We start from the raw sequence: 72,089 nt of genomic DNA, 5'->3' as shown, positions 1-72,089 counted from the left end.
TAATGTGCCTGGTGCTTTGACGGTCTTGCCTTTGTGGCGTTGACAGACATTGCATTCTGCTACAAAAGTAAGGATGTCCTTTTTCATGCCTGTCAAAAAAATGATCTTCTGGTGCGAGCATACGTCTTCTAAAAGCCTGAATGTCCTGCAATGGGGGATGAGTGCAATTCTGCCAAAATGCAACTTTTGAGGGTGGATGTTGGTGATATTACGACTCTGTCCCTGTAGCGAAGAACTCATCCTGCCACGAGTAGCCCTTGGTGGAATTTGGATCCACCTACAATTGAGAAATGAGTTGGGAGAGCCCGGGATGTGAAAACCATTCCCTGCAAGCCTCTTCAATCCATTCTGGAATGGGAAGGGAAATTGCTAACAGGGTACTTCCCTCCTCAAATTGGCGAGATAATGCATCTGATACACTATTTTCTTGTCCTTTCTTGTAAATGATCTCATAATCATATCCCAGCATTTTGGAGAGCCATTTGTTTTGTTGTGGGGAGGATAGGCATTGCTCCAAAAAATATTTAAGACTGTGATGGTCTGTGCGGATTTGGAAACGTCGCCCAATATGTAAGGTCACCAGGTCTCTACTGCATGTAAAATGGCCATCATTTCCTTCTCATAGGTAGATTGGCCCAGATTCTTCCCACTTAGTTGTTGGCTTGTGAAGGCCAAAGGTTGCCCTTCCTGCATTAAGAGCACCCCAATACCTGTACCCGAAGCATCACATTCAATGACAAAAGATTTGGTGAAGTCAGGGAGTGCTAAGACTGGATGGAACACATGGCATTTTTTAGAGCTGTAAATGCCTGTTGTGCGTCCTCATTCCAGAAGAATGATTTTTTCTTCAGGAGTTGAGTGAGGGGCTTCGCTATGCGACCATAATTGCGGAAAAAATTTCGATAATAGCCTGTGAGACCCAAAAATCCTCTCAGGCTCTTCAAGGTCTTAGGTTGAGGCCAATCCTGCATTGCCTGGATATTTTTGGGGTCCACCTTCACACCCCACAATGTGACCCAAATACTCAACTTCTTCCATGCCAAACGAACACTTGGACATCTTAACAAATAATTTATGCTTGCGAAACAATTGCAAGAGTAGATATACATGTTGAAGATGTGCGGCCCAAGTGCAACTATAGATGAGGATTTCATCGAAGAAGACAAGGACAAATTTCCTGAGATATGGTTTGAGAAGGTGGTTCATAAGGCTCTGAAAGGTATATGGGGCATTACAAAGACCGAATGGCATGACCAGGAACTCATAATGGCCTTCATGAGTTCGGAAAGCAGCCTTTGGAATGTCGACTTCCTTCATGCGAATTTGGTGGTAGCCTGAGCGAAGATCCAACTTAGTGAAGAATTGAGCCCCATTGAGTTCATCCAGCAAATTATCAACCACCGGGATGGGAAATTTATCTTTGACTGTCAGCTTATTGAGGGCCCTGAAGTCTGGACACATCCACCACTCCCCATCTTTCTTGAGCACCATGACCACCGGTGATGAATAACGACTAATGTTGGGATGAATGACACCTGCTTCCAAAAGTTCCTTGATTATTTTTTCTATTTCATTCTTTTGGGTGAACGGATATATGTATGGGCACACATTTGGGGGTTGGGCCCCTGGAACAAAGGTGATGCTATGATCATGTTCCCCTCTCGAGGGTGGAAGCTCATGAGGCTTGTCAGATACCGGCAGATGGTTATTTAAAATCTGTTGCATCTCAGGATGAATCAGCAAAGACTTGGTTTCGACTGCCTGGATGGCATTAAATTGAGCTATAACTCCATGATAGCCCTTTTTTAGCAATTTTTCCATCCTATGCGAGCTGATGATAGAGGGAGCTCCCGCCTGGAGTTCACAGAGGGTATGTGTGGAGTTGTTTTGCTTAAAACTCATATATAACTCCTGGAAATCCATTGTGATTGGCCCAAGGGTGCGAAGCCATTCAGCACCGAGGACAATGTTGCACCCTCCCATGTGTATGGAAAACATGTGGGTCTTCAACTGATAATCCCCCATTTGAAGTTTGACATTTTCATAACGGCCTTCACATTTCATTGTGCCCCCATCCGCAATTTGGACTTGGAAGTTAGAAACTACTCGTACAAAACAATGCACTGCTTCCGTGACTTTCTGATGGATGAAATTATGTGTACTTCCACTATCAATCAAGACTACTACTGGGCAATGTTTAATAAAACCTCTGATTTTGAGAGTTTGAGGTGAAGAAATCCCGGCCAAAGCATGTAACGAAATAACGGGTTCGTCAGGGACATTGTCCCTTTGGTTGTCCTCTTCTACTGCCTCATGTTCCTCCAGTGGTGGATCTTCCTCCGATGAGCTATAATCAGTGGCATCAATTTGAAAAAAATTTGGCTCCTTGCATTTATGACCTGGGGAGTATTTTTCATCACAGTAGTAACATAATCCTTGCTTTCTTCTTTCGGCCATTTCTGCAGGTGACACTTTTTGAACCTTAAGTGTTTGAGTCGTGTTGTGAGCCTGTGGGGGGCGACCCTTAGCTATGAAATTTGGGCGACTGTACTGGGCTGCTAACGCACGTTCCACGTTACGAGCTACCTTGCAAGCCTTCGTCCATGTGGGAGGGTGGTGCAGTAGGACGTGGGCTTTTATGGCTTCTTTAAGACCGCTAATAAAACATTCTGTGTAGAACACATCTGAGAGACCCCTAGTGCGGAAGGCTAAGACTTCAAAGGCTGTAACATATTCATCCACTGTGCCAGTCTGTCGAAGCTTAGTAAGACGACCCAGAAAAGAAGATTCCTGGTCAAAGTGGTCTGTAAGAGCTTTTTTGAAGGTGGTCCAAGTCACAAAAGGTCCATTGCAACGTTGATGCCATTCCCACCATTGCCACCTTTCAGTGTCCAAGTACATGCTCCCCGCCATAAGCTGAGTCTCATTATCTAAGATGTTATTCAGATTGAAATACTGCTCCATTGGTGCTATCCATGCTGCCAAGTGAGAACCATCAAATTTATGCATATCCAACTTGGGAGGTCATAGACGGGATTGTTGGTGGGGGCCCCAAAGGTGAAGAGAGTGGCTAGACTCACCCTCACTGTGTCCATTGCCAATATACGCCTCCTCGTGGGCTTCCTCCTTGCCCTTCGGGATTATGCTGGTTAGTATGTCAAGCTGAAGTTGGAGGGATTGCAAGGTTTGTTCCAGTTTGTCCATCCTCTTATTGGCCATAGCTTGAGCTCTAGTTTCTACCATGCACCAACCTGATGTTCTTGAAATTTGGGACCGCCCAAAAAAAAAATTCACTAAGAATTGAATGGTACCATCGTGCTCATCTCTTCGTCCTCATTCTGATGGGCTAGATCACCAATAAGCGCCCCGGAAGATCTCAGACTTTTTTTTTTCTGAAAACTCCTAATGGAGTTTTACTCCTTCCTTAGGAATATTGCAGTAACGAATCCTCAAAATGTCAATGCTGCCCAAAGTCCTGCAAAAATCATGCCCCGATATAGGAACCCCACACAACTACTCAGATTTGGTGGATCTGAGAGATATGAATGGCGGATCGGATAGCTCTGAGCAGCGAAACAGATTGTTGTTGCGGATCTGATGGATCTAATAGATCAGAATGGCTGGTCGGAACTGCGGGACTAATGTCTGCTGCTGCTGCACCACTTTGCGCGAGCGGATCTGGAAGAGATGATGCGTGATCCCAAGATAGAAAAGGGAACTATGGTCTCGAGGAGTGTCAGGTGCTACAGATCACAATATACATAAGGGTCTGACAGTAGTACTCGGCCCAATGTTTCAGGGCTCTAACTAAGGAGGATCAACCGTACCCTTAGCTGTACAACCCGACTACCCTATCGTACGGGCGAGTAATCTCTCCGAGTGTTGTTCTCAGTGTATTGTAGCAGCAAGACGGCCGACAGTTTATCTATGGCGAGGTTGCAAAGGAGCTAAGGGGCTTCCGATATACCCATAAGGTACTTGGAAGACAGTCCATACGCGGTTCTGTCTAATGCGCTACTACTCGAAGGGGTACCCACAGGGATTACAAGGGAGTCCAACAAGCGTGACCACCTCTTGTATTTCCTGCGTGCATGCCTCCCCAAATCCGCAGGTTTATGCGCTCAACGACAGATCCGTGGTTTAAAGACGTCGAAACACGTCTCTAGCAAAAAAAAAAATTGCTAAGAAATGGAGATCCCACCGGCCCTGGAAAGTGCTTTGATACCACTTGTTATGCTCTTAACCTGCAAAAAGATACCCAAATACTGAATATGCGAAGAAAGATACCCAAAACATAGAATAGTGAGAGACAACAGCAAATATTTTATTATTCAGAAAGCAATGTTCACGGGCCTCTTCAAGGGGGAAACCTCCAATAGAGCAGAGCTCGATACAAAAATAAGATAGGATGCTCCTCGCAGGGAGTCTCTATCCTTTATATATGACTCATACATGCAATACCATGGATCAATACCATGGGTTTTATTAATACCATCTATCTAATACCACGGCCCATTTGCAACTAACTGTGGTCCCGTCATTAATTGCGGGTTAACCACTTACAATTATTAATATGGGCTTTATTGACTCTTTACTATGACTTGATCCCACTACATAAATAAAGGGGTTAGGGTGGGACCCTAACAAACATGTTCACACCACATCATCCATCCGATCCACAAATTAGGTTCCAGCTCAAATCCCAATAACTACAGAACGATCATGGTGGGCCACATGTTCTTGAAGTTATATGGTATTGTTCTACATAAGAAGCTCTCTAGTGACCTTGAACAAAAACAACTTAGAGCTAGGGGGCAGGCAGGTTTTCAACCAACTCATCAGACCATTGACCACATCTTCACCCTTCGCATCGTGATTGAGGAGGCATGACACCACTCCTCAAAAGTCTATTGTTGTTTCATAGATTTTCGAAAAGCTTTTGACTCTGTTTAGAGGGAGGCCTTGCTCCAGAGATTCAAAGATATTAGTATCTTTGCAACCCTATTGACTAATATTATGAACCTATATGAGTCTGTTCTTAGTCATCTTCACGTGGCCCATGGGATGTCTTATTTCATCCGAAGCACTATTGGGGTTAAACAGGGTTGTCCATTGTCCCCTACCCTGTTTGGGATCTATATTGATGAGTTAGAAACATTTCTACACAAACATATCTAAAACACTAATGGTTTCCTTCTTCACCACGTTCTGATATCTATTCTACTCTTTACTGATGACATGGTCCTCCTCTCCTCATCTCCAGAAGGATTACAGAGGTAGCTGGATGCATTAGCTCTGTTTTTTTATCATCGACAGTTGACGGTCAACTTGATAAAATTAAGGTTATGATATTCAATGGGGTGAAGAAAACGTTAAACCTTCACTTTCTATTCAGAGGGGAGGAGATTGAGATCACCAGCATGTATACTTACTTGGGGGTGAAATTCTCAAGTCCCCACTTTAGTTTGTGACCAGCGCTTTAGCCTCAAATCAATAAAGGATATGGATCCTTAGCCCTTCTCGAGAGACATTGCTTTCGACATCACTTCCAGGACATCCCGTCCAAGATGAGCCTCATGGAAACCTTGATCCATCCCATTGTTCTATATGGCTCAGAGATTTGGGGTATGTCTTTACTTGAGTCAGATTGGGCTTCGGTTGAGAGAGTCTAGCTTCTTCTTCTCCACCGCATCATTAGGTGCAAACTAACAATTCTGCAGCACATCATCCTTGTAGATTTTGGAGCTCAACCCTTTTGGATTGAGATGGTCTTCATATTGGTTTCATTCTTGCATCATGTACATGGATTTGTAGACTCGATAAAGAGTAGGGACCGATATCCTTACTTGGCATATTTCTCTTCTAAGGCTATTGCTCGTTCTGCTCCCTCAGGCCGATCCAGATATTGGTTTACAAGAGTTTCAAATCTCTTAGAGTTAGTGAGAATTTAGTTGGATCGTATCCCTCCTTTCCGATATTCCTTAGATGATCCTGGTCACCTTTTACCTACTAGACATGAGCTAAACAAGATCATCAGGGAGGAAATCTATAGGAAATTCATCCAGGTCACTTGGGTCAATCCTCCAAGAGGGTTGCACCCAAAGATGGCCTTCTACACTTAGCACTTATTGGAGTTGAGAGACAAGCTCATTGTTCGACCCCGGTATACATTTCAACACTGGATGCATGATCTATGCATTCCTATAGGCCAGTTTAGAGTAGGTTCTCATAGACTTCGGGTAGAGACGGAACACCAAGTGGATAGACCAAAAAAACTTTGCTAGGTATGTCATTTACAGGAAGTGGAGACTGAGGTGCACTTCATTCTTGGATGCCATATCTACTACAAGATCAGAGGAAGGTTTCATTGCTTGTTAAGAGATTCTCGGACCATCGCTGACTTTTTAAGGTATCCTGATTAGAGATGTTTGACCCTATATATGCAGGAGGCTCTTAGGTTTTGAGCACATATTATTCAGCCTCCCATCAGACCAGACCCCACATAGAGGATCACAACATTTTTCAGGTGTTATCGGAAAAACTAGTGTCTATGCAGAGCTGCTAGTCCCACTAAGGCTAGTAGCTACCTTAGAAACAAACAAAATAAAAACTACTTTCGTTTTCCTTTATGAGAAATAGATAAGAGAAGAATAAGGAGACCAACCTCTTTCTTGCGCTTGGTTCCTTGCTCGATTCCTCTCTCTTCTGGTAGGTCTTTGCCACTCGCTTCCTTGTCTACCTAGCTTCAAAGAGTACCTGTAGAATCAAAGCATCATAACACTATCCAAGAACATAGATCTATTATCATAAATAATATAGGACCAGATGTATATTGACCACACAAATGCATAAATCATCAATCATACAAGAATGTGGAGGAAAACTTGAATAGCTTTATTGATAATCAAGAAAGAGAAAAGAGGATTACAACCAATTGTTCTGACCTAGCATCATCCTCTCAGCAAGAAAGCCCTTCTTCACCTCATGAAAAGCTTAGATCACCCAACACTATGATATTGCACCCAGAAACCAACAACACTTCATTACAAGATACAAAATTCCAGCCTCTGGATCTCTAGGATGAGGGATCCATATATAGATGTTTGCAAGGGGAATGAGTCAGCTTTTGAGATTTGATTAGTGTCCTCTCTTGATAGTTCTTGATTCCACTTGGAGATTGATGATCTCTTACTCATCCCTGGTCGAATGCAGAGAGGCAAGTGTCACAGGAGAAGTTTCTGGAAGATTCCATGCTTCTCCACCTTGCGAATTGACCCTGCCATTTGTCCACTCTCGCCCATCGCACCCCATAGAAGGGTTTTTCAACATGCATCGCACCTACTGTGTGTATTTAAGTGGGATGCAACGCACTTTGACCATGGGGCAGGTGAAATGGTCCAGTTTTGACCAGTTCTGAGTAGTTTTTCATGGAGAACTTCTGGGAGATGCTGTAATCAGTTGACCTTGTTCTTTTAGGGGTTGGAACAACATCTTTAGGGACTTAGGAGCCCTTAATTTATGGACATTTATGATTGGGGTTGCAGTGCCCAAAAATGTCTATAACAGTTGCCCCCTAAAGCATGAGGTCATTAATCTTTTGATGTCGGGTGAAATGCTTTATCATGAGGATCCGAAGTTTTTTCAAGCTGGAAGGCGACCTGTAATAAGATACAATACAATACATTATCTTCATAATATTTTCATGATCTAGCTGAGGCGGGCATTCCCATGCTCAGCTTTATAAATTCATTTTCATGTACATAGGACAGACAATCGTCTGAGTGTAGACTGATGATTCTGGTAGAGTCATCATCCCTTAGATTGGATGATTTCTGTGCAGCAATGATGTACACTTGATGTCTTTATTTTCCTGAATATATATTGCAGCCCAGATGGATGAAACTAGATCTGGGGTCTTCAATCTCGTTCGATCTTCACTCAAAGTACAAGTCGATCCACGTGATAGATGTTCTGGAGTCGAACATGGAAAGACATCGCCTGATTACCAGCCAATGATGTAAGCTGTTAACAGGCGCGAGAGGAATCACCGATAATGATGATGACCCTTAAGGTACTATAGTACAATTCACGTGGTGTGAATAAGGGACTTGGCGTCGAACACCACGCAAAATCTTTCGGTCGAAGGCCATTGATGTAAACCTATCGCCGGAAGTGAGAAACTTGTCATTGAGGCATGCAAGCTTCAAAGTACTGAAAGGGGCGTTCCTAGACCAAATTCTTGGATAATGAGTTGATGTCGACAAGAAGCGATCCGTCATAGGAGGGCCTTAGTGAATCCCACATCAATGACACGGAACGGAGCAAATGATTTTAATGGAGGTGAAAACGATCTGGTGATATAAGGTTCAGGGTGGCGGTCATGAAAGAATGGAGCGTAAATGTATTGCAGTGGCTGAGACACAGGTGAATTCTCTGAGCGACTTCTCTTGAACATATCAGCGACACTAACATGATGGATTGGTAGCATTAACCCCAAATGTGGATGGTGTGATGGAACCATGGTGATGTGACCGGTGAATGGAACAACCCAACCCGACTCGGATGCGGAGTGAAAGTGTCATGTTCAAGAGCAACTTGCTACCAACAAAGTTTCTTCAAGTTTTGTTCCCAATTTTTCCCCAGTCATTGCTGACCAGTACCTCTTTATTTTTGTCAAACTTGAGGAGGATAACATATGCTTGTTCTATAATTTTCCCTTCGGGCAAACCCATCGCTATGTTTTAATGAGCCTAGCGATAGTGAAACTCGTTCTTGTCTGTTATGGACAAGCTTGTCGCTATTAGGTTTTAACGAGTTTAACGACAAAGATAACTCGGTCCTTTTCAATTTTAGAGAGTCTGAAAAGGGACGTAAAGGAAACTCCAAAAGTCCTTTTTCGTCTCATAATCCCTTGAGTCCGAAAAAGTATAAAACAATACAAAATGGATGAATTTTCGGTAATTTTAACGAGCCGAACAAAACAAGCGCTCGATATTTTTGTGTAATAATCCCTCAGGTCCAAAAAGATTAAAATCTAAAGGAGGGATAGCACTTCCGATCACTTTAACGAGCTGGAGAGGCCAATGGCTCGGAAATCTTTTCATATTTTACAAGTCAATTGAAAAGAGCTTAAAGGAGACTCGTTTTTTAGGAACGAGTGATAGATTCTGGTAGGAGCTGATTCCAGATAAGGTTTGGAATTTTCCAATCATGGCAGTGTCACAAGGAAGGCTAACAAGATCACTCTTCGCAGTTGTTCCTCAAAAGGGGTAAACAATCAAGTGGAGGTGAATGATCAGCCAATACAGAGTGGAGGTGATGATGAGAACACGACCAAGGCTTCAAAGGCTGAAGTAATACATTCACGATGGTTATTTACCGGAAATTGGTTCATTTTTTAATGAGCTTAAATGCTGGGGGAAACACTTGCTCATTGCTTATGTTTATTTTTTAACGAGCTTGAATTCGCGTTAAAACTGCTCGATCCAGTCGTATAATAAGGATGTCTCATCTAAGATGCCATTTTTAAGAAGCTTGCACCTTACAAAGCTTTGCTCCATATCCTTTCTTTATGCAAGTTAGGAAACGACCAATGGTCGCTCTTTTCTTGCATGCCAAAAGGTTTTCATGCCCCCAGGTATAGCGAAAAATTTCCAGGTTACCAAAGATTGTTCCATCCGTGTCACAAACAAAACACTTCCTCGGCGATGTCTACCGAAATAGAAAAAGGTGAGTGGCGCAGACGCCTCCACTCACATAACTTTGACGAGGGAATCTTATTCCAGCCTAATCCCATTTTCCTAAACGGACGAGTGTGTCAGACTAGTCATATATCCTCCACAGAACCTACCCTATAACCAAGGTTTTCCTGCCGAAACAGACCAAGGTGCATGCCCCCTAGGTTTCAGTCATGTCCTCCGAATCACTCACGTTCATCAGGAGGACGGACTGGGGATTGACGAGACATTCCTGGCGTGAAAATACCATTCAGGGTCGGTATATGACTATTTGCTATGTGTGAACCGGGAAATGAAAGTTGGTCTACGAGCTTGACCACTCTTCCTTCGTGCAGAAAACACATTACTCTTAAGAGTGAGGAGACGACAGCTCCCATGAAATAAATATAGTCTCGTCCAAGGAGTAGATTATAATCCAGGGGTCCTTGGACTACCATTACGTTCATGTGAACAGTTTTCCTTCTCAATGTTATCGGCACATCGAGAAGGATCCCTAATGGTCGACTGGTTCCTTTGTCAAAGCCTATTAGATATGTCATCTCAGGCAAAAGCGATGGCGAACCAAGTGCTTTCCAAGCAGTTGAGGAAAGGATACTCACAAAAGCCCCTTCATCTATGATGGTACCGTCCATGACCATTCTATATATTTGAGCAATGATTCGAAATGGTACACTAGCCGGTAAACGGGGTTTTCCTAGTAGATTCCAGTCAAATGAAACAACTAGGTTGCTTGGAGGTGGGACCGAATAGACGTCCGGATACGACTCTGACGAACTTCCTTCCTGCGGTAAAGGAACGGGTAGACTGCCCCCATGTTCATCGGAGTCTGTGCTTACAAAGAGAATTTGAACGGTGTCGTTCTTGTTCTCTTCGGTGACTGTATCATCTGAAGATTGATCCTCTGAAGGCACGACCGGGTCAACTGCCGCCTCGACCTTTTGACTTTCGTCTGGTGTGGATTCAGATGGTTTATCTTCAATGATAGACGCTTCGGCCGACCACAAGGGCGTGTCAGCCGGATTTTCAACTAGTGACGGACTCGGCAAGAGTTTCTTATATCTAGGAGGAAGCCGTAATGGTGAAATCGGACGGTCGTCCAAAACTCTTTTAGCTTCGTCTAAGAAGGGACAACGGTGGACGGCGTGATCGCCTTCACACAATTTACAAGGAAATTTATATTTTCCTTTTTGTCCAGGGGCTTCACTTTCACTAGTTGACGGTGTATGCTCAACGTGATCGTCAGAGGTTGATGACACCGAATTGTGCAAACGAGGAGACCAGTCCCTTAAGATCCGAGGGATGCAAGGATAATCTCGATGATAGTGGTCTCCTTTGCAAATGACACATGGTGATTTAGGCCTGTTCAGTGCAGTGTGTGGATTTTCGCTAGACGATGCTTGGTTTCCCCTTTTCACCTTTGGCTCCTTCTTCTTCTTCTCTTTCTTCTTCTTCTCTTTCTTCTTCTCAGTTACTTGATTTTGGGCTTTACCAGCTTCATCAAGCGAAGAGGAAGGAGGAGAGGAAGAATTGGACGAAGTAGAGGGTTGGGGGGTGACTCTGGTATCGTTTAGTTGCTAACTTGATTGTTCAAGAATCGTGGTGTTCTGAACGACAGAAGTTGAGAAGAGCCATATGGGAAAGCCGATTGTCAATCCTAGGAGAGACAATGTGGCCATATGGGGCGCACCAACATCTCCCCAAGAGGAGAAGGGACTAGGATTTCCCCCAAGGGGAACTCCTTGGTTGGTAGACTGCAATTTTCTCAACCTAAGACCAACGTAGGAAAGGTGATGTTTATTCCATTTAAAATAAATTGTAGACGCTTTGACACAACTTGTTTTTTCAATTTTTAAGAGTCGAGAAAAAACAAAAGATGACTCTAGTCGCCTTCGATTTTTAATGAGCCTAAAGTGACAAGTGCTCAGATGGACCTTTTCCGTTAAGGAGTCTGAAAAGGAACGAAAGGGACTGCTTTGGAAATCTAGACAAAGGGATTACCAAACCAATCGCAAAACTGCAGAATACTTTTTACGGTACGGCAGTCAATCTTCTCGAATTTTGTGTTCAGTGCATTGCGATTGATAGGGTGGTAGACACGGCTTCCTATGGATAAAGGATTAAGCCTATTGTGGTCTCCCAAATATACTCGACGGTACATGGGAGCACAAGTCTGTACTGGCACTTATCGTCTCAAATTGGAGGAATCACCCAACCAACAGTGAAAACAACAGTTACCAGGCTTTACGACGCTGGAATACGTCTCTAGCCTAGACTTCCAGATGTTGTGCATTAGGTTCCAAAGCGTTTTTAGATTCATTAAATTTATTTTATAGTTGATCTTGCTTAAGAAATTTTCCTTTCAGGTTCACCGCGTGATTTAGATGTAGAATTCCTAAAATGCAATCTAAGATGATAAACAGTCGTTTAATCTTCTTTTTGCAATGAAAATCCTAGCTACTAAGGAAAGAGAGATGATTTTCTTTCAACAAAGAGCAGAGAGCACACACTATATGCACTGTCCTAAATCAAACCAACAAACAGTCTAAATGCAAATTCACATGCATGTATTTGTTTCCAGCCTTCTTAATGTGTGAATGATAAAAAGAAAGCTAAGCGCAAATCTGAATTATTTTTCAAAGCGACAATTACTAACAAGTTTCTTTTCAAAACAAAATGAGGACAATGACGACACTTTGTTATTTGGAATTGAAAACATCTTTCGACACTTGAAAAACTACTAACTCAAATCAAATACAAGAGTAACAGTGTAATCGACTATCAAGAACAATCAAATTCTCTTCTATGACTGAGAACGACACTTGTGACGCTTTCAAATCAAGAAACGACAGTACAATTACGCTACTTCTTTGTAAAGGAGAACTGAAAATGACTCAAAAATACATAAAAACATTTACAGTTCTTTGCACAATGGAGGTGGAATAACAGCAAGGAAGGGGGTTTCAACAGAGGTGTACTGACTACAGGCAGCAAAATTCTTGAATAGAGCTGAAAAGAGTGAACACAGAAACCAAAATTTAGGAACAAGGCCTTGTCTGATCAGCGCACCTGTAACACAGTGAAACTGAAATGCAACGCACCTACTACACTCGGGAAGTGCGATGCATTTGGAGTTCACAGAACAGACAGTGCGCTGGACCAGGGACGAGACTTTGACTGGGTTCCGGGTCACAGTTTGCAGTTTAGTTCAGGGATTTAGGTCGAGCAAGTGGTAATCAGTAAATCAATCACAGGGTTAGATCTAAGGAGGTTACTAGAGCCACCACAAGGGCAATTAGAGAGCTTGTAAATCAATTGTTTAATTCATAAACAAAACCCGGAGATAGACTGAAGCAGCATTGATCTACTTTTCACTTGCATAGCAAATTCAGTTCGAAGGCTAGCTGGCTTGACTTCAGGCTCGGTCTGTAAGTTTATAAAGTAAACAAATGTAGATAAACAATCAATCTATTCACTCCCCAGTGGAGTCACCATTTTGTTATCGGGAAAACTAGTGTCTATGCAGAGCTGCAAGTCCCACTAAGGCTGGTAGCTACCTTAGAAACAAACAAACTAAAAACTACTTTCGTTTTCCTTTATGAGAAATAGATAATAGAAGAATAAGGAGACCAACCTCTGTCTTGCGCTTGGTTCCTTTCTCGATTCCTCTCTTTTCTGGTAGGTCTTTGCCACTCGCTTCCTTGTCTACAGCTTCAAAGAGTACCTATAGAATCAAAGAAGCATAACACTATCCAAGAACATAGATCTATTATCATAAACAATATAGGACCAGATGTATATTGACCACACAAATGCATAAATCATCAATCATACAAGAATGTGGAGGAAAACTTGAATAGCTTTATTGATAATCAAGAAAGAGCAAAGAGGATTACAACCAATTGTTCTGACCCAGCATCATCCTCTCAGCAATAAAGCCCTTCTTCACCTCATGAAAAGCTTAGATCACCCAACACTATGATATTGCACCCAGAAACCAACAGCACTTCCTTACAAGATACAAAATTCCAGCCTCTGGATCTCTAGGATGAGGGATCCATATATAGATGTTTGCAAGGGGAATGAGTCAGCTTTTGAGATTTGATTAGTGTCCTCTCTCTGATAGTTCTTGATTCCACTTGGAGATTGATGATCTCTTACTCATCCCTGGTAGAATGCAGAGAGGCAAGTGTCACAAGAGAAGTTTCTAGAAGATTCCATGCTTCTCCACCTTGCAGATTGACCCTGCCATTTGTTCACTCTCGCCCATCGCACCCCATAGAAGGGTTTTTCAACATGCATCACACCTACTGTGTGTATTCAAATGGGATGCAACGGACTTCGACCATGGGGCAGGTGAAATGGTCCAGTTTTGACCAGTTCTGAGTAGTTTTTCATGGAGAACTTCTGGGAGATGTTGTAATCAGTTGGCCTTGTTCTTTTAAGGTTTGGAACAACACCTTTAGGGACTTAGGAGCCCTTAGTTTATGGACATTTATGATTAGGGTTGCGGTGCCCAAAAATGTCTATAACATCAGGGTACTACCTTCAAACAAGGGCACCAAGAGATCGATTGATACCAATACATATCCAAACTCCGGATCAACGACGATCCATGGGAACTAACCCTGCTACACGAGATCTCAAGAGAAGATCTGTGTCAGATCTGTTCCTAGGAGACAAATTAGGTCCTCCAACATTTATCAATGCGCGAACCCCCAAGGAAACGATTAAGTGGACAACCTGCACTTGACACTGGCTCTTCATCGAGCCAACATAGTTTGTTGAGTTTCTTCAGTGTTACTCATTCAACCTCGGATGTTAGGAGAGATGGGTCTAATCCTCATACCTATTAGCTCTTGGATCTTCTCTGCTAGGGCCAAATGTTGATTTAATTCAAGCATTGTATATTTTATAGGAGACCATTTCGTTCTCCCACTTTGTATAAAAATCATTGTACTCAACAATCCCTTTAACCTACTTTGTGGTCATTATTTGGACATAAATATAATTATGTTATCTTATCTCTCAAGTCATGTCTCTTGTTCTTTCTCTCTCTCTCTTTAAGTATGTTACTATATCCTTCCCTCTCCTTCTCTCTCCTTCTCTCCCCCATTCTCTCTATGTCTCCTTCTTTGTCTCTTTATCTCACCCTTAACCATACACACTCTCTCTCTCCACTTCTCACTCTCTATGTCTTTCTTCTTTCCTCCCTCTCTCCTCCTTTCTATCATCCTTCCTTTCTCTCCTACCTCCCTCTGTCTTCTCCCATCTCTCTCTCCCTCTCTCTCTCTCTACACGCTCTAATCCTCTCACTATCTCCCTACCTCTCTTCTTCTCTCTTTCCTCCCTCCATCTTTGTGTCTTCCTTTCCCTCTCTTACCCTTCTCTACCTCTCTCATTCCTTTCCCTCTCTCTCTTCATTCCTCCTCTCCCCTCTCCTTCAATTTATCTCCATCTCTCCTTTGTCACTCCCCCTATCTCTCCACCTCTATCACTCTATGTCTTTGTTCTTCTGTCCCATATATATCTAGAGTTAATATATTACATGATATATTATAATATAAAAATTTTAATATTGTATTAATCTGAAGTTATTATATTTGATAATATTAATATTATAATATATTAATATGAATATTAAATTTAATAATAAGAATATTTCTATATTGAGGCTTCTGTGATCCATAATGAATTAAGCAAAGTCTTTTGGTTTTCAATAGAAATCACGTAAGAAAAATTTTTGGCCAACGCATGGTTCATCATCAGGACCAAATGAAGAGGCAGACCATGGCAAAGGCTTAAATAGAGAGCAATGTGGAGACCAAAATTTCAAGTAACAACTATATTTGAACAATAATATTTAAATTATGATATTAATTTATTAATATATTAAAAACAAATATTATTAAGTAAACGAGTAGTTTTTTAAAAATAAATAATATTTAAATGATGGTATTTGTTTATTAATTTATTAAAACAAATATTAATAAGTAATGAGTATATTAAACGGCTAGTTTTTGAAAAATAATATTTAAATTAATTTATTAAAATCAAATGTTAAAAAAAAATAACAAGAATAAAAAAATCACAATCAAATTCCAAACAAGGAGGGAAGTCAAAAATTATAAAAAGGAGTCAAGACCCTAATGGAACAAGATCATTTAATAAATACAAATAATAATAGAAATAAATTAACTAAATTAAAAATAATTAATGGAAAATAAATAAATAAAACAAAAATTTACACGAGCCAAAAGAAATATATATATATATATATAAATTAATTAATAAAAATAAATTAATATATATATTTATATATATATATATTCAAAAAAAAATATGGGGCTAAAGCCATTAAACAAATAACAAAAATATTAAAAGGAGTTAAGAACGAATAAGATGATAAAATACTCAATAAAACATGAAAGATCTAGAAAATAAATTCTAATGAAGAATAAATCAACAACAAATACTATAAAAAGGACACCAATACCTACATAAACTCGGAGGACAGGACATGACCCAGCTTATGTGATTTCTACTTAAAGACTTTGCTTAAATAAGAATATAATCTTTTAATATTAATACTAGGCTTAATAATTTGGATGGTATTAAAAATAATTTGGCCCATAAGCTTCACCTAAATAAAATCCTTTTTTCTTAGTGTTAGTAAGTATAAAGTAAATATAAAAAGAAGTTTTATTTATTTACTGTACTTCTAGTTTATTTATATTTATATTTATTTATCATTTCTTTTATTTACCATGGTATTTGGCCATGCTTGGTATATAATTAGATGTTGATTTCTAATCCTATTTGATATGTTTTGTTTATTTACCATATCTCTTTATACCTCTTTTATCTATATTTATTTATTTATTTACCATTCTGTTTTATAAATATGGTATTTGACCCATGGTATTGACAATTATTTGTCCCATGGTATTTGGGTCATAGGCTTCACCTAAATAAAACCTATTTTTTGAATTTTCTTAAATATAAAGACATATATATATATACCTCAAGGTTATTTATATTTTTCTTAAACTTTTTTATATTTTAAATTTATATTGGGTTTATACATAATAATACTTAGATTGATATTCCCATTAAATTAAAAATGTTAAATATCAAATATTACATATGTACATTTAAGTTTTTATGTTGGATCCACTCTCATACTGTATGTAGAAGGTAGGTAAGAATGTAGAGGGTAGGTAAAGACCAAGAAGCCCAATATTTACCCAAAGAAATCCAAGCCAATAATTGCAGTAAACCAAACAAACGATCCAAATTCCGTTTGCAATCCTACCCAATCTATATATACCGATGTTACCGTTGATATGACATCTCCATTTCTTGATACGAAATTTTATTTTGTCTTGGCAACGAAAACAGAGCAGTTTTACCAGCTATGGATTCGAAGAAATGGAGCGTAGATGATATGGAAAAATTAAGCGTCGAACAAACGTGGGATGTTTTAAATAACATTATGCAGAAGTTAATAAGCACCCTGGAAGAAGGAAGTCTCGAAAAGAGAAAATTCTGGTCCGTAGACGATTACGTGCTTGTTTATTCGATTCAGTATAATCATGCTGGCCGAAGTGGTTGGGCAAAACGAATCGACAATTTCAAGCAAATATATAAGAGATACAAGCAGACACTTCTAATTTACTTCAATTCAAGGGTTTTGCCAGCTTTAAGGGAAAAGCAAGGCGAGGCCGTGGTGAGAGAGTTTGTCAGACGTTGGAGAATTCACAAGGAGATGGTCCCAATCCTATCAACCATGTTCAGTTTTTCGGAAAAGATGCTTTTGAAAAGAAAGGAAATAAAGCGTTCAGTTTCAGAAGTTGCAGAGAAGTATTTTCGGAAGTTTGTGTTCGGTGAAATGCGGATCCATGTAAGGGATGCCGTGATTACTCTGATTCGTGAAGACCGCCGGGGATTGCAGGTCGATCGCACTTTATTGGAAGGAGTTTTGGGTATTTTTGTAGATATTGGAATGGATGTATATGCGAATGAAATTGAAGTGCCCTTGTTGGAAGATACTAAAGATTTCTATGTTCAAAGAGCTGGTTCATGGAGTTTAGGGGAGAATTCAGGTATGGATTATCTGTTGAAGGCTGGGGAATGTATGCAACGTGAGGAGGAAATAGCTGCCCATTATTTGCACAGGAGTAGGGAGAAGTTGTTGGAGATGGTACCAAATGAACTCCTTTCAGGTTACAAGACCCAACTTCTTGAAAATCTGGGTCCTTCTTGTTGTGCCCTTCTTAGGAGTGACAACAAACATGATCTTTCAAAGCTTTACAGTCTGTTTTGTAGAGTACCTGAAGGTCTGGAAACAATGGTAAATGCTTTCAAAGAGCATGTAATTAGAGACTGCACTCCACTAGTTATGAGGGATCTGGATGCTATAACTGATAAGGCAGGGAGAAGGGATACAGGTGGCATGCAAGAAGAAGTTGCATTTGTAAATACAGTTATGGAATTGCATGACAAGTTTGTGGAGGACATTATCCATGTCTTTCGTCACAATGCTCTTTTGCATAAAGCTTTAAATGAAACATTTGTAGAAATCTGTAATAAAAGAGTGGCAGGAAACACCAGTGAAGAATTCCTGGCCTTGCTCTGTGACATGGTACTTAGAAAGGGTGGCAGTAGTAAAAGATTAAGATCCGATGAGATTGAGGGTATTCTAGAGAATGTCATTAAATTTCTGAAATATGTGAATGATAAAGATCTCTTTGGGAAATTCTATAGAAGAAAGCTAGCTGGTCGACTACTGTATCATAAAAGTACCGATAATGCTCGTGAGCTGAACATGTTGTTAAAACTAAAGCAGCATATTGGTAATCAATTGACATCAAAGATGGAGAGCATGGTTAAAGATATGTTACAAGCAGAGGTGAACCAAGCTAGCTTTAAGGCATACCTGACTAATAATCCAAATATCCATCCTGGAATAAACTTGGATGTCAGAGTATTGAATTTCACATTTTGGCCCCCTTTCAAATCTTCTGAACCTAGGTTGCCCTTGGAGATGATTAAATGTGTGAACACATTCAAAGAGTTTTATTCTACATACACTCAACATCGACAGCTTACATGGCTATATTCGACAGGGACCTGTAATGTCATTGGCAAGTTTCAAGCTGAGCAAATAGAAATGGTAGTAACACCTTACTATGCAATTTTATTGTTATTGTTTAACAGCTCCCAAAAGTTGAGTTATTTAGACATCAAAGCTGGACTGAATTTGAGAGATGAGGATCTTGTAAGGCTGCTACATTCTATTCTATTTGCCAAGTACAAAATTTTGCTCAAGGAGGCTGATACAAAAGAAATATCTCTCAGCGATACTTTTGAAATCAATTACAGTTTTACAAATAGAAAAGAGAAGATTAAGATCCTACTACCAACCGAAGATAAAAAAAGAGAAAAAAAAGGTCATTGAGAATGTTGATATGAACAGATATCACGAAATTTGTGCCTTAATAGTCCGCATCATGAAGAGCAAAAAGTCTTTGCATTATGAACAACTAATGAACGAATGCAACGAGCAACATGGAGGGATGTTCGAGATAAATGTAAAAGTATTTAAAAGAAGTATTGAAAATTTGATTACAAGGGATTACTTAGAGAGAGATAAGCAAAATTTCAATATATTAAAATATATTCCTTGAAAAGAAGTCAATTGGGATTATCTCTAGTGGTGGTGAAGAACTATTATCATCCTCCCTCTCCATCCAAGTTCAAATTTTTGCTAGTGACATGCTGAGCTTTGATATTTTGATTATTATTGTTGTAAAGTGAGTATAACTGTGGACTATTATTGTTATATTGAGTATAACTATGGACTGAGGTTTAATGTCTTGATGATTATTGTTGTAAATTATTGTTGTGAGTATAACTGTGGACTGAGGTTTAATGTCTTGATGATTATTGTTGTGAATTATTGTTGTAAAGTGAGTATAACTGCATTTTTGCTAGTGACATGTTGAGCTTTGATATTTTGATTATTATTGTTGTAAAGTGAGTATAACTGTGGACTATTATTGTTGTATTGAGTATAACTATGGACTGAGGTTTAATGTCTTGATGATTATTGTTGTAAATTATTGTTGTGAGTATAACTGTGGACTGAGGTTTAATGTCTTGATGATTATTGTTGTGAATTATTGTTGTATTATAACTGCATTTTTGCTAGTGACATGTTGAGGTTTGATATTTTGATTATTATTGTTGCAAAGTGAGTATAAACGTGGACTATTATTGTTGTATTGAGCATAACTATGGACTGAGGTTTAATGTCTTGATGATTATTGTTGTGAGTATAACTGTGGACTGAGGTTTAATGTCTTGATGATTATTGTTGTGAATTATTGTTGTAAAGTGAGTATAACTATGGACAGAGATTGAGAAAGACGCTGATTATATTTGTATTGGTTTATCTATTTTTATTAGAGAATAAAGCATTATTTTCTATTTATATGATTGGTATGATTCATCATTACTTTAATCCATATTCTCATTAATTGATTGAAAATAGATATGAATGGAAGAATAGGTGTAAGGTTCAGTACATGCAATGTTAATTGGCCAATTTAAGATGGTTAATGAACCATGTAAAACATAGACAAATGTAAAGGTTGAATGAGACAAGAAAAAAGAACTAAATGAAAAAAATAGAATTAATAGAATTAGAGAGGAGAGAAATGATGAGGAAAGACTTCCCCTTAACCTATGTGCTCTCCCTATTTCCTCTTCACCTTTATGCTCAATGAGTATTTTGATCAAGACGGGAAGAGGCATAAAAACTCTAATAGTAATGTAACCACTATTGCCAATCCTCCATTTGAAGCTGGTTTACCTATTTTGGTTTCCACATGCTTTTCTCTTTTAGGCCTGCACAAACATCAATTTATTCAGCCAACTCCATGCCTTTTCATAATTGGACTGGAACCAGACGTCTTTGTCGGTACCAAGCTCGTGAGTGTTTATTTGCAGTTAGTTGTTTTGAAGGATGTGCTCAGAATGTTTGACAAAATATGCGATAGATGTGGAAATATTTTTATATCGAGTATGATGATCAACGAGTGCCAGAAATGAGTTCTGTGGGGAAGCCCTTGAGCTTTTATTACCAAATGCAAGGAGCAGGAATCAATGCAAATAATTTCACCTTTCCCTTTGTACTAAATGCTTGTGTAGGCTTATCGGCTATGCAAGAGGGACAGAAGATTCTTAGTCACATATTTAGAAGTGGGCGTGAACGGAATTTCTTTTTGGAGGATTGTCTGGTAGATATGTATGCCAGACATATCTATCAAGGGGATGCTGCAGATTCAACTATTATATATAAATTTGGCAGCTATCAAAAGGTTCAAGCAAATATTATTGGCAGTGTTTCTGAGCTTTATATGAATGAACAAAAAGATTCAAAGGAGAGAACAGGGGCTAAGAAAAAAAGAAATGGAACATCTTATTAGTGAAACTTTCAGCCTTAAATACAATATCAATTTTCCTGTTCAAATTTAAAAGATGAGTTGTTTCCTGCCCTAGAAACTGTGGTGGGCAGTCTTTACTTAGTTAAGATTCTCTAAACTGTAGTATCCTACTTTGCGGTAAGTTAAATAATTCAAGTCTTGACCAAGTATATTTAAGCAATTGAAAATCTTTAATACCTTACCTTTCCTTTCACGTCTATGCGTACCCGATCTTGTTATATTTACTTACTATTCATTGGGTTGTGGAGCGCACAAGTTGTCATGTCAATTCTATCTTCATCCTTTCTCCAAAATAATAAGACTGGAATATCGTATCACAGGTTTGAGTGACCTCCATTAGGTGCTAATTTGTTGTTTCCCAAAAAGATTTCCCTTACTCCCGCGGGTTGTTTATTGGGTTGTGAAACGCACAAGTTGTCATGTCAATTCTATCTTTATCCTTTCTCCAAAATAATAGGACTGGAATATCGTATCACAAGTTTGAGTGACCTCTATTAGGTGCTAATTCCTTGTTTCCCAACAAGATTTCCCTTACTCCCGCCGATTGTTTACAATGGCCTTAGGAGACACTACTCGGAAACTACATACCATGAACCTAGCCAATTAGACTTATATTGGTTCATAATCAAACATGAAATCTTGCCACTTCAGTGAACCAGTTATTATTATTGCTGTTAAGTTTATGGAATATTAAAAAGGAATATTAAAAAGGTCTTATTTCCATGACTTATAATTCTCAACTTTTCAAGCCGATTAGGTCCATGAGTTGAACCTAAGGCTCTGATACCACTTGTCATGTACCTTGATTGCTCATTAGTTAGGATTTTTTTTTTGTCGACTTACTTTAAAGGATAAAGATAGGGGTATATTATTCTTTAGTCAATAATACTAGCAATTTCCCCAAAAGGTGCAAAGAGAGGCCGATAGGTTTTTTAAATTGGATAAATGATATAAAATGGAAAAATGGTACAAGGAACGCATTTGTAGATATGTATGTCATATGCCATATGTATTGGCAACTTTAAATTTTATATAGATATTGTAAAAGATGATATCTTAGTTTTATGGATTTTTACTATATATAATAAAGTGTATATATTTATCATTTATTTCTTTTACAATTATACTCGTTATATTGACCAGATATTATGCCTCTTTTACAACATTTCTTAAATAAATAAATAAATATAAATATAAATAATAAAAAAATGAAGTTAATCAATGCCCAAATAAATTATCTCCTTGTTGACTCCACAGATGTTATTTATATCATGCATGTGTACTAACCTCCACATATTATTTATATCATGCATGTGTACTAAAGAGACTAACAATGGATGCATTAGGAGTTACTCATCTGTATGGGCAGCCTATGTATCTTATGATTTGGATGTTAAGTTGTTTATACAAACCATCAAAGCACCGAAAACCTGTAGTTCATCATGAAATTTTTAATTGCACAAAGATCGTCAAGGAGGTTGACCTTCTCTCTTACATATTCTCCCTCTTCTTGTTGGCCCTAAGCATGTTACCTACCTCAATGCACTTGTGTACTTATCTTTGCAAAGGTTGCATCAGAAGAGAATTCCCCATAATACATATGGGGAACATGTGTATCTTATGAACGGTATGTTTGTGCTAAAGATTATGTATACAAACCATTGAGGCCAAGTAATAGGAAGATGCAACAGGCTATTGAGCAATTTTAAACTAGGAAACCCAAACCTAGATCCTTTAAAACGATGAAGTCCAAGCTTTTAAATTTCTGGTTATGCTCTAACAATTTTCCTCATCTTAGATGGCACATATATTAAAAGATGTTGACATACTATGTAAAATATTTGTTGGAGATATTAACTCTTACTCTTAATATTTGATATTCCTCATCATATATATTGTAATATCTATGTAAGTAGTTTGTATTATTTAGGAGATTGTTAATTAGTTGTATTTAAAAAGTATGGTCCTAAGATAGCTCTTAGATTAGTGTGTGGTTGAGATTTTTTCTTAAACTATCTAGATTGTCTAGCTAAGATAATCTATCTTGCGGCCTAACTTCATGTGATATTGTGTGTAATAATAATATACAGAATAATAGTTTTGGGTGTGCTATAATTCTGTGTCAACAACAAATGTTTAAATAAATGAAGAATTCAAGAAGTTAGCTCATAAAGAATTCAAGGGATTAGCTAAATGGATTCAAGATTGTTAATGTTATTAGGTAGTTGGCTAATTCCTTGCCAGCAAGTGCAAGGTTCAAAAGTGTACTAATAATCTACCCTGCTAGTTTATTAAGAATTTGTTAGGGATGTCATCCAAGCACATTCCCACAATCCCAACCCTCCTCGTCAAAGGCCATAGAAAATTCTGGGTCCACTCTTCTGTAGTATTCTAGGAAAACACTCCAAGGTGCACTCCCAGGAACACTTCACTTCCAGAACTTTTCTGGAAGGACTACCCCCTCTTTGGTCTAGGCCTCTGGCAACAACGAACCAAAAACCCAGAAATCAAGTCCAACTACAACGTTTATTTTAAGCTGCATAGCAGAGCCAGAGTCAATTGCTAGATGCTATCAACTAATATAAACCCAACATTACTTCATATGTTTAGAAATAACTAAGATATAGAGTTCACCATATATAAGGATAATCCTGTAATCAGGTATTACGCCCACTCGTTGCACCATTCAATTAGTTTATCTTCACTCATTTAATATTTTAAAGCTTTTCAATCAAGCACTGAGCAAGTTAAGAACTGTAGAGTTCTTGTGTGGGATGCGGCGAGGTAAAGCTGTTTGACCTTCTGGAGAAAGGGGCTTAACACGTCCCACATTAATAAATTACTTTATTATTTTATCCTTTAATATGCATGATAGTTTCCAACCATGAACAAAATATATTGAAGGAGATTGGACACTGGGCACTATCTCTCCATGGCCTTCTGGAACTTAAAAATTTTCTACCTCCACATTGAATTATTTGCTCCAATTCTACTTTCTGCAATCTTCAGGATCTTCACGACTTTCACAGAAGATACATAAAGTTGCCTATAAGTTGAAGCTGACATTACAGGTCAAGGTATATCTTCTGTTTCATGTTATAGTTTTTTTGGAAAAAATGAAGAATTGCTTGCTTTGACAGTAATATTCCTGGAAATGTTTATATTCAGGCAACACAGTGGTGTATCGAACAGAGGAATATCAGGTAAATCAGCCATCTAAATACAACAGAACGCTTAAGCAGAATCTTACTACAAAGCTTATTATTATCCAAACTAATTAAAATTCAAGGTTTAAAAAAAGGTGTTTCTTGCCATGTAAAAAGCATTCTAGTATTCTTTGTAATTATCCTGTATAGTTGAACCCTGCAGTCAACCGATCCCCAATAGCATTTCTACATAACTGTCCCCATTTTGTTTGTCTTTTACCAGACAATTAGTGTACAGGAGACATGTTTTCCTTTTCCTTTCAGCCTGTGTAAGGAACTAAATACTAAGATTGCTATGTTTCAAAGCTACAATCTCGTGTACATTTGAATTTCCTTTAAATGAAAACTATAACTATTTTGTATAATTTTAAAATGTAGCACCAGAAGTATATTCAGATATGCAATCACAAGACATTTTGTCAATAGCATTTGCAATACTGATGATATTGAAAGCATGTGACATGGGTTTAGATACTGACGATATCGAAAGCATGTGACATGGGTTTAGATACAATACAACATAATGGCAACATTATAGCATGAACACGGGTGGGACTACTGCAAATTGATTCCAAACACCAAAACTCCAGAGGCCGGAGTTGGTGATGGGACTTGCTTTCATATTGCTTGTATCCTCCTACACTACGGGTGTATGGGTGATGCCTCCAGAGATTTGAACACAGGTGGGACTACTGCAAATCGATTCCAAACACCAAAACTCCAGAGGCCGGAGTTGGTGATGGGACTTACTTTCATATTGCTTGTATCCTCCTTAGAAATCTATATTTATAATCATAAAGTTGACTTCACCACAATAAAAATGATTCTATATAAGAACTTTGTACTGCTTTTCTATCTTTTGCAGTCATATGCTTTCATCAAATCCTACAGAGGGTTAAATTTGTAAAAGCAATGCACAGTTTACACCCTCCCATACAAAAGGACAAAATCTAATTACATAGAAAGTAACAACCTTTCTTTCATTTTTCTGTACATAAAAATAATACGCATGCATCGCCAGAATGCCACTGAAATCACCAAATTTCAACCATAAATTCAGATCTGCTGACTGCTAATTTTGAACAACACTAGGAACTGCAAGCCAACTTGCCACCTGTAAAACTGTCACTCTGAAACAATGCGTAGAATTATTGAATATTTTTTCTGTGAAACAACCTATGACACACAAACGTTTTTAAGGTAATGTTATGGAACTCACAAGAAATACAATGCTATTCATATTTAGAACCCGTTACTCAAAACTTGACGGTCTTCATGTCATGGTGAAGAGTTTGCCCCTCAGAGTTCCTGATCAAGTTAGTGAAAAATCCTAGTGCTGCGCTCTGGGGCTCCCTTGTCTTGGTTCCCGTAAGTACTGAAGAAGTGTCATGGCCTGAATATGATAAAATCAGATATTTTTTGTAAAAATGTCATAACTACAAAAGTTCAGACATATATATATATATATATATATATAGAGAGAGAGAGAGAGAGAGAGAGAGATCATGCTAAAATCAAGGCATAGAAGCTCAAATCTCTACTTTAAACTTTTAGATGCTTATTATTCCAGAATATTTAAATATGTGAAGAACATTAAATCAAGCCTTACAAAAAGATGATATATTCAAAACGTTAGTAGTGAGGAGTTCAATGACCAGAAGAAAAGTTTATAAAAGTGTGTGCATCAGAATACTCGTCTTTTCTGATTTTATGAACATACAATCATATTTGCAGAGATAAAACAATTGTATCATATGACTGCAAATGTGCAGATCAAACAAGTACAAATTTCACACAATATGCAACTTATTTGACCAATTTTTTGAGCAATAAAGGGTCAACCCTACTTGCATGTCTTATATCATAAGTACTTTTAGAAATTCTCTCTGTTTCCAACAGAAAAATCTCAAACAATGGCTGCAGGGACTTTCATCAAGGACTATCTTTGGATTTGTGCTGAGGTTGGGAAGGTAAAATACCAGTTGGGCCAAATTATAATCATGTGTGAATGAATTTCATGCACGTGTAACTCTAGTGAAAGGATTTATTTAAAAGAGATATTCAGAACATGAATGAAACAATTTGACATGTAAAAGGCTTGTGGCATACATGGTTCAGCAGCAAAGCTATATGATTACCAAGTTGAAACAAATGACAACGTGGATAATCCAGGTGGTATGAGTGACTTCCATGATGTGCTCCTAAAATCCTTGAATACAAGAATGCTTAGACAAAGAGGTGAGGATCATCCAGCATATTTCTTTCCCACCCACTTGTCTTCATTATTTCTTATTGGCTGTTGAAACCTGGCAAAAGGTAGACCATAGAAACTTACGGGCAGGTTCAAGACAGCTATAATATAAGAGTTCACTCTGCCACAAACATGCCCATATTAAGAACAAGTGATCTTGATACAGAATGAGATAAACATGTTGCCGCACACACACAAAAAATGTTTTAATGGTGAAAATAACAGAGATAATTTTCAAATACCAGGAAGGAACAACATGATGAATAGAGGGTATTTCTGGAACCTTCAGTTATATGTTATCAATATTATAATTCAGGTCAATGGGGTAGTGCGTCTGAGAATCAGCAGTGAAGATGGAGGCATGTCAGTCCACCCACCATGGATCAATTCACCCCTAAGACACAAATAAGTGGGTTGGTGTTAATTTTAGGTATGTTCTATGCTTAGAGAAATTTATTTCAATTTTCACAGTTAGTTCAATATCTTTTCCAGATTAGCAATCACATCAGCATTAAAGTAAACTACAGATAGAACATAAACATAAATCGCAGAAGACAAGCCAAGACAAGAGGACACAAGATAAGGCACTAGCCAGGGAAAAACCCCAATGTGGGGAAACCCTTGATCAATTCTTCGAGAGAGAGAGAGAGATAGTATGGTTACAACAGAAGTCCACACTTTTAGATAAGAGCATAGATCATCTCTAAGAAGATGATACATGAGATCAGTTGAAGACATGTTGCTTCAACTGATTCTCCAAGGTGACTCCTTCACCTATCGTTGAGTTGCATTTCGTCATCATGCTGCACCTCACCGCGCTGCGCCACGTTGCACCCATCATCACTATGCTGCATCTCATCATGCTTCATTAATCATCGTTGTACCCATCAGTGTACTGCATTATGTGCCATTGCTACACCATGTTGCCATCCTAACCTATATGTTGTTTGCACCTTGCTTGCTTCTTGTCCCTTCCATGTTGCTTGGGAGCGGGAGCGGGAGCGTGGAACGGGAGCGGGAGCGGGAGCGGGAGCGGGAGCGGGGAGCGGGAGCGGGAGCGGGAGCGTGGAACGGGAGCGAAAACGGGAGCGGGAGCTGTTAGGATATTACAGTGCCAAAGCAGCTCCTCTGTTAGTTGGTTTCACTGATTCTGATTGGGCTGGTGACCTTGATGATCGGAAGTCTACTGCCGGTTATGTCTTCACTCTTGGTTCAGGACCTATTACATGGGCTTGTAAGAAACAGGCTGCCATTTCTCTTTCATCAGCAGAAGCAGAGTATCGTGGTGCCGTGGAAGCTAGTAAGGAAGCCTTGTGGCTTCGTCAGATCCTATCAGAGTTTGGCTTTGAGCAGCAGCATCCAACCACACTTTGGTGTGATAATCAAAGTGCCATTCAGCTATGCAAAGATCCAGTCCAGCATCAGCGCAGCAAACACATTGAACTACACATGCACTTCATCAGAAAGCTCATTCATGACCATGTTCTTGAAGTGCAATATTGTCCAACAGATGATCAGGTTGCAGACATCTTCACAAAGGCTCTCACAGAGGCGAAGTTCACTAAACTTCGATATATGCTTGGAGTTCAGGAAGTTGTCACTAAGGGGGATAGGCTCTAGTGCCTCCTTCCTTCTCCTATTGTGTCATATTTGTAAATCCTTCAATCCTATCCCAAGTTGTTCTTAAGGGGGATGTTAGGATATTCCGACACATAGGATATAGTTAAGTTCAACTTGGTCTAGTATAGAGTTAGGTTAGAGTTAGGTAAAGTGTGTTTCGTTACCGTTGTACATTTTGTAACTTACAATCCGACGGTCATGATATGTAGTGATCCGACGGTTCACTCTCACCTCGGTATTACCGACACTTGATCCGTGGCTTGACACCCGATTGGTCCATGAGTTCTATTTAAAGCGCATGGAGGGTCATTGTTCGGGCAATCCGTGCATGAGAGAAGCTTATGTAAATTTTCATTCTTTGATTAATAAATTGTCTGTACCCACGTTGGGACAGGCCGTGGACTGTTTCCCTCCTTGCACTCTGAGGGTTTTAACCACGTCAAAAATACTGGTGTATTGATTTGAGATCTGGTTGTGAGCGGTGTCCTCTTGGTATTCTTTCTGAGGAACTTACCCTGTAAATTCCTACAGGAGCGACCATTTTCAGAAGCTCCCGGTTTGGGAGCGAATCCGGGAGCGATTTTTTAAAAATATATATATTTTTTAATTTTTGATACATATATGTCAACAAAAACATGTAGAATGATGAATTAGACATAAAAAACATAACAACCAAAAAAAAAAAAAACATAGATTGATCATTGAACCATATCACATCAATCATCTAAAAATTATAATCGTCATCAACCATGTCCACAAGTTAGTAAAATACATATTACAACTGCAACATATTGAGTATCGTGAATCATGATTCATCAAATTCAATCTTAAAGTTTCAACTTCAAGCTTTCAAAATTGAAAATTCAATAACATTTATCATCATTGATCACCAAAGTTGTACTTGTAAGCTAAGTTTAACCATTACAAGAAGTAATATCTAAGATATTTCTAAGTCCTAACTTCTAACTGTTAACATGATAAGAAATGTTATAAATTTTATAAAATGAAACATGAATAATGAAATGAAATGAAACAACTTTAGTCTTTCACGAAGCATCATATTCATAATTCACGTCATTACCAATGAGTTATAATTGCTAAGGCCCAACTTCAAACTTCAAATTCTCATTGTCACAGTGATATATTGTTTACAAAAAATATCATTATGATATGAAAGAGTCAAGAGTCAAGAGTCAAGGACTCAAAACTCAACAGTTATGAAAACTAAAGTCTAATAGAAACTAAAAAAGACAAGTAAACTGTAAATCTACATGTGGCCCTTGCCACGAGAGTCTCTAAGAGTATAAGCAGGTCGTGGTGGTCTTCTAGGAGTCTCCCGCACAGACTGACGACCAGAACTAGAACCTCGATGGAGGTGGCGACAGCAAAGGAACAAGACTCGGACCTCGAGCACTGCTACTGGATGGTGGAGATGGAGGTGGAGGTGGCATGGCTGCTGCAGCTGCTTCATCTTCATCCCTTACAAGTTCCTCTTCTAGTTCTTCAATATGTACAATGCCATCCTCCAAATTGCCATCCTCTGGGTGATTGTCCCAAATTTTATATGTGGGATCCTCATAAGCCCAATCACAGTAATGACTCAACAACCTCAAGTTGTAGTGCACATAAACCAAGTTTTCTGCTCTGTTTTCATTGAGTTTGTTTCTTTTCACATTATGTATGTAGCTGTAGGTGTTCCAACACCTCTCTGCAGAAGAAGTATTTACAACCTGTGAAAGAACTTTTTTTGCCAATTTTGGCAAGAGTCCGTGGCCGCCATATGTTTCCCACCATGTGAGAGTATCAAATCTATCTCTGTCATCCATTGCATGGAAGTTACCATACAAACCAGTGCCACTGAAGTATCTGCCTATTTCAAAGCGCACAGCTGCACATTCCTCCCTGACAGGTACCAAATTTTCTAATGCTTCCAAATATCCTTTAGTTACCTCTGGATCTAAATGGGGTTTGGTCCTAACCCTACCCCCTGTCGCAGGTTGGCCCAACCAAGATATAGAGTAGTATTTTGGCATAAGGATATACGCCAAGCAATGTAGTGGAAGATTAAGTCTATTCCACCGTTCACACACACAATCATGAATCAGTTTGTACAAGTTGGGATCTCTGTTATGAACAATATCTTTTATTTCCCCCAACATGGTATCCATCTGCTCATACACCTCGCCAATCACTGGTTTGTCTGTATCTGCAAACCGAATCATGTGATAAATGGGCTTGGTGAAATCCAATACTTGCCTCACACTTGTCCAAAACTGACCATCAAGAGCAGCCTCCTCCACCATTTCAAAACCTCCCATGTCAGCTGCATTTGTAGCCCTTTCCTTTAATACCTTCCAATCTGGACTTGATACCATGCTAGCCAATGCCTCTCTTACCTTCAAAAGGCGCCTGAAGGTGAGGTAATAGCTACCAAATCTGCTCTTCACAATCTTCAACGACTCCAATCTCGAGTGACTACGGAAAAGGCCATGGGTATTGCTATGATTTGTAATAAATTTTATCATTTGTTTGCCTTTCTTGTACAAATCACCAATCCATTGGTATTGTTCATTTTTTTTCTTGACAATATCATGCAACAGAAGGTTCAATGTGTGAACCAAACATCCAGACCAAAATATGTTGGGGTATTTATCCTCAATAATCGCTCCCGTTGCCTTACAATTAGGAGCATTATCAGTGATGACTTGGATGACATTATATGGGCCAATACGCTCAATTGTTTCAAGTAATGCTTCTGCAATGTTGATGGCGGTCTTGAACTTGTCTGAGTAATCATGTGCAGTTAGAAAGATGGGACCACTAACAGACACAGCAAGAACACTTATCAATGGCTTGCCTTTTACATTTGTCCATCCATCAGATACAATGGACACCCCATGGTCAGTCCAAGAACTTGTCATTATATTCAAAGAATGTGATATTTTTGCTTTTTCATGATCAAGGCCAACGGTTCTTGCCTTGTCATACCTAGGGATCTTGTATCCTTTAGGGGCATCATTTATGGCAGAAACCATTTCGTGCCAATAAGGTGAGCGAAAAACATTGAATGGTATCCCACATGCATAGAGAAACCTGTAAACCTTTGAATTCACGTCATTCTTACACCCCTCATCAAGGAAATCTGATATGGTTCTACGCCTTAAAGATGATGACCTTGTGCCTCCATATCCACTGCCTTGGGAGGATGTTGAAGGAGTTCTTTGTGATTGTGAGCTTGGTTCAAAGAAACCCCTTGATTTTTTTGACCTGTATTAGGCTTCCTCCTCTTCCCTTATGTATTTGGTTCTATCCGCTACTGACACCACTGTACAAGTTTTCATTCCTATTTGTTTGTCTCCATCCCATGGCCTTTTCCCACAGAGGTGTCTTCTAGCACGGGTGTATGAACCTGTGTAATCAGTGTTGCAATGGGGGCAATGAAATTTAGTGGTTCCACCCCCTCTCCCTGTTTCAGCCCTGTTAACATACTTCCACAATGGAGTTTGGTCTTGTTTAGTTTTTTGAGGGTCATGTTCACCCTCCTCCAGCTCCTCCTCACCGGGGTTTTCACCAATTTGACTTTCTCCAGCTTCTTCATCCCCCTCTTCAGTTTGGCCCCTCCATTTCCTACTCTCCAGCACCATAATAACCATAAAAGGGACCAAGAAGAGGAAAATGCCAAGAAATATAGCCAGGTCCATGGTGTTTGATGTTTGTAAGGTTTTGATTCTTGAATCTGCAAATTAATTTAATTTATTGGGATTAATTAATTTAATTTATTAATTTAATTTAAATTCATGATTTTCAAACTCAATAAACTAAATTAAATTAACTAAATTACTACCTAACTAAATTAAACTAACTAAACTAACTAAATTACTAAGTTACTTACCTCTGCAGGCTTGCTCCTCGCTTCTCCTTGCTCCTTTGCTCTTGCTCTTGCTCAACGAAGTGATAATGAAATTTGTTTAGGCCCATTGGGCTTTTAAAACAAATTAAAAAAAAATAAAAAATAAAAATAAAATTGGATTTTTTTTGGCGTCCGCGGATTTTTTTTCCGTCGGATCGCTCCCGGCACCCGTCGAAACGCTCCCAGAGTGATTTTTTAATACTCGGGAGCGATCGGGAGCAATCGCTCCCCGATCGCTCCCAGGCGTTAAAAATCGCTCCAAGAGCGACGGAGCGATCGCTCCCTACAGCGCTCCCGAAAATGGCAGGGAGCGCAAATTTTTTTTCGAGAGCACGCTCCCGAGCCGCTCCCGCTCGGAGCGCAATTCGGGAGCGGGTTCGGGGGGGGCGCTCCTCCACAACTATGTGTCCCTTACTTGCTTGTTGTCCTAGCATGTTTGTTGTCATTAGCATGCTTGTTGTTGCATGCTAGTTGTCCCTTGCATGCTAGCTGTAACATTGCATGCTTGGTGTATTTGCTGCTACGTACCATACAATTGTCCCAATGTTAGTTAGTTGTCCCTTGCATGCTGCTCTCCTTCTGAGACAGATGCTCCAGCAATTTCAGCAGTTCCAGCTGTTCCCGGCAGCTCTGGCTATTCAGGCCGTTCTGGCTTTTTCGGCAGTTCCGACAGTTCCAGCTTTTCTGACAGTTCCAGCTTTTCTGGCTTTTCTAGCTTTTCTGGCTTTTGAGCAGTTCCAGCTTTTCGGCTATTCCCGGCAATTCCAACTGTTCCCAACAGTGCCCGGCAGTTCCAGCTGTTCCCGACAGTTCCAGCCGTTCCAGCTATCCCGGCTTTTCCGGCTTTTCCGACAGTTCCGGCTTTTCCGGCAGTTCCGGCTTTTCCGGCTTTTTCCGGCTTTTTCGGCCTTTCCTGGCAATTCCGGCTTTTCCCGACAGTTCCGGCTTCTGCCCTTTGGATTAGGGCAGCATTATCCCTTAAGATCTCTCCTCTTACTAAAACCCAAAGACAAGTAGAGAGGAAGAGATCCCAAGTGCGTTGAAATGACTTGAAGGCCACTTCTATTTATACTAAAACATTGAGCACACGTGGGGTTTATTTGGTTGTTGGCCGACCTTGACGAATTGTCCCATAACACAAATAAATTCATCTCCATGAATACTTATCAGAATCAGATGATCTTTAGATCAATCCTACACCTCTCGATGAGAGGGATCCAAGAAAAACTATCAGCTTTCATTACTAAGATGACCCACATGGAGTTTGGCCCTAGTTGCCAATCTTAACAGTTGGGGACAAGGGCATGTCCTAGGTGACTTTAACAGGCAGCTTAGAAAAACAGGGAGTGCTTGTTTTAAATGATTTGCTCTTCAATGGTTGTTTTGCCCAGATAATTCAGGAAGCCATAAACACAACAAAACCTTCACAATTAAGCTAAGGTTATATCATTTTTTTGTAAAAACTTCTGTGATTTCCCCTCAGTGCTCGTGTTTCAACTGAAAACACTAAAGTGGATAGACATTTCAAACTTCAACCTAGTGAAGAATAGCCAAATGTGACCACCATCACTAGAGCACACATTTTAGGGCTGGCTTCTGACTAGCAAATTTATTAAGTATTTATTTGAGAAAGAGCTCATCTTGGATACCTTTTACAAATAAATAAGTGTAGAGAGAGAAAGAGAGAGAGAGAGAGCAAATTCACACGGAACAAGATTTCCCAATAAAGCTTCAACAAATTAAAAATAGCATTCACATACATATCATTTTCTATGATTCCTTATTTAAATCAGCCATTTGTTGTTGTCAATAATTAGAAAAAATGTGTTTTTGCACTCTTAGAACTCCATGTCCGCTGTGGCAACTTTTATTTGTCTATTAAACTGTTGAAACAAGATATATATAATCTCAAGATTCTCAATCTGTGCTACTGGGCTGGTTTCATGGTAGGCAGACCAGTGGCACAGAGAACTATCACATGTAAAGCTCTATTTCGGTAATAAAATGGCGAACCTTACACAAAAAAATAATTAGTAAAACTATAATAGGAGCAACCATCATGCAAAAGATAAAAGTATTTACATATGATAGAAAAAAAGTCAAAAATTGGCCTTGTCGATTTGAGGTAGCATCGGATGTGCTCTAGCCACGAAAACTGGTGGAGAGGCTAAGTATTTACATATGATAGAAAAAAAGGCAAAAATTGGCCTTGTCGATTTGAGGTAGCATCGGATATGCTCTAGCCACGAAAACTGGTGGAGAGGCTAAGGCACATGATATCTCCAATCCCCAGAAAGGGTTTGGGCAGATTCTAAACAGTGTGGGAGATATTAAAATAATTAATATTTTTAATGGAGTCCCTAAGTCTAAACTTAGGGAAAATAAAATATTAATGTGAATTAATATAAAATTGTGTTAGAATGGTCCAAAAGTCATGGATCAAGCCAAAATTAATCTTAGCCACTGATTAGGGACTTAATCTCGGTCGTTGATCTGTCAACGAGAAAAGAATAAGAGGAGGCTTGAGGGTCACTTGGAGAACACATTGAAGGAGACCAATTAGTTCAATTTCTGAAGCGGGGTTAGCTAAGAAATTGAACCAGTGGTCTGGTGAGCAGTCAAGAGGGCAAAAGCCGGAACTGCTAGGAACAGTTGGAACTGTCGGGAATTGCCAGAACAGCAGGGAATGTTGACGCACAAGGCAGAAGCCAGAACTGCCGGGAACTACCGGAACAGCAGGGAAAGCTAACACAAAGGGCAGAAGTCGGATCTGCCGAAAACAGCCGAAACTGCCCAAAACTACCGGAACTACTGGGAAAGCTGACACAGAGGGCAAAAGTCGAAACTGCGGAAACTGTCGGGAACTGTCAGGAAAGCTAACGTAATGGGCAGAAGAGGTGATGCAGAAATAGTCGGGGTTAGACAGTCTTGTGCCGAATCAGCCATAATTCTGCCAGGTGAAGTGAGGTAAAACTCACTCAGATTTTCCGCCAATATTTTCTCTGTAAAGGATTGTTGAATGAGCATCCTAGATTTGTATTCAGATATTTCTCCTACTTAATAATAAAATTCTCCCTTGCTGCACCGATTTTCCCACATTGGGTTTTTCCGGGCACTGCGTCCAAAATATCTGTGTCAATGTGTTGATTCTTGTGCATATGTTTGTTTCTGTATTACAGTGTGATATCTGCAGCTATATTTATTTTAATGTTCACTGAAGTAATTTCATAAATAACTTATTGAGGAATATGTAGTAAAAGTAAATCAGTTGCTGCAGTGATAGAATTTTCACAGGCCTATGTATCAGCAATCTGTGTTTGCAATCTTACATGCAATAAAAAAGAGAAAGCATTTTCTTGGTGCATGTTCACGATAGAAACAAATCATTGCAGCTCCAACATGTTTGGTCACACAAACTTACCATTTAAAAAAATGAAAAAGATATTAGAACTATGCAATGGATAAGATTTGCAGTCATGCATGCTAGAAGGCAAATCACATGTCCAATGCCCTTTCTAAACTCTCTTTCGTCATTTACATGCAATTCTCCCAGCTATGCGAACTCAAACTTACCATGGAAAAAAATGAAAAAAAAAACATTAGAACTATGCAATGGATAAGATTTGCAATTTTGCAGTCATGCATGCTAGAAAGTAAGGCAGATCACATGTCTGATGCTCGTCCTAGGCTCTCTTTCATCATTTACATGCAATTTTTCCAGCTATGCCAACTCAAGCTAGGAAACTGTTATAGTATGGAAAACATAAAAAACAAGAAAAAACATCATAGCAATGCAAGAGAATAGTGTCATTTGGAATTAGGTGCAGAGTATAATACACGTTGATACAAACACCCAGAATTAAGAGACAATCTTGAAAGAAGGAAAATCCCCAACAATTTATCACATAGGCAAATTTGATATATGAAGGCACTTCCATTGGACGAAGATCAAGATTCAAAACTGAAATCAAACTTGCCAGTTCAAAATTCTGTCATATCAAGAACAAGCTTGAAACATTTCAAATTCTCCTCTTTTCAATTATCTTATTTAGTCACAGTAATACCGGGAACCTTATAAGCATAAGATGTTTTAAATCATGCATTCCCACAACTTGTTAGGAAGTGCTTCCTGTTGTTTGTGAGGCAGAACTGTTTGGTTAGTTGTAGTGTGCGATCCCAACGCAATTGAAATAAAAAATTAAGTTGGAATTGAATCTATTTGGAGTGTAATCTTGTGTGCTTTAGTATTGTTTCCTAAATTTAGCCTGTGTAAGGTTATGCAGCAAATATCATTCAAGTTTAAGTTTTCAGGAAAGCTGCTACCCCACAAATACCTGAAGGCTCTATAATATACCCATAAGACCAATGCAAATAAAAATGAAAGCAACTTACAAACAGGTTGCAGACATCAGTTCATTGGTGGAGACCAATTTATAATCATTTGAGCCAAATAAATGATAGCTTTAGCTTCTGTATTTAAGAGTGTTGGGAAGCAACTCATCATACCTTTTGTTTTGCCCACGTTGTGCCCAACTGTGACAATGCAACCAGAGGAGGTATCGCCCCTTCTGCGCTATGTTAGTTAAATCTCTTGCGTGTCAAGAAGCTAACTTCAGGTATAAGATCTGATTTGCCTCTGATGGAGTGGATTAAGAAAATTATTCAACTATTTGTTAAAACCCTAGTTGTTTTCCTAACAACATTGTGATGACTCGGGAAGGCGTCAATCTGGGCACCATTTTTTTCTAGCAGATTCCACTGATGGAACTTTATTTAAAGGATATTGAAAGGAGATCTGATTTTCTGATGGTTTTGCAGGCGGTCTGTTGCCCACGTCCCTTGTTCAAGCACTTCTTCTTGCAATTGGTAATATTGAAGGAGGGCATTCGTCATTGCTCATTGCATCTAAATCTCTCGAGTTGGTCTGGAATCAAATGAGATGTGGCTGTAGTTTTATGAAAGGAGTGGGGATGCACAAATTGGTTAACATGGGTTTGTTTGAAACAGTAACAGAGCGAACTGATTTTAACGAGTGCGGCAGGCCTTCGTTTGCCATGATATTCGCAGACATGTGGAGGCCCAAGTATCATTGTGGTGGGAAGTAGCCATTAAGAATGGGTACTGCTCCTAGCGCAGTGAACAGTTAATGGAGTCACCCACAGCACCGATGGCAAGGCCGCAATAGATCCAGATATCGCTGACGGTTTCACAAGGCAGTGTGCTTCCCCATAGGCATTGGGAGGGTCTTGTTTCTCAAAACAGGGAGTTTTCTCTACTGGAATATGTTCACTGCTTTCCGATTCACTTTGGGCTTTGAAACCCTGAGAAATTTCTATAGCAGCAGAAACACTTGGCTTATTTGGAATCATTGGGTCCCTCAGAGTGAAAAGACTGAAGAAACTTAGGGCCAAGATGTTAAGGCCAATTATAGTTCCAGCTAATGCCAAGTGAATTTGGCTTCCTGAGATTTGAAACTTTTTCCCAATTTCCTGGAACTCTTCAAACACCCTAAGCTTATAAACAGAGAGCTTGGTGGAAAAGAGGAGAAAATGGTTGTGAAGAGATGAAAGAAGAACAGGCAGAGCTTCAGGGGCAAAGACTGCAAGTGAGGTAGAGGCCATGAAAACAAGCATGATGGAATGCTTAATGCATTCTCCGCGTAGAGATTTCTCGTCTCCATACCCTACGAGGTGTTGCTTATCTGCCTCCTTCAGGCAAGGCCCTAAGGCGGCCTGGAGATTCGAACTGCAGACCTCGCCCTAAGGCATTTTAAGATCTTCAAAAATGCATCTACTAAGAGGCTCTGATACTGCCAGTGCATTGTTGTCTGCACTGAGCTTTTTAGCCATTGCGTGGATATGGTCACTGTGACAGGGTGGGCTGGAGATGGTCCCTTGGGTGTTGAGCACTCAACAGGTCAGTTTTACTTTTCAGATCACGACATGGGCTCTGCAAACCCCAACTTGTAGTCGTGACCTGCAACGAAGCCCGTGTTTTGTTCCAGATTTGCGAGCAGGGTATCAAGAGTATGCATGAAGGGATCATCGATTTGGAATTGGCAGTAAAGATTATGCCATTGGCGATCGCTGCCATTGACAGAGTCTCATTCGTGCACCATAAAACTCATATTCAGTGCCATAAACTCAACGAAGCACTGAAACAGATTGTCCCAGAACTCGGACGTAAAAGACTCCGGCATAAAACTGGTGTTTCGGGTGTAAAAGACTCCGGCATAAAACTGGTGCGCACAGATGTCAGGTGGATATCTGTGCACAGATGTCAAACAGACATGAGAAGTGTAGACGAAAACCAGAGGTCGACTGATTCAAAAGAAAGGCCTATTGGCCTAATCATTTACATGGTTTTCCTAATCCACCCCATCAAAGTCTCACCAATTCTCAAGTGGACTATTTATACCTCCTTAACGATACCCCTGCAGCGTACCTATGTATCTTAGAATGCGCCCTTCCCTAACACCATATGTGCTATAAGAGTAACTTACTGTTAAGTACACTTAGGTTCCATAAAGAAGGCTATGAAAAAATATATCAATAGTCCAATTATTCAGCCTATATTGTGTTCTGTTATAAGGTTCATAATCTCCAGTAATTTATCTATATCCCAAAGCTCATGCTTGATTTAGTACGTATATCACTTGACCCTTTAACCTTATTCGAGTTATTCATGAACTTCCTATACATGTATGGTGTTGTGTGTGGAGCATGATTGTTCAGAGGTCTTTGTTTCAGCCGGATGTATACCCCAGGAAGTTTTGTACACCCTAGTCAATCTGGGCCGTTCATTAGACGGATGATCTGACGGTATAACTTATGTTTAGTTTAGAGTTTTTTGCCCTAGAAGGCAACCCCTCTCTTTGTATGAGGGCATTGTATTTGAGGCTGTGTGATAGATGTGTATTCTGTGAGCGAGAAACAGAGAGCTGGGATTGTGAGAGAAAACAGAGAATATTACAGCGGATTTGCTGTAGGTTGTGTCTCTTCATTTTGCTGGATAATAGAAAGGAAGGACTGGCTGTTCGGGGTGGACGTAGCCCAAACTGGGTGAACCACGTATATCTGTGTCTCTCTTGTTTTATACGTTTTCTGTGTTTATATTTCTGCAATATTTTATGTGTTCCATTGCTCCGTAATAAATAATTTTCTAACATATGGGAATCTATTTAATTCTATTTTTCTTACGAAAAGACTCCACAATAACCCTTATTTCGGTGTTATGGTAAGTTCCCAAGCACTCCATGGTATCAACAAAGGGTTGGCAATTTATCTTCATAACTCATGTGTTACTGTCTCACTTTCCAAGGCAAAGGTGTGCCGAAAGAGCTCCACCTGTAGTGCCTTGATCGGAACGCCTAATCTTTGCCTTCCACGTATTATAAATCACACGGTCCGCCTTCTCCCCTCACATGGCCGCCATCACAACAATGTACAATGTTCATCAACGGCCAAGATGACCCTGCTCCGATCGATGGTGAGGATTTAGTGTTTGAAACCCTAGACCTTGACGTGTCATCCCTCTCACATTTGGTTTGCATTCCTTCGGCATGTGGTCTTTGAGCTGCAGCTATGGAAGGTGGCTTTCTACACGCCTTACCACCGTGTCACCCACATTCTTTCTCTCATGGCCAGGTAAATGGTTCATTTTGATTCCCATAATGCCGGTGGTTTTATTCCAGATCTCTTTGTTCCTAATTCTATGTGCTTGGGGTCTCATATACTTGTTTGCTAGTTTTGCCTAGGTATAATCCTGTTCCTCATGATAACTTGTTACTTTTATATTCCTTTCGTGCTTCTCATTGTCTGTAGGAAAAATAATACGGTGATTTCGAAACAGCCCTCTCTGTGTGTATGTGCTATCTCTGGGGTTTCTCCAGATAGTGAGACCTCTGCGTTTATTCCAGTTTGGGACTCTAGCATTCGTTGCAAACATGTTTAGAGTAAGACTGAATTCTGCCCCTCCCCTACAACTTGCATGTTGTCTACCGAGATTGGGTGTGTGCCGCTTGGTAATGCTTGCCCCAAACTATTATAACAGATGGACAGTTATGTGCTGATAGAGAACTGCAGAATCACGTAAGTAATTCCCACACTATGGCATATTGAAAAAGTCCATTTATATTTGGGACTCCTATTTACATGGTCCTACTTACAGATAATAACCAGGTTCTGGTGTTGAAATCAGTTCCAATACTAGGGTTTCCTGTTGTCCTGGTTTCTACCACGGTTTGAGGTGAAGTGTGTGCAACCCACGACTAGAAAGAACCTCAATCATATTACTCCTCCTGTAGCATGACGACCAGGCCCTCTGCTATGCTTCTCAGTTTGTTCTGCTTCAGCTGTTGCGACTATGGTGGAAAAACAGTTTGCCTACAACAGGGGTTTCGGTCCGGGAGTTGTGTCAGTCCCATGAGCTTATCTACTTCATTGTTGATAACGCTAGGCAACTGATTTCCTCCCTTTCCTTTCCAATTTTGCTATCACCTCTTAATTAGTTTAAGGGTAACGTAAATTTGATTTGTGTGGCGTTTGTTCACAAATCTGGACCTCACAATTCCGGCAGGCTATCCTACAGCCCCGCTTTGCTCGGTAAAGCTAATTTAGTAATTACTTAATTGCTGTCTTCTGGTTTTTATCTACATTTGAAGTGATTGCTTAGGGTTGCAATGGGGTTTATAGACATATAACTTGTTGTAAAGTTTTGTAGATGTTCTATGCTAAGAGCAATTTCACTTTTCTCACAGCAATCATACAAGTAGATAAGCAAAATGCAGATAGAACATATAAGCAGATCTTACAGAAGACAAATCAGAAACAAGAAAAATGTATGTGTTTGTTTCGGCGGTCAACAGGATGCTTCAACCAGCAAAGTCTCCTTTGGTCAGCCAGCCCAGCATGTGTCACAACAACCCTCCAACCAGTAGATGAGTCAACCCAAGTCAGTTCTACAAAAGTCAACGCTGTCCTGAAAAGTCAACGTAGGGGCAGCAAGCTAAAAGTCAACGCAGCAGCAAAACGGTCAACCCTTTGACCTCGATTTTTGTGCCAGGTAGTATGGCCTTCAAAAATCGAACCTCCCACAAGTTTTCAGCTTGTTTGGACCAAGCGTTGACCAAAGTCAACGCTGGTCAAACTTCTGCAAAACCCTAGCAGCAGAAACCCTAGCAGCAGAAAAATCCTCTTCGTCCTTCCCACGTGTGGCTGAAATTCGTCCTCCAGGTAGCTCGTACTTTTTAGGATGAGAGAGGAAGATGTGAGTTGTGTTGTGATCAAATTCTCTCCAACTTTTCCTGTATATATATATCCATCAATGAGGGTGTGTGACACATCTGTTGGGTATGTGAGCCTACATTACAAAACTGGCTTACCTTTGCACATATAATTTATTAAGAATAATAAATTCAAAATATAAGTTCTGCTCATCGGATTAAGACTATTTTTATATGGATTTTACACCTCTCAGAAAGAGGAATCCAACAAAAATATTAGCCTCTTAATCTGAGCATCAGAACATGGAGTTTGGACCTAGTTGTCCAAATTTAACACTCCCTCTCAACTCGGGAGAACTCCATCTATTAGTGCAATTAACATCGTGAGTCATCCCGCCGAAACTTGCTTTGCTGGCTTCTTTATTTCAGAACAGAAGTGGGTCAGTCACAAAGACATCATTCCCCGACTGACATAATCAGTCCAGAGGTCCCAGACCTCACAAATCTTGATCCCAGATCAAGTGGTTGGACCATGCCATCCTAGATAGAGAGTACGGCAATCTCTGATGCGTCCATCAGTCTTTGCTAATAGTCTCTAGCTTTTCCACACCTCATTGGCCAAATGAGAGGTACTTCCCATGAGCCCTGAACTCAATGGGTAGGATGCATACGGGGCACAGATTAAATGAGTGGCGAACCAGCTCAATAATCACAAGGGTGGGGCAGAAGCATTATGAGTGCTTATAGCTCCGAGAAGCTATCCCCAAAGCCCCCCAGAGCTCCCAGAGCTCATCGTCCAACAAGACCCACATCATAGGGTCTTTCCACGACACCAAGACTCTCACGGAAGGTTAGGAACTTGACCTTCCCCAGGGGCTTAGTGAGAATATCCGCGACCTGCTCATCAGTTCCTATATGATCGAGCCTTACGACGCCTCGCTGTACCATATCCCGGATAAAGTGGTACCTGATATCAATATGCTTGGATCGGTCGTGGAACACGGGATTCTCAGTCATACGAATCCCACTCTGATTATCACAGAGTATTACAGTGGTATCTAGCACATGTTGGAACAGCTCACTAAAGAGCTTCCTCAACCAAACTGCTTCACAACAGGCCATACTAGCAACAATGTATTCGGCCTCCGCGGTGCTCAAAGCCACCAACTTCTGCTTCCTGCTCATCCATGAGATCGAAGCAGAACCAAGATTGAAACAGCATCCAGATGTGCTCTTACGATCCACCACACTGCCAGCCCAATCGGCATCAGTATATCCCCGGAGTATCACACTCCCGGCAGTGTATCTCAGCCCATGGTTTATCGTGCCCCGAAGATATCTCAAAAGATTCTTGGCACCAACCCAGTGAAAATGATGAGGCTCAACCATCTGTTGACTCAAAGTATTCACTGCAAAACATATGTCCGGACGGGTGTTCACTAAGAACATCAAAGCTCCTATGAGTTGACGATACTCAGTAGGATTGGCCAAGATAGGCCCTGCAGCGCTGCCACTCAACTTCTTAAAGTTGAGTTCCATTGGTGTCGACACGGACTTACAGTCCACCATCCCAAATCTTTCCAGAAGCTTCACAATATACTTTCCTTGAGAAAGGAAAATCTCTCCAGGTCTCTGCCAAACCTCCAGGCCTAGGAAATAGTGCATCAGTCCTAGGTCTTTCATCTCGAACTCAGCAGCAAGCTCCCTCTTACATTGATGAATGAGAGGGTCATCACCTGTCAGGAAGAGGTCGTCCACATACAGCACTAGAATGAGAGGCTTTCCTTCCTCAACCTTAAAGTAAAGGTTTGGATCAGCATTGCTTCGAGTGAAGCCCAGCTTCATCAAGTAACTATCCATCCTCTCATACCAAGCTCTGGGTGCTTGCTTTAACCCATAGAGGGCTTTCTTCAACCTGCAGACATAAGTGTCTCGATCTTGAACTTCAAATCCCAGAGGTTGCTCTACATACACCTCTTCCTTTATTGCACCATGCAGAAAAGCAGTCTTGACATCCATCTGATGAAGACTCCATCCTTGCGTAGCAGCAAGGGCTATGATGGATCGGATGGTGGTATATCGAGCCACAGGTGCAAATATATCGTCATAGTCAATTCCTTCCTTTTGAGAGAAGCCACGGGCAACAAATCTTGCTTTAAACTTTTCAGCACTCCCATCAGATCCATGTTTAATCTTGTAGAGCCATTTAGCGGTGACAACAGATTTGTCCTTCGGTCTCGGGACCACATCCCAGACATCATTCTTCATAATAGCCTCATATTCTTCATGCATAGCATCCTTCCAGACTTGATGCTTGATGGCTTCTTCAAAAGATCCAGGTTCAGATTGTATAATAGTACTCATGGCAGCTAGATACCCTTGGTATCTACACGGCTTCTTGCTTTCTCGGAATGTTCCCCTTGGGGCAGCATGACCCTCAGCATCTTCGAGGGTGTCCCTGAGCCATGATGGCCTCTTTCCTAGAGAAGGGGAAGGATCAATAGGGTCCATTGGCTCTTCAACATCAGGCATAGTCTCATCCTGGGGTTCTTCCAGATTTCCAGGTCTTTCTTCATGGTTTTCTTCAGATCTAGGAAGATCTACTACTTTCTTCAGGGAAGCATCTTCGTCAAAAGTGACATCATGGCTTATCTCTACTTCCCTTTGACCAGGTACATAGACTCTATATGCCTTAGAAGTCTCACTGTAGCCCACAAACATTCCTTTCTTCCCAGTAGCATCCAGCTTACTTCTATTTTCTTTCGGCACATGAAAATAGACAAGACATCCAAAAATTCTAAAATGTGAGACATCAGGTTTCTTACCAGAGAAAACCTCTTCGGGAGTTTTGGAGTCCAAAGCGGAATGAGGGCATCGGTTTTGAATGTACACAGCAGTATTTGCAGCTTCTCCCCACAGAAACTTTGGAAGACCCTGGTCACATAGCATGGCACGGGCAGCTTCCACAATAGTCCTATTCTTGCGTTCAGCAACACCATTCTGCTCAGGAGTATATGCAGTGGTAGTCTCCCTCTTAATGCCAGCTTCTCTGCAAAAGTCTTTGAACTCATTTGACTCATATTCAGTGCCATTGTCAGTCCTCAAAATCTTGATCTTCTTTCCGGTCATATTTTCCACCAAGGCTTTGAAGGTACGGAACCACATGAAAGCCTCATCCTTCTTCTTCAAGAAGTATATCCAGGTTTTGCGAGAGAAGTCATCAGTAAATGTCATATAGTAAGAACATCCCCCCAGGGATGTTACAGGCAACATACCGGAAAGATCAGAATGGACCAGTTGCAATATCTCAGATGTCTTTGTGACACTTGAGGGGAAAGGTCCCCTTGTATGTTTTCCTTCAGCACAGCCCTTACATACACCTTTATGATTATTTCCAAAATCAGGCATCCCTGTCACCACCTTCCTTGCTTCGGGAAGAGCCTTGTAATGAAGGTGTCCAAATCTTCGGTGCCATAGTTCGGTTTGACGGATAGTATCACAAGTCATAGCTCCCAACGGACTCCCTCCAACCTGGTAGAGTGTACCAACTCTAAAACCAATTGAGATAGCTTCCTTGAAGCTCTTCTTCCACATGAATACCTTTCCATCAGAGAAAGTTACATTGAATCCTTTGTCTTCCATGGCAGATACAGACACAAGGTTCTTCTTCAATTTGGGTACATAGAGTACATCTTGTAGATGGAGGACTTGTCCTTGAGACAAGTGGAGGGTCACAGTCCCGGTCCCTTTCACAGGATAAGTGGCATTATCCCCAAGGGTAATTTCTAGATTAGTATCCCTTTCAACCATGTCAGAAAGTGCTTCCTTGAATCCGGTGATGTGTCTTGAGGCACCACTATCGATTAGCCAGACATCCATAGTGTCGGGCGGAGATGCAGCTGAGAGAGCAGATATTAGAATATACTCATTTCTTTTATCAACAACATTAGACTCCTCATACCTGGTATTTCTGGTCCTTTTAGAAGGTGGATGGTTTCCTTCAAAGTGAGCCTTCCTCTTTCCTTTGGATTTGTCATTTCTTTGATTCCCATTCCTTCGGTTGTTGTTGTTGTCGTCACTATCGAGAGAATTCTTCTGGAAGGGGCATTCTCTAGCATAGTGTCCAGTCCTATGGCAGGTGAAACATTTACCCTTCTTCTTTTGAGTCTTAGTCCTTCCTTTGTCCTTGGAACCACCAGAGTTCTTCTTTCGGGAATGAGCAACATAGGCAGCATTTCTTTCATTATCAAATTCCTTCATCCTTGTTTCTTCTTGCATACATCTAGACAGAAGCTCATCAAAGTTAGGGATGGTATTATTGTTGAGAATGGTAGTTGTGAATACTTGCCATTCATATGGAAGTCCTCCAAGTGCGGTGAGAACCATCTCACGATCAGCTATTGTCTCCCCAATAGCTAGCAGATTGTTCCTGGTTTCGGTCAACTTCATAAAGAAAGTTTGAATAGACTCGTCTCGGCCCTTCTTCATATTCTTCAACTTGTTCTTGAGGAATAGCACTTGGTTCACATTGTTTACTCGGAACATAAGTATCAGTTTGTCATACATCTCCTTGGATGTGCCTAGTTCAGATATGTAGGCAACCAGACTCTTATTTATGGATTCCCTGATCAGCAGTTTTGCTCTGATTTCTCCCTTCTTATACTTGTGTTTAACAGCAGCAGAGGCATTTGATGGAGGTTCTTGAATCTTCCCTGTCACATGATCTAGGAGATCATGATCTTCTAATTTGAGATCTAATAACATCTTCCAGGCATGGAAGTCATCACTTCCAGTCAGCTTGTCATTCTCCCTGAATTCAAGCTTAGAGGAATCCATTTCCTTCGATGATGATTGCTATAGATAGAGTTTGTCTTCACCTCAGCTCTGATACCATGTAAAGTTTTGTAGATGTTCTATGCTAAGAGCAATTTCACTTTTCTCACAGCAATCATACAAGTAGATAAGCAAAATGCAGATAGAACATATAAGCAGATCTTACAGAAGACAAATCAGAAACAAGAAAAATGTATGTGTTTGTTTCGGCGGTCAACAGGATGCTTCAACCAGCAAAGTCTCCTTTGGTCAGCCAGCCCAGCATGTGTCACAAAAACCCTCCAACCAGTAGATGAGTCAACCCAAGTCAGTTCTACAAAAGTCAACGCTGTCCTAAAAAGTCAACGCAGGGGCAGCAAGCTAAAAGTCAACGCAGCAGCAAAACGGTCAACCCTTTGACCTCGATTTTTGTGCCAGGTAGTATGACCTTCAAAAATCGAACCTCCCACAAGTTTTCAGCTTGTTTGGACCAAGCGTTGACCAAAGTCAACGCTGGTCAAACTTCTGCAAAACCCTAGCAACAGAAACCCTAGCAGCAGAAAAATCCTCTTCGTCCTTCCCACGTGTGGCTGAAATTCGTCCTCCAGGTAGCTCGTACTTTTTAGGATGAGAGAGGAAGATGTGAGTTGTGTTGTGATCACATTCTCTCCAACTTTTCCTGTATATATATATCCATCAATGAGGGTGTGTGACACATCTGTTGGGCATGTGAGCCTACATTACAAAACTGGCTGACCTCTGCACATATAATTTATTAAGAATAATAAATTCAAAATATAAGTTCTGCTCATCGGATTAAGACTATTTTTATATGGATTTTACACCTCTCAGAAAGAGGAATCCAACAAAAATATTAGCCTCTTAATCTAAGCATCAGAACATGGAGTTTGGACCTAGTTGTCCAAATTTAACACTTGTGCTTTTCACTAGTCGCTGAAATGAGATCACAGTTGCCTCTGTTTGCCAGTGCAGAAAGAAGATAGTTCATAGACAGCTAGCCCAGGGCGGATTCGTGCTAACTCTGCTACCCTGTGCCAGGTAACTTCTTCCTTTGCGCACTATACATATTACTGTGGTATTTTACTCTAATGCACGACGAATTTGTTTACTGGTGTTAACATTTTCCACCCCTTGATTACTACCAGTGATTCTTTTCAAGGTTTTTCCGAATGATGGCTTGAGCCCCTGCTATGTAAAGGTAATCCCCTTCCGGATTTACAGAGTACAATCTCCTATGTTATATCTGTTCATTGTAATTACATACAAGTTGACTTCTTTATACTAAAGTTAATGCCCATCCTCTGGTATTTTTATTGTCGCAGGCTATGTCACAAGGTTCGTCGAACTTCAACCTTGAGGTTCGAATTTTGGCAAACCTTAAAAAGATTTTGAGGTTCAACGAACCTCATCGAACCTCATGGCCATTAACCAAGTCCATAGATCAAAACTCATAACCTCATGTCACAACTCAAGCTTGTAATCTATCCTTGCAGTTTCCATGTTCGTGATAGCATTTTTTTATTGATGTTGATTTCTTACAATTTTATCCTATATTTCATTTTCAAGTTAATATATCTATACATATAGAAAATGTATATAGACGAACCTAATGGTGAACCTTATCCGAACCCCATCAAAAAATTCAAACTCGAACCGAACCTAATCATTGTCGAACCCAAATTCGAACCCAAACCATGTGACATTGGTTGCAGGTATAGCAACTCTCACCCTAGCCTACGCAGGAATAATTGTCCTGAATTGAATGGGTCCTACCATGGTCAATCCGTTTGCTAAACGCTCCTCTTTTCCACCAAGTTGATTGTTACATTTATGCTCCTTCCGTGCCCTGGAGCGGATACTGTCCTACTTTGGCACCAACTGTATAAGTTCGTGTGGCTTTTATAGTCTGAACCGGGGTTAAACCCTTCCAACCATTGTGAAGTTATGATTAGTTTTCTCTTTGTTTATTATAAAACAATTGACTCAACTGTTACTATGTGACGAGCTTAGGGTGTATTTACCTCCAAATGTTGTACAAATTATTATTTTTCCTTTTGTCCTGTATGTAATTAAATTTTGCACTAGAGTTATTTACCCACTATCTCACTTATGCTTACTCTCTGCATTTTGCCTTCAGCAGCATGATATTTATAAACTGGGTTTATGCAAGAACTCAATATTCCCTTATGTTGTAAGTTGGAACTGTTATATTTACCTCTGCACCTGTAATTACTAAATATATCTGACACTTAATTTGCCTGATTGCTGGATCTATGCGTATGCGTGTTTTCAGTAGTTGCCCAAAGAATTATTCTACTCCTTTGGTGTTATCATTTTATCCTCTGGAATTTACAAACAGTATAAGACAGATCTGTTTCTCGCAATTTATTTTTCTGTATGCTTTAGGGTTCGTGGTATCACTCGACCCTGGAAATGTTTTATGTTCATGCATCGATTTAACTAACTGTTTATAAAATTATAAATTGCAAGATGGCTCCACGTATTTCTGTTACTGGTTATGGTGAATGGTTTGCCACAATAGCACCTTGGTAGTGCGATATCTGAGGGATTTTCTGTACTGATGTTGCAGTCCAACTAACAACACTAAATTGTCCTTCATCACCTAAACTTTGGGACAAATTTATGCTGTCACTGTTATTTGTTCAACTTAGCTAATCTCATTTGAACAAATAGGAATAGACACTCGTGATATTGGATTAAGTGCTCGTTATACAAATGTTTCCTAATTTTCCCATGGCCACCTGCACTTGTTAACAAATTCCCAGAAGCTGTTAATCAATGCTTAGCTCCAACTTTTGAATTGTGGTAGGGTCGTTTAGGTAAACTAGTAGCGGAGCACAGTTCAACTGAACAGCCTCCCATCAGACTACACTTCTTCCCTTACCTAACTATACTTCCAGCTAAACATGTACATTTACTTTCTCCATATCAACCAAGAGAGAACTTTAACAATTATAAGAACCACAAATAGCATGCTAATTTATCACTTGATTCCTATCATATTTGTGTTAATAATGACTAATACACTGGTAGTAATTTCACCTATAAAGCATCCATAAATTTGGTTTCACCTACTAGATCCGCACTCATATTATACATGCATTCAATAATAATAGAACTTCATATTTCAACCTGAACCAGCTCCGAATTTCTGTACACCTGCATACAACCTGGAGGTTAAGGTTCTCTCGATTCTCGAATACTTCATAACATTTCCAGTACAGGAATACAACATCTACTTAGATCTATTCATTCTATATAAAATCAAATGTATATCTATTCTTGTGGCAAGTAATGAAGTGACATAAAAACAACAGAATAGAATGCAATGGAATCACATAACACATTTACTCAAGCCAAACCAGCCGATAGGGAATCACTTGGAAATCGGACACCTCCACGCAACCTAGAACTGATGAAGATCGAACATAGTTACATAATGACTCAAGTACATTAATGAAGACCGAACATAGTTACATTTTCTAACACTCCCTCTTAACTAGGGAGGTATTCATAATGTACAAATATAATAGAAGATCTCAAAATATATGAACCATGAATAAATTTTAGGCACCACAATGTCATGGACTAGATTCTTGACCAAGGCAACAATTTAAGCACCGCAATGCCACAGACTAGATTCTTGACCAGGGCAATCTATCTAATCAGTCACTCAACAATTTAGGCATAGCAATGCAACGGACTAGATTCCTGACCAGGGCAATCTATCCAAGTGGGAATAAGGTGGACTCAAGCTTTCAGCCCCTCTAGGTACCATCAGGCTTACTTGCTAACCACCAACCCAAACATACAAGTGTGTATCCAAAAACAGAGCTCAATAACCAACATCACCTTTTCAACTTCGGGACCCAAACATCAACACAAAGTGTCGGCCAGATGTCTCCCTAGGCAATGCTTCACTTGCAAAGCCTCAACAAATCTCTTCCACTTTCTTATCATCAATACATTCAACGATATCTACCAAACCAAGCAGGGTCTTTAGATATTCAAACTTATTATTAGGAAAAGCCTTTGTCAATGTCTGCTCCCTGTTCATCTGTCGAGACATACTCCAACTTCACGATCCCATCCTACACCAAGTTCCTAATAAAGTGGAACTTATTATTAATATGTTTCGTCCTCAAATGAAACACGGGATCTCCAAACATCTTGATACAACTTTGATTGTCACAATTAATCACAATAGGACCCAAAGACTTCTCGAACAAATTTGTCAAAAGCTTCCTTAACCAAACAACCTCTTTTCCTACTTCACATGCAGCCACATATTATGCCTCAGCGCTACTCAATACAACGGGATCTTGCTTCCTAGTCATCCATGAGATCATACCAGCTCCCGGACTAAAGCATCCTCCAGTAGTGCTCCTTCCATCAGTCTCGTTGCCACCCCAATCAGAGTCTATGAAGCCAATTAGCTTGACTTCCTTACTATCATGCTTTAGGCAGTGATGTATAGTGCCACGAAGATACCTCAATATATGTTTGGCAGTTATCCAATGATCATGACGAGCTCCAACTGAAACTGACTAAGAATGTTCACAGCAAAACATATATTTGGCCTAGTATTTACCAGATACATTAGACCACCCGCCAACTGTCAATATGAGGTAAGATCCACGAGACTAGAGTCAAAGCTCCTCAATTTCCTAAGATTGGTGATCATAGTAGTCATCCGCTTGGAATCCATCATCCCAAATTTCTGCAATAACTTGATGGTGTACTCTCCTTTCCCCAAGTATATGTCCCCAGGTCTCTGCCATACTTCTAGACCTAGGTAATAGTGCATTAGTCCTAATCCTTCATTTCAAATTCAGTTGCCAACATCTTCTTGCATTCTTGAATTCTTCGCTCTACACCTGTGATGAATAGATCATCCACATATAGTAGAATAATGATTGGCTCATTATTCACGACCTTGATGTAGAGATTTGGATCAACGGAACTATTCACAAACCCAATTTTAAGTAGATATGCATCCATCCTCGCATACCATGCCCTAGGTGCTTGCTTCAAACCATATAGGGCCTTCTTAAGTTTGTAAACATGAGTCCTTGCTATTCACTTCAAAGCCCTCGGGTTGTTCAGTGTACACTTTGTAGAAATTTTGAATAATTAAACACTTATTCATAGAGATTATCCTGATTATACACTATTGCAGAATACATGCACAATACATAATCTCCTCTACGTTGATCATCAATTTAGCAGCATCAAAAACAATGAAACATCAATTGCATGCACACATTAACACAGTATGTAACCCGAGGAAAGCATACAGCTGAAAACCCCACACTATCTGTATATTATAATGATAGATAAAATGTAACAATACATAGTACAATACTCCTCACAAGTACTCAGTACTATCTCCACCTGTTACACACAAACTAGCTCAGATCTTATGCCTCAAATCTCCTCCACTGTTTGCCTGCCTCCACTGCACAATCCTGCAAGAGAATCAATCACTCTGTGAAATCGAATTCCTTTGGTTATACTACGCAAGCCTCATGGGCAATCTCCATCCATGCATGTGCAAATCTCATGCACAACTATAGTCACCACTGATAACAATCTCAACCTCTAACACCTGTCTCCACTGAACTATACATGCATTGAGTTAACTGATGTATTCTTTAGTTGCTTTATGAGTTAATAATTAATTCACACAACTCATCACTAGTGTATTCTTTAGTTAGACTAAAATAAAACTAGTTTAACCAAGTCAAACTGAACACAACTCTATCAACTCCACAATCAACTCCACCAAACTCAACCACATGAGTTCTAACTGACATCCTGCATGCAATAGCTCAACTGACTCACAAGAAAAGCGTATTTCCTTCTGACAGCTGCATGTGCCACATCTGTAGCTCAAACTGAAGTGCTCCAAGAGGATAAGATAATGTTTACAGTCCAAATATTATTATGAGACAGTAATATTTGACTGTTCTATTTTTAGCCTGGCAGTCTAAAAATAGAAACCGCCCATATGTCTAAAAATAGAAGTCCATCTATTTTTACCAACGTGACCAATCATCCACAAATAGCATCCTACAACTCATAGACCATGATCCATATGTCTAAAAATAGACTTTGTGCCAAAAATAGCCTGCGGGCCCACTTAGTGAAGGCGACTTCTTTCCACTAAGCTCCATCATCTTGTTGCATTCTCAACACTCCCTCTCAACAAGATATGGATTATCAGCAACCCCTATCCTGCCTCGGTGGTATTCGAACTTGCTCCTGGTGAGCGCCTTCGTCAAGATATCAGCATCCTAATCCTCTGTTGGAATGTATGAAAGGAACATGATTCTCCGCTGCACACAATCTCTGATATGATGGTACCTGATGTCAATGTGCTTAGATCTATCATGAAATACTGGATTAGCCGAGAGTTTAATGCAACTCTGGTTATCACAGTAAATCACAGTAGGCTCCAAGTATGAACCAAACAACCCGACCAAGATCATCCTCACCCATATAGCCTCGCATGCAGCCAAACTTGCTGCCATATACTCGGCCTCTGCTGAACTGAGTGCCACAGATCTCTGCTTCCTGCTATACCAAGAAACTGTTGTTGACCCGATAGTGAAGACCCCTCCAGATGTGCTCTTTCTGTCCGTTGGGCTCCCTGCCCAATTTGCATCCATGAAGCCACATAGCTTCACCTCATCCTCCTGTCTGTACCACAATCCATATCCCGATGTGCCTCTGAGATAACGCAATACATGCTTTCCTGCCTTTCAGAAGAGCTTGGCTGGCTTAACCATAGCTTGTGAAAGTTGGTTAACAGCATAGCATATATCGGGTCGTGTATTGACCAAATACATAAGCGACCCCACCAACTGTCAATAGACAGTGGCATCCACTACCTCTGCTGAAGTAGCATCCTCCTTTCTCCAACCTCCAGGAAGAGGAGTATCAACAAGCTTGCAGCCATGCATGTTGAACTTCTCCAGTATCTCCCGAGTATACTTACCCTGAGAAACAAATAGTCCATCACTGCGCTGCCAAATTTCCAATCCCAAGAAATAATGAAGGAGGCCCAAGTCCTTCATCTCAAACTCCTTAGCAAGATCATCCTTGCATGAAACTTTGAAATTATCAACAGCTCATCACCTGTTAGAATCAAATCATCTACATAAAGTACAACGATAAGCAACTTACCCTCCACCACAATCTGGTATAGGTTAGGATCCGCCTCACTCTTGGAGAATCCAAGTCCGGTAAAATAATTGTCTATCCGTGTGTACCAAGCACGTGGTGCTTGCTTCAACCCATATAGCGCTCTCTTGAGCCTGCACACATGCGACTCGCTGCTGAAGATCTCAAAACCTTCGGGTTGCTCAATGTACACCTCCTCCTCAATGACTCCGTTGAGGAATGCAGTCTTCACATCCATCTGATGAATGTGCCACCCCATCTGCGCTGAGAGAGCAAGAATCGTCCGTATGGAAGAATACCTTGCGACAGGTGCAAAGGTCTCATAATCGATCCCCTCTATCTGTGAAAAGCCTCGGGCAACAAATCTTGCCTTGTACTTCTCCACACTCCCGTCAGCTCCCTACTTAAATTTGTAAATCCATCTCGAACCCACCACTGATTTCCCTTCCAGTCTTGGGACAATCACCCATGCACTGTTTCTGACAATCTAATCATAATCTTCCACCATGGCATCTACCCATGCGGGATCCTCCACAACTTCCTCGAAAGAGGATGGCTCAGTCACCTTCGGGTTGCTCAATGTACACCTCCTCCTCAATGACTCCGTTGAGGAATGCAGTCTTCACATCCATCTGATGAATGTGCCACCCCATCTGCGCTGAGAGAGCAAGAATCGTCCGTATGGAAGAATACCTTGCGACAGGTGCAAAGGTCTCATAATCGATCCCCTCTATCTGTGAAAAGCCTCGGGCAACAAATCTTGCCTTGTACTTCTCCACACTCCCGTCAGCTCCCTACTTAAATTTGTAAATCCATCTCGAACCCACCACTGATTTCCCTTCCAGTCTTGGGACAATCACCCATGCACTGTTTCTGACAATCTAATCATAATCTTCCACCATGGCATCTACCCATGCGGGATCCTCCACAACTTCCTCGAAAGAGGATGGCTCAGTCACAACACATTTGCTCACAAGAGCCATGTATCCAGTGTACCGATCAGGTGACTGTCTCTGTCTACGTTGAGCTATAGGTGGTCCTACAACCTTCTCTGCATCTTGAGCCAGTCGCTCAGCTTCTGTCAAGCGCTTTCGCCCTCTGATGGTTGGCGCTGCATGAGTGGTCTCTTCCACTCCATGAACTTTGTCTTGTGGCTGATCCACGTCCTGAAGCTCATCTTCAGGAACTAATAGCTCCTCATCTGCATGCAAGTGTGGCTCCCTCTCAAGCGAACACTTCATGGCTTTCTCCACCTGAAATTTTATATCCCGTCGCACAACAGTCTTACCATTGTCTGGCAAATACACACGATAGTTGTGGGGCGTATCAGTGTACCCCACAAATATCCCAACCTCTGCGGTCGGCTCTAGCTTCTTCCTGGCATCCTTCGTCACATGCATGTAAACGTTAGCACCAAAAATCCTCAAATGAAAAGATCACGCTTCTTACCAGAATAAGCCTCCTCGAGTGTACTCATGCCAAGTATCCTGTGAGGACAACGGTTCTGCACATATACTGCAGTATTGCATGCTTCCGCCCACAAGTGAAGGGGTAGGCCCTAATCACGCAACATCGCCCGTGCTACACCCACGATCGTTCTGTTCTTCCGCTCAGCAACCCCGTTCTGTTGTGGGTTATGGGGAGCTATGAGCTCTCTTCGAATCCAATCTATGCTGCAGAAATCCTTGAATTCGCCAGAGATGTATTCACCACCATTGTCACTCCTAAGAGCCTTCACCTTCTTCCCCGACTCCTTCTCGACCAGTGCTTTGAACTCACAGAACTTTAAATATGTCTTGCTCTTCTTTTGCATGAAGAAGATCCAGCACTTTCGAGAGAAATCATCAACAAAGATCACATAATACCTGTGCTTTGCTGTCGAAGCTACTGAGAAAGGTCCACACACGTCTGTGTGAATTCTCTCAAGGATCGTCGTCGCGCGACTATCCTTCTCGTGAAAGGTGGCTTTCACAAACTTTCCCAAAGTACACCCCTTGTACTGATCTGACTGCGCAAGAGTGCCCTTAGAAAGCCCAGTAGTGATCTGCTGCAGTATCTTCAAGGCTCCATGGTGAAGGTGACCCAATCTCCTGTGCCACAGCTCGTCATCATCCCGGCTCACCAGTCCTTCTGTCGTGCATGCCATTGTTGCGCAGCCATCTACATGCAACTGATAAAGGTTCCTCACTCGAACCCCTATCTTCCGGGTTTCTCCAGTTGTCTTGCTGCGCAGGAAAGCCTTTCCCTCGCTGAAAACAACATCATATCCCTTGTCTTCTAACATCGCCACACAGATAAGATTCTTCCTCAATCCTGGAACATGTATCACTTCCTTCAATACGAAGGGTTTACCAGACTCCCTCTCAAAGGAAATCGTACCGACACTGGTCGCACTTTATCTACCATCATCGCCCATCTCGATGTGCACTCCAAGATCTTTCTCCTCTAGATCAGAAAACAAATCTCAATCTCCTGTCATGTGAAAAGACGCACCATTGTCCAAGAACCATACCGATCCCATCACACTTGATACCAAGCATGCGATCAACAAAAAATCAAGCTCAAACTGCAAGGCTAAGGCCTCTCCCGCTGCAGATCCAGCAGCTTGCTTATTTTTCTTCTTCTGCAGACAATTTGTGGCATAGTGTCTGTGCTGGTGACAGTGAAAGCACTTCACCTTGGACATGTCCTGCTCCTTGCCTTTCGCACCGGAATGAGAAGCTTTCTCGTTCTTCCCCTTCTTTGCTTTGGCAGCCAAAGCGCAATTTTCTTCATCAGGTCCCTTCGATGAAGATTCGTCCCTGGTATTCCACCTGATCTCCTCCTGCACAAAATCTGACCAAAGTCTCTCCCATCCTGGCAATTTCTCCCAACCATTACCAGAGTCCTGATAGGAATGCCAACTCTTCGGAAGAGCAAGGAGAGCCAAGCTCACCAAGTCCTCATCATCGACAGTCACCCCCACACTTCCCAGCTCATCCCTGCACTGAGTGAACTTCGTGAGATACTTGGGCATACTATCTCCCTTCTCGCATTTAATGTTTCTGATTTTATCCTTGAGCGCCAACTTCCTCTGATCACTCTTGCTTTGGAATAGATCTATCAACGCTTTCCACATCAAGTATTGAGAAACCTTTCCATGCAGGCTGGACACAATGTGATCCTTCACGCCCTCCAACAGAATCCTTCGACACTTTACTGTCTTCTTTTGCCAAACCTCAGCTTCGGCAGCATCAGTAGGCTTTGGGACCTCAGCCTCTATGAACTCCTTCAACCCATTATCATTTAACATCGCCTCCATCCTGTCCTTCCATACAATATAGTTCGAGTTGCCCTCAAGAGCATACTCCAATCGCAATCCATTGAAAGACATTGCCACATTGATACCAAGAAAACGCTGCTGCAAATTCGAATTCCACCAGCTCAAAACTCAACCGCCACTGATCTAAAATTCGTGAGAACAAGTATTTCTCGTACAGAGATTGATTGTATGGGCTTTTGCCGGATATCTCATCTTCCAAAGGAAGGATGAATCCAAATGCTACCTGGCCCAATTACAGACTCTGCCTTAAGAAATAAAATGTAAACAATCTCTGAATAGTAGATCTGATGATCAACAGCTCTGATACCATGTAGAAATTTTGAATAATTAAACACTTATTCACAGAGATTATCCTAATTATACACTATTGCGAAATACATGCACAATACATAATCTCCTCTACGTTGATCATCAATTTAGCAACATCAAAAACAATGAAACATCAATCGCATGCACACATTAACACAGTATGTAACCCGAGGAAAGCATACAGCTGAAAACCCCACACTATCTGTATATTATAATGATAGAGAACATGTAACAATACATAGTACAATACTCCTCACAAGTACTCAATACTATCTCCACCTGTTACACACAAACTAGCTCAGATCTGATGCCTCAAATCTCCTCCACTATTTACCTGCCTCCACTGCGCAATCCTGCAAGAGAATCAATCACTCTGTGAAATCGAATTCCTTTGGTTATACTACGCAAGCCTCACGAGCAATCTCCATCCATGCATGTGCAAATCTCATGCACAACTATAGTCACAACTGATAGCAATCTCAACCTCTAACACCTGTCTCCACTGAACTGTACATGCACCGAGTTAACTGATGTATTCTTTAGTTACTTTATGAGTTAATAATTAGTGAATTAATTCACACAACTATCACCAGTGTATTTTTTAGTTAGACTAAAATACAACTAGTTTAACCAAGTCAAACTGAACACAACTCCACCAAACTCAACCACATGAGTTCTAACTGAAATCCTGCATGCAATAGCTCAACTGACTCACAACAAAAGCATATTTCCTTCTGACAGCTGCATGTGCCACATTTGTAGCTCAAACTGAAGTGCTCCAAGAGGATAAGATAATGTTTATAGTCCAAATATTATTATGAGACAATAATATTTGACTGTTCTATTTTTAGCCTGGAAATCTAAAAATAGAAACCGCCCATATGTGTAAAAATAGAAGTCCATCTATTTTTGCCAACATGACCAATCATCCACAAATAGCATCCTGCAACTCATAGACCATGATCCATATGTCTAAAAATAGACTTTGCGCCAAAAATAACCTGCGGGCCCACTTAGTGACGGCAACTTCTTTCCACTAAGCTCCATCATCTTGTTGCATTCTCAACACACTTCCTCATCAATGGTCCCTTTCAAAAATGTGGTCTTAACATCCATTTGATGGATATTCCACCCCATTGTAGCTGCCAATGAGACAAACAATCTAATGGTAGTGTACCTTGTTCTAGGTGCAAAGGTTAAACCCCTTGCAACGAATCTTGCTTTGTAATTGTTTATACTTCCATCAACAGCATGTTTGATCTTATAGGTCCACTTTGATGTGACAACCGATTTGTCACTAGGTCTAAGAACGACCTCCCAAACCCCATTCTCATGATGGATTGATATTCTTCCTGCATAGCTTTCTTCCAAACTTCTTCATGCTCAGCTTCCTTGAATGTAGATGGTTTGGCTTCAATTAACTTTGTCATATATGCAACATAGCCAAAATATCTCTTTGGTTTCTTACTTTCCCTGAAGGAACCTTTCGCAACTTCATGTCCTTCAGCATCTTCTAATGTAGCTTTCAACCAATTTGGCCTCTTCCTTGTGGTTGGGACAACCACCGATTGAATAGGCTCACTTGGTCCTTCTTCTTCGATATTTGTAGTAGAGTTTTCATGATGAACTTCTTCTTCTTCAAATATGGGAACTTCTTCGTCATCAGAATCAATAGGAATATCCTTTGATTTCTTGTATGCTTGATTTTCATCGAATATGACATCCCTACTTACTTCAATGTGTCTTCCTTCCTTTATGTAGATTCTATATGCTTTTGAGGAAAAACTATAACAAACGAATATTCCCTTGATACTTGTCAAGTCCAACTTCTTTCGCTTGTCTTTCAGAACATGGATATATGTTGGAATTCCAAAGATTCAAAGGTGATCCACACTCGGTTTCTTCCCTGTGAGTACATCTTCGAGTGTAGTATTATCAAGACTCTTATGAGGACTTCTATTTTGAATGTATACGGCAGTCATCGCTCCTTCTCCCCATAAGAACTTCGGTAGATCTTGATCAAGGAGCATATTTAAAATGCCTTCTTCAATTGACCTATTCTTCCTTTCAACCAATCCATTTTGTTCAAGATAGTAGGGAGCAATGAGCTCCCTCTTAATACCTGCTTCCTTACAATATGCAATCAGCTCTTTAGAAGTGTATTCCCCACCATTGTCAAACCTCAGAGTTTTTATCTTTCTTTCGGTTAGGATTTCCACTTCAACCCTAAACTCCTTGAACTTATCAAATACTTAATCATTAGTTTTGAGGAGGTAGAGCCATGTCTTCCTAGAATAATGAAAGTCCCATAGTAAAGATGACCTCCAACTGATTTGTCCAAGATGGGACCACACACATCAGAATGGATGAGGTCTAATATCTCTTTAGACCTAGTTTCACTATTATGAAATGGCTTTCTAATATGTTTCCCCAAAGAGCATCCCTTGTACACCTTCATGATCTAACTTCATATTAGGAATACCATGAACCAGATGACTAAGAGTTGGGATGACCTTATAATGTAGATGACCATACCTCCTATGCCATAGCTCAATAGGACTTATTTCCATATGAACCAAAGGTTGAGGAGGTTGTGTAATGACTCGATAAAGACTTCTTCATGAACTCCAATAACCCTAGCTTTATCAATGATAGAGTCTTTTCCCCAAACCAATACTTTTCCATCAACAAAAGCAACTCTTTCCCCTTTATCTTCTAAACAAGAAATAGAACAGGAATTCTTTTTCAAACCTAGAACATAGAGAATGTTGTTGAGATGCAGTGTCGATCCACTATCCAGCTTCAGCGATGTTGATCCCAGGCCTCTAACAGCATAGCTTTTGTTGTCACCCAATTCCACTGCATGAGAGAATGGCTCCCTTGATAGTGTATGAAGTTGCTTACTTTCACCTGTCATGTGTCTCAATGCTCCACTATCAATGATCCGTGCATTGTCATCAGTAAGAGAACCTATAAGGGCAGCCAAAAATCATTAACTCTTGACCTTGTTGAACAACTAGTAGATGACCTTCTTGATTCAGCTTCCAGCAGTGTTGCAACCCATTCTTATGTAGTTCATCATAAAGGGAGAATCCATGCCAACAAAGTGATCTTCGATTCTTCCTGACCTTAGCTCTAAAACCATGTTGGAAAATCAAAGTAAATATATTAGGGTTTGATTCTCCTTTCTTGATAATTATTTGTGAATGTGTTGGCTTCTTTTACTTCTTTATTATCTTATCTTTCATCAAGCAATTACCATATTATGTGTGTATGAAGATCACAAAACAAGAGACACAAGATATAGGCACTATGCCAGGGCAAAACCCCCCTCGAGGGGAAAACCCAGTCAAGATAATTCTTCCTTTCAATAGTATTCTTTGAGACTCTTCACCCTAGACCAAGACCAGAATTTCCCTCCACACCAAGTCAGCGTCCCAGATCTTCGACCACTTCGACACACATAATTACCATATTATGTGTGTGAAGATCACAAAACAAGAGACACAAGATATATGCACTATGCCAGGGAAAAACCGCCCTCGTGGGGAAAACCCAATCAAAATAATTCTTCTTTTCAATAGTATTCTTTGAGACTCTTCACCCTAGACCAAGACTAGACTTTCCCTCCACACCAAGTCAGCATCCCAGGTCTTCGACCCCTTACAGCAACTTCGACTAGGCAATAGCTTCCGGCAACAGCGAAATCTTATGAGACTTCGATCTCCCAATCTAGAGCCCGAAACAAAGAGAGTGAGGCACCAAAACTTGGTTTTCTTCCTCTCTATAGACTTCCACAAACTTGCACTTCTTTCGACCTCCTGGTAATAGACTTCCCACTTCTCGAGCTCTTCTTGAGATATCAAACTAGCGTTAGAGTTGATGCTCCAAATGACTTCAACCTCCTTGTATATATATAGGCTTCTTGTGGATCTGTTAATTTTAGGCAAAATGGTATGTTCTATGCTTTAGAGCAATTTACTTCAATTTCTTTATTAGTCCAATATCAATATCCAGTTTAGCAATCACATCAACATGATAGTAAAATGCAGATAAAACATAAACATAAACAGTAGAAGACAAGCCAAGACAAGAGGACACAAGATGTGGCACCAGCCAGGGACAAACCCTAATGTGGGGAAACCCTTGATCAATTCTTCTTATATTCTTCAATAGTTCAACAGAGAGAGAGATAGTACAATTTACAAATCTGATAATTTATGACGGCAGCAAAAGAGCCCTAACCAGAAAAGTCAATGTTGGTCAACAAGGCAGAATTCTTCCTCAATTCAGCTTGGTCAAACCCAACCAACTTCAACCTCCAACAGAAAGTTTAATCAAAGAAAAACAGTCCGAAAAAGTCTAGTCAAAATTGGTAAACAAAAGTCAACCCTGCAGCCAACCTTAGTAAAGTCAACACTAGTCAAAACAGAGGTTAGATTGCCTCGGTTTTTGTGCCCAGTTCTGCGGCCTTCTAGGACAAAAATTCCTCACCCAAATCCACAAATCAAGGAAGGCCAACGCGTCCCAAGAAAACAGCCTGTAAAATTCAATCAAACTGGTCAACGCCTAAAACAAAAAATCGTCCTCTTTTCCTTCGCACATGTGAGAGAGGAAGTTGCTCAAAAAAATGTGTGCCCAATCAGATGAGGGGAGAGAGAGATGTGAGTGAATGAGTGATGTCCAAATGAGGCTCAAGCATCATGAATTTATAGCAACCGTTGAGGATGAATAGACGTGACTGTTGGGCTTCTGAGCCTACATAACTCTGTTGGCCGACCTTGACAATTTGTCCATAATCAAAATAAATTCATAACTTCATTTGTACATGTCGAAATCGGATAATATTTAGATCAATCCTACACCTCTCAGAGAGAGGAATCCAAGAAAAATATCAGTTGTCATAAGTAAGATGAACCATGTGGAGTTTGGCCCTAGTTACCAATTTTAACACGGTCGAATTAGGGTCTTTAGGCCAACTTGATGTGGAGGGTACATAAATCATAATTGACTCAATACTAAACCTTTTTACATGATTCAAAAGCTCAAGAAGGGTCTCTTTGAATGTACAATCACTCTATAAACTCAATATTAATCCTAGCAGTCCACAATGGGGAGTTTGACTAATATAATGATGACCCAAGCATGAAACCCATGCTTTAAAAAGTCATTGTTACAATAATAAAAAATCTTTTCTTTATTCTTTTGACGAGTACATTACATAATGACTCAAGTACATTAATGAAGACCGAACATAGTTACATTTTCTAACATGTTGCTACCATAGTCTGGTTATTATGCTTACATGAGGAAAACCATGGTTATGAGTGTTTGTAATTGCTACAACTAAGATTTTTGGTTTCTACCATTGGAGATTTTCTTGGTCATCTTGCATTGGAGCACTAGAGAGAAGCGGGATAGCTTAAGGGATTATTTAGCAGTGAAGGGGATCCCATTCCTTGTGTTGTGCAAGGTTGGGGGGAAGAGAGGTTGGAAAGTGAGATTGTTGTACAATTAATGGGTTGAAGGGTGACTTCCCTAACTGTAAATGGTGCTATAAACCTAGGCTAAGATGAAAGATCTCCAACTTTAATTTTTTATTGGGCTAGGTGAGGAATAGTCCTAGCCAATAAATTCCCCTTGTCATTTCATTGCTTGGCATAGGGTTGGCACGAACTCAAGCTATTGCTTGTGGCCTTTAGTCACTAGGGTCAACAAATTTCCAAGATAAAAATCAAAATTTGTCGAACTTCAAACCTACATTGAATAAAATCATTGAGATTCAACTAAATTCATGTCAAATTTTAATTAAAATAAAATCATAACCAGATTTGCCTTCATTTGCTGAGCTTTGTTGACATTTGATGGAAGTTCATTTTGAAGGGTTAAAATTTTTTAAGAACATAGCAATCCTCCTCCTTGTGTGTAGCATTCCTCTAGCACAACATCTTGTAGCACACTTCATACTATTCTCCAAGGCAAATAGTTCCTTGAGGCTCACACAAACACACACTTAACACCATTCTCCAAGGCAAGTAGTTCCTTGAGGCTCACATAAACACACACTTAACACCATTCTCCAAGGTGAGTAGTTCCTTGAGGATCAACATTGAGGTTACACATCCATAGGTATAGGATTCAATGGCAACATACATTGACATCTATACATTGGTGGTCATTTATATTAGGTGAAGAGAAATTGGTGTGTTGGTATTTGTCCAACCACGTGGTCAAACATTTGAATCCATTAATGATTTTCAACAATGATTCTCGAACTATGTTTATAGCATATTGGAGGGAAATTGGTGTGTTGGTATTCGTCCAACCATGTGGTCCAACATTTGAATCCATTAACAATTTCAACAATGATTCTTGAACTACAATTACATCATATTGGAAGTCGAAATCGTTTTTGTATTCATCGTTGTTTCCACAAGAAACCACACTCTATTTCCATGCAAGTTAATAAAACTTTTCATGTGAGAAATTTAGACAAGAGACATAATAAGCAATATGTTATGCTAATTTCTTAAATATTAACAAAATTATCTTATTTATCTAAATCAATAAAATTGGTATGTTATTTTTTGCTTTCATTTCTACATATATGTGAAATTACCCTTTTAAATTTTATCACTTTTATTTTTTTATTTTTAAATTTTATAGTCTATCAAACTTAATGTTAAATTTTATCACCTAAATTTTCATGGTCAATTTTTTTTTGTCAAACTTAGAGATCACCAAAGTCAGCCTTGAACACAAACTAGGGGACTTAGGTAGCAGGTTTTGTTTGAAGGACTGGCTAATAAACATAGACTGGCCAGATATAGTCTGAAAAATAGCATGTGCATCTAGTGTGGCAAGGAGGGAATTATTACACATATTTTGGTATTGCAAGTGCACTAGACAATATTTGTCTTATGAAGGGCAAGGATTCATGATAATTTCTATAGACCCATATACAATGGAGAGCTAGTCTTATGGTGATCCTTAACTCCATAGGAAGATAGGTGTGGTGGTGTTGCCATGTCCTTTGGCTCACTACTCTATCCTATTCATGAAAATTGACATGTTTCGAGGGTTCTCTAAAGGGTTTCGATAGAATGGATTTCCAATTTTTTGGGATGACTAAGAAACTAAAATTTATGCTAAGCACCTTTCTTCGCTAGTACATTGTGTCCTCTATTGGATATCGTTGGCTTTCTTAATGTGGTGGCAGTGATGTAAGGGCCTACTCTTTCTTCTTTGTATTAACTTATAAGACTAAGCATTTTGCCAAACTGCAATATTCACTTTTGACCATTATTTGGGGTACAAGTAAATGCCAGAAGACAATGATAATACATGAATTGTGAAATGTTCAAGAAAATGAGCAACGGAAATCTTAAGCATGGAAATTTATTTATAAGTGTAGAAACCTGGTGAAATTTACTAATCCTTGATATGCAAACTTTATGTGTTTGGTGATATTTTTGTAAAAATAATCAAATTTTCAAATATTATAAATAGTTTTGAAAAATTTGGTGATTTTTAACGTAAAATAGTTTTATCCTATAAAAATTGGGTAAATTGGAATTGGCAAATCTTTATTTTGAAAAAAAAAATCGGAAAATCAGCCCATGGGTGAAATTTACCCTGAAAACGATTCAGTGATCACAATATGTATATGGGGACTTCAGACTTGTCATTCTGGGCATCCAGGGTCTTACTGAATTTGACCCTCCCTCCCTTTCTAGATGGATTGAGCGGATCAAGCTCCTTATGGCAAACATCAATATTAGATAAATTTCTCACATTTACAGGGAGTCGAACAAAGAAGCGGATGTGATGTCGAAGGAAGGCCTTTGGGGTACCTTTGGTCTTATGAATTTCAGATTAATTGTGGAGGGCGCCGTCAGGGAGGTGGGCACACTAATATTACCTTAAATGACAGGCCTGTCATATGTTTTTTTGATACCAGATATTTTGGAGAATGTTTTTTGTTCTAGGTAGAGCACTGGCCTATATACTGAACTTTGGCCACTTTGGTACATGTTTTTATTTACTAGTTTTTGCTGTTTTACAAGTTGTTCTTGTTTGATACTCTTGGGTATATTTTGTCACACAAGATGGAAATTTCTGGATGACATTTCTGAACAATGTACTGGATCTTATATTTCTCTAATAGAAATCCAGCGTTTTTTCCTCTAAAAAATAAAAACCTTCACATTCGACAATGTTCCAAATTTTCAGAGTCAGAAAACATTGCGTCATGAAGTATAGTATAAGAATCTACTTCGGGGAAGGATGTTCAGTATTTCCAGAGAAATGTATTAGTTTATTAAATTGATAACTCTGATACTCATCAAGTTAGTATAGAAATCACAAACGAAGAAACAAAGGCAAACATGATGTTTAGTGACTCAACTACAAACCCCTCAAGTTTCCTCGATGTCAGATATATTTTAGAGGGATGTTCAGTATTTCCAGAAAAATTTATTAGTTTATTAAATTGATAACTCTGATACTCATCAAGTTAGTATAGAAACCACAAATGAAGAAACAAAGGCAAACATGATGTTTAGTGACTCAACTACAAACCCCTCAAGCTTCCTCTTTAATTGAGCTACATAATTAAAATACCGTGCTTTTCAAGTAAATTTCCCGCAAAAGAAAAAATATATTCCTGTCAAACATATGTGAAGATTGATTCAGTGTTGTATTCAGAACGAGGCCAAATCTTGGCAAAAGTTGGGATTCATCTTTGATCCTTCACAAGTTAGAAAGCTAGTACTCCTTCACAGGTTAGAAAGCTACTACAAATACACTTGAATGCTATTTTCAATGAACTTACTTGACAGCCTGAAGAAAGACGCTATTCCATATTGAGCATTGTCTCAATTGCATATTAAATCCAGCAACTTCTGAGGGTCATGCTGAATAGCGTGCCATTACCGAGGTCCTCGGTCAGTTTGCATCAGTAACCTAATTCATTCGGATCCCCCACAAATTCCGCGATATGGTCAAGAGACAACGTCAACATCTCGTATGTGTCCTCTTTCTGCACCACTCCAACTCCTTTGTCCGAGTCTCTTTCCATTAGTTTGCCAAGAACACCCCTGTGCTTTCCCTGCACAACAAGAATGGGTCCCCCTCTCTTTGGTATAGCAGTCTCTAAAATATCCTGTTTTACTCCTTGTACCACCATCCCATTCTCATCCAACAACAGATCACAAGTGATAGGATCGACCACATCGATGACCCTGCCCTTCTTTAAGTAGAGCTTTCCCCCCTTGAAGTGCTTGCTGATGATTCTGACCCGAATGTGGCTCCTGAGCCAAGGCATTTCTGGGTTCCTCTCTGCAACGTTACAATCGGACTTACTCTTTTCATTTCCTCCAATCTCAGATTCAATCTTTCTTCTGTCGTCCTCCACTCGCTTTTCTTTTCTACTAGGAGGCTTCTCACTCTTACTACTCTGATGTCGAAATTCCCTCTGTTCCTCCCCATCCTCCCGTCTGTTTCTTCTCTCGGTTCCGCCATATCCGTGCCCATCATCCACTTTCCGATAACCTCTTTCACCACGATCCAGATCCTTCTGCGCTTCCAACTCTCTTCTCTGTCTCTCTCTATCTTCCCCCCTCTTGTCATCTCTTTTCCCATCCCTCCCATCATCGGCCATTCTTCGGTGCCTGCTCTCCGATTCTCTGATCCTTCTATCCTCCCTGCTCACTGGATCTGCCCTTGTTTCATCCCTGCCTCTATAATCCCCTCTTTTTTCATCCCTACTTCCAAAGTCCCTACCCACGTCGTTCCTCTGAACCTCGGATTTCTCCTCAACCCTGATACCACCATAATTCAGTCGATTTTCGTCCTTATTCCTATAATCTTCCTCCATTCGAACCCTTGAGTGCCTACCACCTCCCTCTGTATTGCGATCGTTGCTTCGAACTGCTATATTTTTAAGCCTCCTCAGGCAATCCTCCTCTTCAACGGACCCCAAATCAGCAACCTCCCTGAAACCCACAAGGACCTTCTCTTCGCTCCTGGAAAGCCTCAAAGTCACCATTTGAGCAGAACCCTTCTCCCCATTATCCAAAACCTCAATCACTTCACCCTTCAAACCCTCATGTCTGCCATCGACAACACGAACAATTTTACCGACAGCAACCCCTTTCCGCTGCCTCTCGACGAGCTTTTCCCCTACTCCGACCACATGCCTTACCCGACCATCGGGGCCCGGCTGCGCCACCAAGTCTCTCCTACCCTCCTCCCTGGTCTCCCCAGGCTTCATAACCCTATTTTTCGAGGATTTCTTTTCCACGGGTGGAGGAGCAGGGATGGCGCCGAAGCCCTCACGGCCCACTCTTCTAACATATTCAACGGGCTTCACAACCTCCTTCCCACGGCCTATCCCCTTCCCTCCAGTCCACCCCATTCCTCTCAACAAAGCGGCCCCGAATTCCTCCACGGGCAAGCTATCATAAGCATCCAGAGAAGCCTCCTCCGGCAATTCCTCCACGACCTCTCTCACAATCTGCTGCTCGGACTTTTCCATGAATGCCTTTCCATTGCTTTTCCCATTCTGCTCTATTTCCATGGAATCCGAAACGTGATGAGATCTTCTGATATTGAGGCCGTACTCCGCCTGAGGTTCAATCCCCGCGGCCTCCGCTTCGGGCTCGAAATGCAACTCGGATTCGGTCATCTGAATGTTTTTCATCTTTTTCTCCGGCCGCCATGAATTCTCCAGCTTGGGGATGACCTTCAGCTTCTTGACAGTGGATTTGCTGTTCGGATCGAACTCGTTCAGAAACTCCGGCTTTTCCTCATCTTCGTCTTCTGCAGCCTGTTTGCGCTTGTCCTTCTCTTCTGATGGCCTGGCCTTCGACCTTCCGGAGGAGGTCACCTTTGAAGGCAACGAGAAGGAGAATTTCGAGGCTCCGGCAGGTATCTTCTTGGATTCAGGCTCTCCCACTACCATTTCCGTATCCTCTGCAGGTCCCATTGAATGAATGCAAGATGAAAACTCAGATGAGCAAATGAATCAGATGGGTTGTGGTCTCGAAGAAAATGGCCCTGTGATGAAATAAATATATGTAGACCAGGACAGACAAATACTGTATATTTTACATGTATATAAACCGTAGGTCTTCAGGCGTAGCAATATAGCGTCGGCGTAAAGGGGCTTCACAATCACATGCCTAGCGTTGAAGAATCTTGTTTAACAGCTCAAAGCAATCGCCATGCCTCACTTGCCAATGAGATTTCGAGAATCACATTTGTCTCGGCGGGCGTCAAAAGCCCCTCGCTCCGGCTGAAACCCTGATTCGATTTGACGAAAATTCCGACCTCGAACATAGTTCGCTTTGCTCAGAGTTTCGGTCAAAAAATAATGAATAATGTTGGTAAGAATATTATTTAACTGTAATTTAATGAGAATAAGAAATACAATGCGAGTTTTAGCATTTTAATCTATTATTTATTACTATTTATTAATTTGTTTTTGTTGAGGGCTGATATGTAAATTGTGAGAAAACAAATGTTATAGAGTAGTTAATGTTTTTCACATATTTAGCATTTTAATCTATTATTTATTACTATTTATTAATTTGTTTTTGTTGAGAGCTGATATGTAAATTGTGAGAAAACAAATGTTAATGTTTTTCACACATTTAAAATAAAAATATTGAATTTAAGTTAGTATTAAGGTGTAGAATTCAATTTAGATTTTATTGATTGATAAATTAATATATTTTATTATTTGTATTTTGACATTATGATAATGGAGAATCTAATTCTAATTAAAAATTATAATAATGTCTTATCCGTCTTACTATTTGTTGTGAGCTTTGGTTTATTTTTATAAATTTAAATGCATTTAAATTGTGAATCTAAATAATTTTTCCTTACCTTGTTGTAGTACCTAAGATTATCTTTTTAGGTTTAAAATATAGTTTTTGTCTTAATCAATTATGATAATGGAGAATCTAATTCTAATTAAAAATGATAATAATGTCTTATCCGTCTTACTATTTGTTGTGAGCTTTGGTTTATTTTTATAAATTTAAGTGCATTTAAATTGTGAATCTAAATAATTTTTCCTTACCTTGTTGTAGTAGCTAAGATTATCTTTTTAGGTTTAAAATATAGTTTTTGTCTTAGTCATTGTGTCTACATCTCTAATATGTAAATAGGTGGGCATGTTCTTTGTTTTTCATGTTCTTCTTTTTACTTTTATGGTATGTATTTCAATTTTTATTTTCTACTTAGTTTTGGCCTAGATTTTATCTTTCGAGAAGTGGTTTCACCCTACCTATTGATTCTTTGCTTAAATAAAAATAAGGAAAAGCTATGCATTGCACATATTAATAATTGTTTGGTTTCACCAATACCTAGTATCTTTTAGTTATACATGACACGTATCTAAGTTGAGTTTAATAATTATTTGGTTTCACCATTACCTAGTATCTTTTAGTTATGCATGGCATGTATCTAGATTGAACTTAATAATGGTTTGGTTTCACCATTACGTACCCTTCTTAATCAATATTTTTAGCTATTTGAGTTATTTTTTTTAGTCAATATCTTTGCTCAACTTTTATCATGTTTATGGGCATGATTTTGATTTTGATAGCTACATTTATGATAGTGTAGTAAAAATCTAGGTCGTTGATATCATATCTAATTTAGCAGAATAGATAACTTTGGAGGTAGATGACTGATACTCCGCAGGAAATCCAAGAAGAAATTCCGCCTGAACTTGCAGAAATCGTTTTCGGATTTGAACGATTGTCAATAACACCTGCACCCAAGCCACCATTTTATTGGAGCAAAAATACTTGAATGAATGACAATATAACTGGGTAATCAAGGTCAATGCTTATGATTTTGATATTGAAAATGTAAAAGGGAAAAATAATATTATGGCCAATGCACTCTCCAGGAAACTAACGACATGTTCTCTCATAGAGCTCACAAAAAACTAGAAGACTCACCTTTAAGTGGAATGTTCGAAGAACAGTTTTTCCAGTGCTTTGACATACAGACTCATTGAAGATGACAAGTACAAGATAGTTAATGATGATATTATTTAATATAAGGACAAGATATACTTGGTTCTTGAATCTACATTAAAGGATAAAATCTTGAAGGTTGCACATGACATACCATGAGCTGGACACCAGGGATTCTTCAAAAGTTATTGACATACTAGGAAAAGGTTTTCATGGAAAGGCCTAAAAATTGACGTATTAAAATACGTTAAGAAATGCATGACATGCCAACAGAATAAGGCCGAGGACATGTATCTTGCAAGTTTATTCCAACCTTTACCCTTTCTAGAACAAAAAAGGGAAAGCATCTCAATGGACTTCATTACAGGACTACCCAAAGCACAGAGCAAAGACTGCATCTACACAGTGGTTGATAGATTGATGAAATTTGCACATTTATTTGTGATTCCCATTGATTAATCGACCGAATAGCTAGCAAGAATTTTCTTCAAAGAAATTTTCATGCTTCACAGACTACTTAAAAATATAGTCAGTGATCGAAATAGCAAATTTATGGGGGAATTTTGGCAAGAACTCTTCAGGTTAGTTAAGAGCGAATTAACCCCAAGCACTAACTATCATACACAAAAAAATGGCTAGATGAAGATAATGAATAAATGGATTAAGATATACTTGCATAACTACGTAACTAATCAACAAAAAACATGGATCAAATGACTATACCTCGGGGAGAATTGTTACAACACTGCTTATCATTTATCTATTGGGATGATACCTTTTAGACCACTGTATGGTTATGATGCTCCATCTTTTCTTGACATTGTATTTGGAGATAGGGCCCCATTATACGGTTATGATGCTCCATCTTTTCTTGACATTGTATTTGGAGATAAGGCCATTAGCTAAAGAGTGGATATGAAAAAACCATGATATTCTTAGGACACTCAAAGAAAACATGCAGACTGATATGCCTTTGAAAAATAAATTATTTACTTCATTCAAAGAATGATCAAAATATTTTAACTCCACGAAATTTTATCCCATTGGGAATATGCAAAGGAAATTAGTTTCCGACGAGTTAAACGAAGTTTTAAAAGGAATTTAACTGAGGGCTTCGAAAAAATTGAGCTTGTTGCAATAGTTCAGATTCACGCATGAAGATCAATATAATAGTGTAGAAATTCTAGGCAATTTAATTTAATTATTCACTCATGGGAAAACAATATCATTCATCTATCATGTTTAAATTTTGTTTGATAAGGAGCTCCTGCCATCAATCCAAGTATTTTATTTTTACCGGAACTCAAAGTTAACCACTTTTGGTTTAGATAATTATTCCCTATTTTATCGAAAACAAAATATTAATAACTACGTGTGAAGGCAAAGAGAGCCACGCTGCAGCTCCTTATATGGTTTATCATCTACTAGATGTCGGATGATCCATGTGCGTGTCGAATATAATAACCTGCCTCCACCTCATATTGATTATGTGAAAAATGTACGAGGAATATGTGTGATTTAATTTATATAAACAACAATGTGGTGTGATTTAATTTATATAAACAACAATGTGGTGTATCAAGTATAGGTATCAATGAAGTGTGAACAAGTTTATACGAAAAAATTAATTTACCTAATTCTTAGTGTCTTTATTGTAATGTATTTTGAAGTAGCATGGTCAATCCATGGTTGTGTTTTTGAGGCCAATGTAAATGAAAAAGTAGAGTGTATTGGATTCATTCATACCCATTTTTATAGTTGGTAAAGTGTTGGTAATATTCAATTATTTTTATTTAGATGTTATTTTATTCATTAAGATTATGTTTATTTTTATTTTTATAAATATGTTTATTTTCATGAGAAATATTTCCATATTTTATATAAAGAAAGTATGTCTATTCACGATAAATTCAATATACCACATGCAACAATTGACAATGTTGGTAGAAGGAAATTGGAAGATTAGACAT

At 39.8% G+C, this 72,089-nt stretch overlaps 1 protein-coding gene and 1 pseudogene across 1 annotated transcript; one reads left to right on the top strand and one right to left on the bottom strand.

Moving 5' to 3' along the window:
• Positions 1 to 17,151: 17,151 nt before the first annotated feature.
• On the top strand, positions 17,152 to 19,194 carry LOC149220380 (cullin-1 pseudogene; annotated as a pseudogene).
• Positions 19,195 to 25,384: 6,190 nt separating this feature from the next.
• Positions 25,385 to 68,348, bottom strand: LOC149220379 (protein MOS2-like). The gene is made up of 2 exons (XM_089384777.1): positions 65,958 to 68,348; positions 25,385 to 25,843 (listed from the first exon to the last, which is right to left on the bottom strand). Exon 1 carries the CDS (start codon positions 68,109 to 68,111, stop codon positions 66,081 to 66,083), a length of 2,031 nt encoding a protein of 676 aa, XP_089240903.1. The 5' UTR covers positions 68,112 to 68,348; the 3' UTR covers positions 25,385 to 25,843; positions 65,958 to 66,080.
• Positions 68,349 to 72,089: the final 3,741 nt, after the last annotated feature.

Source organism: Pinus tabuliformis, chromosome Q (assembly GCF_031772625.1).
Source record: "Pinus tabuliformis cultivar Carrire ecotype Pingquan chromosome Q, CPIR1, whole genome shotgun sequence".
Classification (NCBI taxonomy): Eukaryota; Viridiplantae; Streptophyta; class Pinopsida; order Pinales; family Pinaceae; genus Pinus; species Pinus tabuliformis.
This window is presented reverse-complemented; position numbering and strand designations above follow the sequence as displayed.

Bases quoted from the DNA above. Each gene is read 5' to 3' on its own strand.
- LOC149220379 (XM_089384777.1), bottom strand. From the start codon at position 68,111: ATGGGACCTGCAGAGGATACGGAAATGGTAGTGGGAGAGCCTGAATCC.